Source organism: Hyposmocoma kahamanoa, unplaced genomic scaffold, assembly GCF_003589595.1.
Source record: "Hyposmocoma kahamanoa isolate Upper Pololo Valley unplaced genomic scaffold, ASM358959v1 64, whole genome shotgun sequence".
Classification (NCBI taxonomy): domain Eukaryota; kingdom Metazoa; phylum Arthropoda; class Insecta; order Lepidoptera; family Cosmopterigidae; genus Hyposmocoma; species Hyposmocoma kahamanoa.
The window spans coordinates 17,285,399-17,357,487 of NW_020653852.1; the positions used below are offsets into that span (position 1 = coordinate 17,285,399).

The window sequence follows — 72,089 nt, forward strand, 5'->3', positions numbered from 1 at the left end:
TAATTTACTTCTACCATGACTCCTTAATTGTGTTCATATGGATATTTTTCAGTAGCTATTTATATACTTAAACACTGCAAGTGTCAGGGTACACGCATTTATCATGTCTAAATTTGCCATGACTCACCCAGCATTTGTGACTAGCGCTAAAAGCGTGTTTAAGAAAGGACAACGCCAACGAAATATAAAAATTAAGGTTTCAACTCAACTTCAATCGGCATGGAACTGGTGTTGTGAAGAAGATATACAAGGAAATTGTCAACTTTGTGATTTAATAAATTCGTCAAATAATCATAACAACAAATCCCTATACACTGCAAAAATATCAACCTATACTCCGGGATACATAATTAATTGAAGCCACTGCATTTTCAGTATTAAATGCCCTAAGCTTCAACAATGTCTTGATTGATCAAAAACTATTATATAATTTTGAAACTGGCATACTAAACATTTTTATAATTCGGTGTTGAAAATTTTAACATTTACAAGGTTCAATTATTTTTGTATTCTAGCCCTTAAGTATAAAATGCAGACGACTCGATTTTTGTATCCGTCATAATTTGCAATGGGGAAACGTCTATCGCCTCATTCACTCCTTAGACGAGAAAAAGGCAATCACCACACTTATCGATGCAGAAACGCGTTAGGGTGTCACAGCACATCGATATGGATTTGCATTATGCTGGCTTAATGCGAATCCGTGCCGATAAGTGTGGTGACTCCCTTAAATAGCATAGAAAAAATAAATACTGGCTCGGACGACGAAGCGAAACGACGTTTATTTCGCTCTTATTGGACATAACGCTTTTTCTGACCGGCTTAATGTGGTTCCGTGTCAATATGTGTGGTGCATACTGAACACGTCATAAATGACGTCAGTTACAAATAATAAATATAAACTCGAGATAACGTTTAGCAGTAAATAAATTTTCACAATACATTATAAAACAAAAACAACACGTAACAGAATACTGTTTACATTTCTTTATGCATAATTGTGAATTCATGATCAGCTAGCACAGAATGTTATTCAAAATTCTCAATCGAATAGTAAAAAAAAATTATCTTTAACAATTTCAATATAAACAAGATTCTCATAAAAAGGACGCAACAAACAAAATGTTTACGACACAGTTAAAATACTTTTTAAAATACTTTTTTCAAACAAACCGACGTTTCGGGCCCTTTGCAGGTCCCATGGTCAGGGTTGACTGAACCCTATACACAGTCGCACACAGTCACAGTCAGTACGGTCAGTCAACCGTGACCATGGAACCTGCAAAGGGCCCGAAACGTCGGTTTGTTTGAAAAAACAAATATACGCGCTTTAAATCCGGAAAAATAGTTTCATTTCCTATGTGTAACAATCGCGAAAACCTAAGAACTCGATATAATTAAGATATTAATTGACTATGACCTAGATTATTTATATGGCTTTAACTAGATAAAAACTATGCATTCTCATATTAAAAATAACATTAGAACACAATAAATCGGTTTTGAGGTGATATTACAACTACTTTTATTGAAGTAAAACAAAAATTTCACTTATAATCTACATCTGAAAATGTATAGTGTGCATCTTTAAAACTGATGTTTAATATCAAACATTCTATGTCTATCGTAATAGTGCATTGTTTGACATTTGATAATGACAACTGATTGCAATTACGATCTGTCATCCCATGGAAAAACGTCAAATGATACAAGATTTCGAAAGTCACTGCCAGTCACTGCTAAAGAATTTGCCGTGTAATCAAACATTCATTCAGTAACAACACGGGATTTTACTATGTCGTGTAATAAAGCTCAGAACTGCACGGACAAAACTATCCGTGACTCGTTCTCTTAATATCGAAGATGCGAGTTAGAGTGAGATAACATCATTTGCCGGTCCACTCGCTGATGCGTCCGTTCTCAAAGGCTAGGTTCTTACGAGGTAAAGGAACCAAAGTGCCTCTTTTTATTATACCCATTTCTTCGCCGGGGTAGTACTGTGAAAGACCAAAACAAAAAGTTTAAAATATAATATAATATAATGTAGTATAATGTACTATAATATAGTGTAATACAGTATAATATAGTATAATATAATGTAATATAATGCAATGCAATGCAATGCAATACAATACAATACAATACAATACAATACAATACAATACAATACAATATAATACAATACAATACAATACAATACAATACAATACAATACAATACAATACAATACAATACAATACAATATAATATAATATAATAATAACGCACACACACATAGTCCCGCACCAGAGAAAACCCTGTATCGCTGGTGCTGTAGACACAAACATAGAAAACTACAAATTACACCCAAACTCACGAGAGAAATAAATATTGTCCGTAGAAATATTTCTCCAGACCCGGGTATGAACCCGGGATCTCCGCGTTGCAGCCCAGTGTGGTAACCATTCGGCGGCGAAGATAGTTATTTAACGAATTTGAATGAAATTATTCCGCTATCACCTTAATATCAGGGGACTGTGGAGGACTGACGTAGGCTGGGGTGCCATCTTTATGTTGTGGATATATCCAAGATTCATATAAAGCTTTACGCTTCATATGGCGTACGACATGTTCATCCGGAATCTGACCAACAAGTTGTCATCATTCATATATGCACACGTATATCTAAATCGTATAACTGATTTTAAATTTGCTCTTAAGGCATACTGTACGTATTGTCATTCGAGGTTGTCTTATAGCGTCATTATATGGAGAAACACTACCAACTCAAATGATATATTTGTAATTTTCAAGTTTTTATTGAATGTCACGATGTTTTGCTACCATGATATTAATTGATTTTTTGTGAAATTGCTGCACTAGTTTGTTATAATTATTAATAACAAAAATAGAACACCTAGAAAAAATTTCTTCGATCCGGCCGAATTCGAACCGACGTCCACTAGCAAACCGACGTCCACCAATCATGTTACAAATAACTCGAAGGGCCTGTACATATGTAAGTGTAAACTTACCTGACACTGTGACACAAATTTCAAAACGTCTGACCTAATAAAATCATTGTCCTCTTTTACTTTTTCTAATCTGCAAACAAAAGAAAATATAATTACATCAAAGGAATGGAAAAAATACACTATCGGCAAATGTTTTATGAAAATCACGATTTGGTAGCCACGATAATTCAAAGATAAGAGTCAAAATGTATTTTTAGATCGATGATTGTGGCCTGCACAGAACCCCAGCAGTCGACTCTAACTAAAGCAAGACGAGTGTGGATGCTATTTAGGCAGTTAAAGACTATTGTTGGGTAATTTTCCGAAAATAAATAAAATAAATGTTTAGTTTGTAAGCAGTCATATTTTTTAATTCAATTTCATTACGCAATGAAGTAGAAATAAAAATAACTATATAAGGATAAAACTACAATGTTTAGTTAAACAATCGTGTTAAGGTCAAACGACATTTAATATGCACAAACTAGATGCCTAAAAATACAGGTACTTATTTAATTAGTTTAGGCATCGCAACTACACTATTAGAGTTTTAAGATTTAATTAAATAGCTTTATGAAGATTGCATAATACTTAAGGTTAATTTTTTACCGTATAGTAGCTACCTTTACATATAGGAAATGAAACTATTTTTCCGGATTTAAATCGCGTATATTTGTTTTTTCAAACAAACCGACGTTTCGGTTCCATGGTCACGGTTGACTGAGGTGGTACAGTCTTCAACCAGTTATGTCTAATATTGATGCAAACCACCCTATTTTTTCACTATAGTTACAATAGTTATTAATTAAATACCTTATTTTTAATTTTACAAAGAAAACATTCCAATTTACGTTATATTAAGTTTTACAAATTATTTTATCGAATGATTTTTTATTAAGTTCAATTTATTATTAATAGAAATTAGAATAAACTAAAACATATTAATTAGTACTGCAGTCTTATGTCTGTTTGGGATTTTTCATTAGAGGAAATACTGGATCCCAAACTGGTGGTACCGAGAAACCATCTTCCCTGTTGAAATTAGGATGTGTTTTTAATTTTAATGGCCTCTCGCAGAATCCTGGGTAGATAACGGACTTCTTTTGCAAGGACCTGGGGTTTGTCAAACTTCATTGAATGTGTAGGTTTATCCATGACATGCTCGCAGACTGCAGACTTGTTTACGCGACGGTGTTTGACATCACCTATATGTTCTTTGACGCGGGTACAAATACTTCGCTTTGTTTGTCTAATAAATACGCGATTTAAATCCGGAAAAATAGTTTCATTTCCTATGTGTAACAATCGCGAAAACCTAAGAACTCGATACCTTTACATATGTTTCACTTGTATTGTTTGATTGAGTTACGAAACAAATTATACTCATTATACATTATACTCAAGGCTTAATACTTTACTACGACGACATTAGATGAAGATTTTTTTTACTTTATTGATTGTTTAAATAAATCATTATATTGTAATAATTATACTTGCAAATATCGATACATAATATGATTTTTTAGTGCAACACTAGTAACGCGTGTGTAATGAATACAATGAGATGACGTAATGGGAATTGCATTAGGTGGAAGCAAAAAAATAAATAAATGATTTGTAACAATTGACGGGTTCTCAAATCATCCAGTTTAACTTGAGCTATGCTATAATGGACGGAAATTAAAAAATTACATATTTAATTATCGATGAAATGTGATTCCGTTTGTTTTGTAATTAGGTGTTTTCACGTTTTTTCCACACCACCGAATAGAACAGCCTCCCATTGTTAGAGATATTATCTTTATTACAATAAATACAAAATATTTTTCGAATATACGGAGACGTCTCACGAGATAGGAGAGAGAGGGAGGGAGAGAGAGAGGAGACGTATACACAGGTGAGTTGTTGGCGCTGTACTACACTCGCGAGCAACCAAATCGACTCAAGCGCTACCTTTACATTCAAACATTGTTCTATATAAAAGTATACAACATTTCAATAAAAATAATATGCCATTTGAAAGCTTGAAACCTAAGCTTTAAAAAAACATCAATATCAATAAATAAAACAAGTACCAACATGTTCATTTGCGCAATTAGGGAGAATGGGACTAATTACTACCTACGCTACCTGCTAGTTGCGCTACCCTCTACCCCTATAAAAACCCCCGTGACCCTTGAATCCTTATCAGTCGCTTATCAACAGTTGACCGATACACATCTCCGCAACCTGCATTCATTGTTTTCAAGAAACCATGGATACCACACCTCAAGAAGCCGCTCAAGTTGTTGCCTTATTGCAACAAGGACTCAGTCAGCGAGTAGTGGCTTCCCAGCTTCACTTGAGTCAATCTGCTGTATCCCGAGTATACCGACGGTATCAAGAGACCGGAGCATTCACTCGGAGACCAACAACCAGCCGCCACCGTTGTACTTCTGAAGGAGACGACCGTTTCATTGTCTCAACCACCCTGCGAAATCGGCACCTTACGGGTGTCGACGTGCAGGGCGAGCTGAGACGTGTTCGAGGCGTAGCTGTCAGTGAGTGAACAGTAAGAAGACGTCTGAAGGAAGCCAATCTGTCTCCAAAAAGGCCTGCAACAGGCCCCAAATTGACTGCAGGCCACCGGCAAGCTCGGCTACAGTTTGCTCGAGAGCATCTTAACTGGAGCTTTGGGCAATGGCGGTCGGTCCTATTCACTGACGAGTGCAGGATGTGTCTGCATGGCAGTGACAGGAGAGGCCGGGTCTACAGGCGTCCGGGAGAGCGATTTGCCCAATGATGTTTCGCAGAAACCGTTGCCTATGGTGGCGGTTCTTGCATGATGTGGGCTGGTATCTCGTTGGAGGGTAAAACCGAGCTCGTTTTCGTGCCTGGAGGAGGCCGAGGAGCGGGACTGGGAGCTGATGGGTACATCACAAATATTCTCCTGGAACATGTTGTGCCCTACGCAGGATTTGTTGGCGAAGACTTCATCCTAATGCACGACAATGCTCGATGCCACACAGCGCGCGTTACTCAGGAGTTCCTTCAAGAAGTCGATTTGCGCACAATGGACTGGCCTGCGCTAAGTCCAGACCTAAATCCCATCGAGCATTTATGGGACGAGCTCAAACGAAGGGTACGAGCAAGAAATCCAGCTCCTTCGAGCCTGGAAGAACTGAAGGCAGCTTTATTAGAGGAGTGGGAAGGTATTCCTCAAGACAACGTCAAAAAACTAATAAGATCGATGAAGAATCGATTACGTGCTGTAATTAGGGCTAGGGGAGGCAATACCAAATATTGAATTAATAAATTTTATACTTCTTAAGAAAAAAACGTGTTTTATTTGTGTCAAACTCCTTTACCCAAAATCCCATTTTTCTCCCATTTAAGTTCAGACACCGGTAATAAAAAAAAGTATACATGGATATTAATAATGACGACATTTCCTAAAAGCTGAAGTTTCAAGCTTTCAAATGGCATATTATTGTTATTGAAATGTTGTATACTTTTATATAGAACAATGTTTGAATGTAGAGGTAGCGCTTGAGTCGATTTGGTTGCTCGCGAGTGTATATTTCAGTGCAAACGAGAGTTAATGTTTATAAGTGATATCTGTCCCATTTGACTGATGAATTACCAGAAACGTATGGCCCATATTTCGTCTCTGTTTCTAGTATATATTCGATGAAATTAACATATGTTTATTTTTATAAAAATACTCACTCTACAGTTAAACTTATTAAAGTTAGTGGTAGTAGTGTGTGAGCTGCCAAAAACGCATTTGAAGTTGATGAATTTGTAAAAAATATATATTAGAAAGGCAGGGTCTACGAAAATAGAAAAATGCGTCTATCGTAAATAAAAAACAACGGAATCTGTCATATACCTGTTTGTGTTTTATGGAACTATAGTTTGGGGCTATTTAAAGCCATAGTGCAAAGACATCTTTTGATAAATGACATAACACTCGTCTGTCACATCGTCGATTAACTTCAAGTAAGTTTATAGCCAAGCATATTTTTATTTTGCATAAAAAAATGTATAATGATGTAAACATTGACAAAAATAATATAATTTAATTATATACTTACAATTCGGGGTTTGCTAGCCTTTCTACGATACATTGGCATATTTTTTCGCATAATACTTCATCAAACAATGGAATTCCGAACTGAAGATCTAATATTGTCCATTTCTGCAACAAAATTAATAGAGGCTATCAGCGCTAAAGTGGTGTAACTTACTCGTACGTTCAGTTTTATTTCTACAGTAATACTTTGAATGATACTAAATCCCATAATTATTTTATATTTGATTTTTTTTACAATATCAAGTGACGGGACGAACAAGTCGTGAGCCTGGTGCTAAGCGACAAGCCTATCCCATAACAGTTGCAGTGCCACTCAGAACTTTAAATAGCAAAAATCTTAGGGGCACTGCGCCCGTCACCCTAAGATGTAAGTTGACAAGTCCCATGTGCCTGTAATTTCACCAGGCTGGATGCCATTTTCATGCATATAAAAATTTTATTATTAATTTTTTTTATACAGTGCAAACCGTTGGGCCACAGAGGCCGTAAATAACAAATACATACCTCCGGCTTACAAGTTTCTTCATCGGAAAAATTATGCGCGGTGTCCACACCACTATCACCTTCTGTCATTTCGTTCAACTTATCAGTCAACTGACTAAACATCGACACCGATTCTTCCGCCGGACTCAACAAATCGTTCAACTGGGTCTCTATTCTTTTATTACTCGACTCTGTTTTAGAATGAACGGGTACAAGTTCTTCGAAGTTAATAGACTCTTTGCTAATTGATGTCCCTTTGGAGATGGGCTCCTTCTCTTTCAAATCCTCGTTGCTAGTGGAAGAGGAATGAATGGGGACGAGGTCGTCGCTGCATGCGATTGATTCTTTACTCTGATACGTATCGTTTATCGCTAGATTATCTAGCTCCTCGCATAGGAGTTGGCCACCTGTTGGACATACATGTGGTGTTACTTAATAAAGAATTTAAAGAACACTCAGAACATTTTGCGAAGGTAACTTTTATTATGTGCCAAACAATCACACAAATTATCTGGTCTTATACAATGGTGTTAGATATTTATTTAGAATTATATATACATTGGAAAATTAAATACATTTATTGTTATTTCGCTAGTGAAAATAGCTATGGTGACGGGCATACACATGTCAAATGGGATTGTCTGTACTTTAAGGGCGCTTATGGAAGCGTTGCAGTGGCGCCACTGCAGCACTTGCAAAATAACGGTTCGGGAAAAAACGCCAAAAAACTAATATTTAGATGTCTAAGCAACAAATTTATGTTATTTTTTTAAATAATATCAAGTGACAGGACGAACAAGTCGTACCAGTGATGAAGGAGACTCAGGGCCGTATTCTAGAACTCTACTCAATGCTCAAGTGGATTTGAGTATGGTTTAAAGCACTCGAAATCATACTCAAGTCCCTGCCATTAGGGTCGTATTTCCAGTACTTGTGTTTCCAGTGCAATCCTGACTTGAGCATTGAGTAGAGTTCTAGAATACGACCCTTAGTCTTTTAAGGCGTTCTATAATTTTATGATTATGTTAGTTTATGAGCTGTTATATTACTCATCTAGTCAGTACAAAGGTGTATAACAAAAACACATAGGAGAATTTCGACGATTCGGTAACTGGACCCGTGCCTCAGATGGTTAGAGCTATGCTACGGTGCAGCATGGACGTGGATTCAAGTCCCACGTGTGGACGAAATTTTTCTGTGTGTTCGATCTTTATATTTTCGATTGTCATAATCATAACATAACAAAACTAGTGAAGTTATTTCACAAAAAAATCACAATATTTAAAGATTTTTCTAGTATTTTTCCCCGAACCGCTATTTTGCAAGTACTGCATTTTACAATTAACAGGACAGTATTATGCTATGGAAATAGGTACGGTGGCAGTATGTATGGTGGTAATTGCTCTGTGATAAATTACCTTCAAGACTAGTAAATCCGTTTGCAGGGGACCCGTTCTTACTTTCGGTGGTTGGTGTGACCGCGAAGTGTGACTCTATTGGCGACTGAAGTCGACTAGCTGCTACTCTCGACAAATCGCCCGATTTATCTGCCGACTCAGAGGCATCTTTCGACAAAACCTCAGCTTGTTCTGTCGATTCAGTTGATAACAGCGATATTTCGCTAACCGGTTTCGCCATACCGCATATTTCTTTCTTTTTGCGTGGTGGTACTGAAATAAAAAGAAAATAATTAAGATATCTCGTCTAATGCGACCATCCGTGTAATAAAGTTATAGAGCACATCTAGGTATATACCTACGTACCAAAGTACGTTTTTCAAATTGTTTCGACTGGGAGTCGAATCAGGACCACGATTCAGAGCTCTTCGATATTATAACCGAATCATTCGATTGGATATTGTTCTCGAATCGAAGGGTGCTTTCTGAGCTATTCAGAACATTCGGAGTTAAACGTTCGATTCGGATTCGGATGCGATATCGTTATCCAATAGCGTTTACGCATTTAGTCAGTGAAATAAATAATAACAAAAATGAAAATCCTTTCATATACATTTTAAAGACTTTAAAGGCCTAAAATATAGGAATGTATTAGTCTTGCATTAAAATAAATTAATAATATAATTGATCAAAATCCAAACTTTATTTAAAATAATAATAAGAATAATAATACATTCTTGCTTTGTAAACAATAGGACGTTCGGTAACTTTCATTCGATAACTATGTTCTGAACACGGAAGAAAGAATTTATGTGGTCTGTGGTTCTGAATAACGTTTGTAGCCTTTGCCGGTCCAGAAGTTCGAGTAATCGTACGGGTGTGACGTTACTTCGTTTCGGTTTCGAATACGACAGTTTGACGTTCGATTCGGTGTTGTGAGTAAAAATGAAATGAAATTGGTCGATAACTGAGTTATCGTAAGGTTCTGAATTGACCCTCTGGAACGAACGAGTAGTCTACCATTAGCTCTGAACCGCTGAACTTCCAAGTTCGTTAATGATATAGATGATTTTAGTAAGGGGGGTCATTCTCTATCGCATCCTATATGAATAAATTTTGAATGGCAATATGCAGTGCCCCTAGCCGACACAAGAACTACAATTTACCAAGAGCTTTTTAATGAAGGAAAACATCGGAAGGAAACCTGCACACATCTGCAAATAAATTCTGAGTGTGAAGTCCGCATTGGGCCCGCGTGGGAACTACAGTTAAATACCTCTAATTGTGAGAGGGGGCCTGTGCCCAGCAGAGGGACGAATAGGCTACCTATTACCATTATAAATCAGACAATGGTTCAAGAAAGTAATACGCATAGAGTGAATTAATACATCCCTCTGAAATCTCAGTATTTTTGCGTTCTGTACAGCGTGCTTCTAGCAATTACTTTACTACGGTAGCGAATTTAGAAAAAAAAAATTGTATGATTATTATTTCATAGATTATTAATACAAAGATCAAACACACAGAAAAACTATTTCGACCCGACAGAACTTAGAAACCACGACCATACTGCACCGTAGTATTGCTCTTACCAACTGAGCTACAGGTCAAGTTGTCGAAATTCTCCCGTGTTTTTTTAAACATATTTGTATTGGATTTTTCGGCGTTCCGAGCCTCTAGAGCGATTTTAGAACCTTCTTAATTGCAGCAAGTGCTTCAACTAATGTCGCCTTTAGATCAAATTTATTATTAATCAATAAATACAATAATATAAGTATTTTGCACAGAAATGAAATATTTTATTTCTATTATTTGCCTTTTCCTTTCGATAATTTCAGGATCTCAGATGAGGAGAGATCCACTCTATGTGTGCTACGTAACGTTTAAGTAAATATGTACTGCCTAACGATACATGTTAAGAGTAGAGACAGTACGTACGGAGTTGCACGGTAGCTGGGGGATGCGCCACGCCGAGGTCGGGGACTCCGATGTCGGCTAACGCGACGTAACCAGCACCGCGCCACAGCCGCAGGCGGGAGGACAGCCGCCGCAGGCCTGCATGCCGGGACCACAGCGTTTGCGATTCTAGGACAGTCATCTTTTTTGTTATAAATTAGATAACAAAGGAATACGTGTAGCACTAACAATTTAGTAAAACGTTTTTAAGCTGTAACGGTTTTATGTAATCTATTATTGTAAACTCTTGTTATGAATTCTAAATGCGACCTCTTTCAGTCATCCCACCTTTCATCACCATTTTCTCCTGGTTCCTGGCCACTTACTTTTGAAATTTTGAATCGTTCTTTGATTCTTTTTCTTCTTCTTACTTTGCTTCGTTCCGTCGTCACTCCGTACAAAATTTCCAAAGAGAAAAGGCGTGTCCTTCAATCATGTAAACTTAACTGCTTATAAAGCAGCAATACAACACAAATATAGACCCTTTTGGGGTAAGTGTCTACTTTATATTCATTCATAAGCATTTTGCATTCTTTCCTTCTCCTTTCCTTACTTTATTCTTTCTACCTTCTTACAATAATATTCATGTGGACCGAGTGTTACTTTCATTATTACGCAAGACCCGCGCGACAACTTTAAGAAGTACCGAGTTAAAACTTGACAGCGAAATCAGCTGTGTGTATAGACCACGATGCCATTTTATTCCACTTATAGTGTATTCATTGTCGCACACAAGCAAAAGTTTGACCGGTTTTTATTGACTTTGAAATGATTATAAATATCACATAATTTGACTTTGTGCATAATTTTTGGTATACCAGGTATCGGAAAAAACATATTGGTAAAGTAATTATATGTATGAGTAAAAAGCAGCCGCAGTGGGCGAAAATAATTATTTCATTTTGTGTGGGCCGTGACGATCAGCATTAATTTCAATTATGAAAAAAAATACTGTACATTTTAATTTAATTAATTTTACTTTATTTATTTTTATTAATTTATGAAACTACGATGCCTGTTGCCTACCGCAACTTTTTATGAGACTCTTCGCTGGAACTGCAAATTTCACAATACAAATTCATGGCATAAATTAACCAATATCGACAGCAGTAAAGTGGCAACACGAGGAACACATCAAAATCGGTTCACAAATGTAATCGCGTAACATACGCAATAAACTTGAGAACCTCCGAGAAGAACACTGTATAAAGTTTCTACATAGACTGTTTGATAAGTATTTGACGACCTCCATGGTTAAGTGGCGTGCACACTTATTATGGTGTCATCTTCTCTGAGGTCCGGGGTTCGATCCCTGGCCAGGTCAAATTGTCTCTGGTTTTTGTGTTTGGAGTACCGTCGTTATTTCCGATTTCCATAACACAAGTACTTTAGTTATTTATTTTGGGATCAAAGCGTCATTGTTGTATAATATTTATTTATTTAAAAAATAGTGTTAAATACACGGTGAAAATGCATTTTCAGCCCTAGCCTTTTGAACATTCTCTTACATTCATTTTCAGCGCCAACAGCCTTCTGAGCGCGGTGGCCAATACAAATGACAGCCCTATACTCAGTCATTGGACGAAGTCGCATGAGTCGCAGATTAGGTGTGAGAAGTGAGGGAGAATCTGGTAATTTTCCCCCATTTCTCATGTGAATTTTTATTTTATTTTTATTTTTGTATCTTAATTGTAATTTAATTTTATTTTCTGAATTGAAATCACTAACATAGCTCATAAGGTTATTGTTACTAACACATATGGATGTAAATCTGAAATAAATGTATTATTATTATTATTATTACCAGGATCTCCAGCAGGTGGGAACATGATGAGCCTCAGCGCCGCAGGTTGTCTAACTCCCACGGCCTGCAGCATCACAGGGCCCCGTCTAAGAGCAGAGTTGGCGGCCGACAGAGCGGCGGCGGCTGGTAGCGCCCCAGCAACAGTTTGCGCCCCCTCCAAAGCGGCCTCCGCCGTCCAGAATACTACCAGGAGGCGAGAAAAGCCGAGAAGCAATCGCGGTACTGATCGGAGATATGTGCCTGCGAAAACAACTGCGGCGTGAGTAGTTACGACCCAATATCTTCCTATCCAGCATAATAAAAGTATTTTCTTAACATCTCTCAGCAATTGTCGCGTTTCCAATTGCATCAGTGAATACAAATTTTCATGTCTAGTAATTATTAAATTTATCGTACATAAAAATTTGGATTCAAAATTAAGTTCTTTATTCATAAGAAACGAAACTAGATTTCTTAATCTAAGTAATGTATATTCGTTTTTTAAACGAACCAACGTTTGAGCCTTTTACAGGTCCCATGGACACGGCTGGCTGAGTCCTATGTTAACGTGATTGAACGGTTACTACGGTGATACCGAGGACATGGCCATACAGAGGTCCCAGGTTCGATATTTGTATGGCCTACATTTATTGCTCTCGTGGGTTTGGGTATAATTTGTGGTTGTCTATGTGTGTATCCATGGCACCCGCGACACAGGGTTCCCCTAGTGCGGGGCTGTGTTGAGTGTGTGCGTTATTATTATTATTACGTTTAACAATCGTGAAAACCTACTCGACAAGTACTTTTCTGTTTTTTATTTCCTTGTGCACCATATCCACACAAAACATCCTTTCTTAAATAACATTCATATTCATATTTATTTGCTTGCCACATGGTTTTACAAAGACCTTAAATATATTATTCCCGTACACGTGACACCCTGTAAGGGTGCTGCAAATTTAGAGAGTGGTTTTAATACATTTGTGCTACGTTAACAAAAATATAATTTTCTCAAACATGCTCGGAAATGTTTGCATTACTTTCAAAAAACGAATACGGAAACTTTGTAATTTATGGACCGTGCGACTTCTTCCCGGCCCAGGCCTGCAAAGTAAGTATGGAAACCATTACTGTCCACTTCCCTAAACTTTTAAATCTATCTACTAATAATAAACTATGTCAACAGGCAAAAGAAAAACTCATACAGCCAACTGCCCAGTGTCCGTAATTGCGAGAATTAAAAATACCTACTAAACAGCTTTCTTAAAAAAAAAAAAGAAAATGATGGTAACATTTTAACTAAAGTGTTTTGGTATTCTTTAGTTTTTTCGTCTTTTTTGTATTTTGGCCGCGAAAATGAGTGCTAGTGAGAACAGCGATAACGAAAATACAGAAAATACACATTCAAACTCATCATCAGAAGTTCAGCAGACCACTATTAACGTGACTGGAAAAACAATAACATTTTCTTTTAGCAATTGTCGTAACACGTCACTTTTAATTTATTTTTTTTACTTTTTCTGTTAAATATCTAACTCTCTTTAGTCTTTTAGTATTTCCTCACATAGTTTGAGAAAAACTCTATACACGCCTCGGTGGGAATGGGGATTGCTTGACTCGTATTAATACAAGGCCTCGCTGGCGCTCGTCCTTGTAACTCATACTCGTCCAGCAATCCCTTACTTCCCGGCCTCTGCAATAATGTACTATTCTTTTTGTTTATAAAAAGCTACTTCCAAGTCGATTGTGAGCGTCCGGTCTGCACCAAGTGTAAGGGCCGATTGCCGAAGCAAAGGTTGCCCAGAGATATTAAGCAAATAGTTGTACTGTACAGTCCCGTATCTTCGACATGTGTTTTGATTATAGTGGGTCACTATCCTTATCAATCTTTTGATTATGCGAGAAAGGCACTACAACCTGTGCAAGCACACGGACCTTCTAAGTTCAGACCCTGACCCCGGATTAGCCCGTGTATAGGGTTGTCACAGACCGTTATCACGGACTTCATCAGTTCTCGCTAGTGCCTCGGGTGAGCCGCTCTGGGTGCACGTACAGTACCGTCTCTGTTTTCCAGATAGGTACCGGAGCTGTAGACACGCTCACTTCCCGTTGTCTGTCTAAAGTCTACTACCAAATCTCCTCTTTGGTGGCGGAGATGTAGGCACGCTCGTCTAGTTTCCAGAGTCGTACTGTACAGTATAAGCGAGCAACGAATATTGATGCCTTACTTTCTCAAACTCGTATCTTTCAGAGTGATTGTTCAGGAGATGGCAAAACTTTCTATTTATTTTAAATTTGTTATCAAGGTCGTTAATTTGGATGCATTACTAAGCCCGTGTGTGAACATGAAGGAAACGTGATTTGGAATCAGCCTGCAGAATATGTATATACAATCCATTATTCGCATTTCAGTAACTTAATAAGTAAGGCGACGATATGCGTTACCTTTAGTGAGCAGCAGGGTGGGCGGCCCGTAGCCCGCGACGTGGTAGAGGTATAGCCGCATCCAAGGCGTGGCGGCCTCCTGGGGCGCGGGACCCACGTGCGCCAGCGCCGCTGCAGCTGCGCCCGCGCGCGCCTCGCGGCACAGCGGCGCCGTCGAGATCGCCAGTCTGCGGACGGCGACACGCCCGTTTACAGCCAACACTGGCTAGGGACACTACGTGCCGAAATTACGGGCGCGTATTTCCATTACAGCCATGGTCAGTAAGGGGCTTTTTTAATTTGTTGCACGGTATACTTCCTTACATAGGTCAGGCAAGTAAGACACATTTGACTTGTTCGTTTTATTATTCATTTGTGTTTTCTTTTTTTATTGATGTCAAATAATTTCAAAGTATTATGGAGCCGCAAAAAACGAATCTAACCTGTATTTAGTAGTCAACAACCTCGTGCGTGCCGCAGCGCCAAGCGCGTGCAGCGCTTCACAGCGAAGCAAATCCAACGGCCGTAACTTTGGCCGCAACGTCCTTAAGGCTATACGCAGACACGCCGCAGCAGCAAGGTAGCGTCGCGCTTCACCTTCGATTTCAGGGTCTCCTACTACCTGTTGAAACATAATTTTAAAAGGTAAGACTACATATAATAAAAGTGAGTTTTCTATGGTATATTAGCGGCTCAACCACAATGACATTTTTTTTATGATAGTAAGTGACGGGACGGACAAGTCGTGCGCCTAATGGTAAGCGTCACGCCTGCCCATAACAGGTGTAGTGCCGATCAAAGGGCACTGTCACTGAGCGGCGCCACTGCGCCTGTCACCCTGAGATAAATGTTGAAAAGTTTCATGCGCCTGTAACACCACCACCATGTTCACCAGCACCAATACCCTTCAAATCCGGAACCTAGCAGAAATAGGTAAAGTGGCAGTACTACCCTGGACGAACTTTTTCACAAGGAGCTCTACTGCTACGAAGCTCAACTGACATTTTCATTTTTAAATATTATTCCATCGGCCTGCGCGCATGTGTCACGCGATAGAATAATTTGTTAATCATTTGTGGAACATGTTGTTGGTTCATATTTAGTTATTTATTCTTATCAATGTTTGTTATATTTTCTTGTTTAATATGTAACTGTTTGTGTTCTTCTTATAAATAAATAAATAAATAAATAAATAAATAAATGAAGTGCAAGCGAACATATGGTTCTTCAATGAAACAATAAGGGGACATTGCAACTAGTGGTTGGATATAGAGATGATTTTTAAACTTAAGTTTAAAAATCAAACCTTTTTGCCGCTAATTACTGTCGAAACAAAGGGGCGACTTTTTAAAATATATTTTTTCGTCGTTCGCTAAAAAAAAAAAGAATAAAAAATAAAATGCTTCCGCATTTAGATATAATCCCATTAATAATTTCACATTACATTACATAACATTTATGTTTAATTTTATTAACAGAAAAACATTACTCCAAATTCAGTATTTACTATTGAATTTGCCGAAACATGCAAATTGCGTTAGTATAATTTACAAGCCCCCAAAAGATATTGTAAGAGGAAACAGTACAGCGTATTTCTTATAAAAGTTATGTATACCTCGTGTTATCAAGATTTCGCAACAGTCAAATTTGTTTTTTTCGCCTTTTAAATTTGGAGTATCGTAGCGACATCTCGTTAAAATCGTTTAAACTAATGTGTTTGTATTTTATCGACAGAGAGACTATAGTGCTAAACTTTTTTAGATTGCAAGTTAAGGCTTCAAGTCCTTCTTCCCCCAGTGTTACTCTTACCCCACCTGTTCATACATAAGATTTTGGCTGACAATAAATCTTAAAGGTCTGATGATGACCAGAATATGACAACTGAATTTCAGTAGTGTGAACAGCAAGAAGCAAATTAAATTTAAAATTAAGCGACGGTTGGAATGGAATAAATCTTAAAACTACAAAAAATTTTTTCTTCATGTCCAGTTTTTAAATTTTTACTGTCTGTATTTTTATCGTTTTGTAAATATGAGCCTGTGATTTTTTTAAATATATAATAGACACACGCTTGGCCAGAATCTCACCTGATGTTAAGCGACTATGTGACCGACGATGGGACGCGTTTGCCTAAAAATGCCTATTCACTCTAGCCTTGAATAGCCCCAAATTGAGCTTTTCGGGAAATACAGACGCCGTAGAGCATTCCATTCCTTTGCCGTACGCATCAGAAAGGAGGAAGCAAAGCGCTTAGTGCGTATAGGTTCCACCTGTCAACGACATAAGAATGGACTGCTCCGGACCTTCTAGTCGACCGAAGGAGGAACGGTGAGGGCGGAACCAAATTGACAAGTTCCTGCGCACACTCCCCGAAATGTATCCGATAGAAAACCGACAAGCAGGCTACTTTTCTGCGATGATCAAGATTTTGAAGCTTCGACTCCACAAGAGAAATTGTTAATAAGTCTCTTTGCTTTTCGCTCCACCGAGTTCAAGGCAGCTAACTGGTAATGGGCAGAGCCGTTCCAAAGGTGGCAGCAGTACTCCATACAGGATCGAACTTGTGCTTTATATAGATTTCAAAGCTGTTCAGGTGTGAAGTACCGCCTGACCTTGTAAAGTATGCCTACTTTTCTGGCAGCAGTTTTTTGCCAAGCATTCGATGTATCTCCCAAAGTTGAGGTTGGATGATAAGTGTTGACCAAGTAGCTCAAGGTGGTCCCTTATCGGCACGGATACATACAGACTCCGTTTTAATGTGAAAAGACACGCATGTGTTTTAGCCGCATTAAACCTGACCCTGTTAGCATCACCCCAATCGGAAGCAGCTTTCAGAATCAGGTTCAACCGGGTGACCATCGCCTCTCGCTTACACCGAATCTCTTCGCTGTTGTCTCGGGCGTCTGGCACATAACTCTCTACCACTGGGCTGTCGTCTGCGTACCCACAGATACCGGGCATCAGCAGCAGGTCGTTGAAGCGAGCTTTCCGTATCGCTTTTTTGCAGGATCTACCGGCTTTATGCAGACGGAGGGTTTCCGGTGCTTTCCGATCTCGAGCATCAGCCCAAGCCTGGTACGCAGATTGCTTTAGCGTTTTCGCAGAAGCACACTCAGCGTTAAACCAAGGGCGAGCTTTGCCGCTGGAGGAGACTTCGAAATACGGAATAAAGTATTCCATAGCCCGAATAATCACCTCAGAGACGGCAGACAAGCACAACTGCCGCAAGGAATAAGATGCAAAGAAATGCCGCAACGCATCCCAATCTGCTGACTTGTATTGCCACATCCTCCTAGTACTTCTCGTACTGGGATCGGGTGGGGAGTAGACAGATACAGATTTCACCAGACAGTGATCGGATGTCCCTAGTGGGGACGAGACCGATACTTGTAAGCGGTCTGGATCGGTTGTCAGCAGAAGATCCAGGCAATTTGTGATTTTGTGATGCAATGATTGCCAAGAAAACTTCGTTTGCTCCACTTGCTGCGCTTTGTTGAATATTCTCTAAATATAAATAATATAATGAGTATAAATACTTCAACATTATACTACGATTGGACGATTCGGACCACCAAAAAAGAAAAAGATGGCATTATGCAGTTCAAATAGCGTTCTTTCTTTCCTACTTTATAGGAATAGATAATCATTGAAAATCATTCGTTTTTTCCATCACTTTAACAATAATAATAATTACTTAATTGACTGATTTGTCATAGTACGAATATAAGTAATATTATTATAAGCTTACAATATCGATGGTGGAAATTTGAAATCCCGTAAGGAACATTTTGTAGTAAGGTACATTTTTCATTACGACAAAATATTCCTTACATTTCAAATTTCCACTGTCGATATGCTTATATTGAAATAAGATTGCTTTTTGGAAAGTTATGGTAGCTCTCCAGTACCTTATCAAGTTCCATAAGCAAGCTGTCAAGGCTCTCATCACACAGCTTCCCGACTTCGAACAAGGTGACAGCGTGGCTCTTCAAGTCGGGAGACAGATTGCCCATCATGAGGTAGGCGGCCAGTGTAGAATCAAATAACACAGCTACCCGCTTACCGCCTATTGGAGGGGAGTCTGATTGTTCTTGGTGTTGAAATATCTGTAATAAACGGTTAAATATATTAAATATATATTTTTTTTATGATACTAAGTCACAGGACGAACAAGTCGTGTGCCTGGTGATAAGCGACACGCCTGTCCATAGCAGTTGCAGTGCCACTCAGTGCTTTAAATCGCAAAGATCTGAGGGAATACAAGTTACATTATGTAACTAAGACATTAATGTATCCGAAATTAAATGTTGACCACCTACTTTTTGTGTTCACCAGAGCAACAAAATCAACTCCAAGGCACTACACAGAATACCCCGAACAAAACCATTTTAGCAAAGTCATTTCCTTAATTTCCCGAATTGGCCTACTGGTAATTGAACCCGAGATTGTCATTAAGCGCTTGCTGCAATAAACACTGCCCCACCACAGTCGTCAAATACATATTACAAAAAAAGAAATAAAAGTTTTGTAATTTACTTAATCTACTTAATTTACTTGCGCTTAAAATCTACAGTCACAAAGAACTCTATGCCTAAATTAAACAGACTACACTATCTGTGTTTTCTGAAAACTACAACTTGGGGTTATTCAAGGCTGTCATAGGTCACACGTTTTGTTATTTTTTTAAATAATATATATAATAACATTTATTTAAATAATAATAATAATAATATGTGCCAGACAACCACACCAATAGCCTGATCTGAAACTAGAGAATTTCCAGCACTCTACGGCTGAGTACCAGAACAACGGAATTAACTCTGGAGCACATCCCAGAACACCTAGACCAGAACCAATTTAAAAAAGTTAATTTCCAAGTACTACCAAAAATCGAACCCGGGACCTCCTCATCCAGCGCCCACATAATAAACCGTTGGGCCGCGGATGTAGTCACATGATTATTTAGTGCGCAATTTATTCACAAAATTGATTTTTCCCAAAAAAATGTTAAGAGATAGCACGTCACCTGTTTGGAGGTAGAAGGCTCCTGCTTGATAAGCACAGGTTCCATTTGTAAGGTGTCCTCCTCATGAGGGTCAAACGTTAGTGGGCTTATTTGTCGGTATCTGAAAAACGAAATAAAACTATATAAAATAACAAACAAATGTGTATGCAAAAATTCTTCATTTTGAACGTAGCCATAATGCATTAATTATGAATGAGTGAGTGAGATAACGTAGGAAAAAGAAACGCAGTGTTTTATAACAATTAAATTCTCTTCGGATTTTTGTATAAGTTGTGATTTTGTGAAGTTTTAATAGCAGTGGAACTGCTTGTTAAAGAGTTCGCCCGGGAAAGTACTGCCACCTTATCAATTTTGGCCGCACTGTAAGCACTATTGCGTTCCAGTTTTGAAGGGTACGGGTGCTGGGGATTTTTTTTTAAATATCAAGAGACGGGAAGAACAAGTTGGGCGCCCGGTGTTAAGCTACACGCCTGTTCAGTTGCAGTGCCACTGAGAGATAAAGCTCTCAGTGGCTCTCGCAAAGATCTGAAGGGCACTGCATCAGCGCCCGTCACCCTGAAACATACGTTGACAAGTCCCATGTGCCTATAGTAATTTCACCATCACCCTTACCCTTCAAAAACCGGAACGCAGTAATGCTAACGTAACTGCTTGGCAGCAGAAATAGGTACGGTGGCAGTACTTTCCTGGACGAACTCTTTCACAAGGAGCTCTACTGCTATTGAATGTTCAAGAAGTGGACATTCTATATACAATATTGCAGCCTATTTTGCGTTATCAGTAGCTGTAATAGAATTGCATTTACGGTGGATGCGCGTGTGTGGTGACGGCATCGCGCCAGGAGGGGTGCTGCGGCGCCACCGGAGGAGGTTGAAGATTGTTGGCGAAGCCCAGGCGGCAGTAGAGTGATACAGCTTGCTTTACTAGCTCGCACTCCACCTATTAAATAACATAGATATACTAACAGCTTTTGACAATGGAAAGTGATTTAAAAATCATTACAAACCGATGACAATTACAACATGTACTTAAAACATCGTTTGACGTCAAATAGAGTGTGCAGTAATGTGTGGTGATATTAGCGAGAGCTCGGAATTACATATATCGATGATATGCTATTTCGAGCTCTCCAATTGGCGTAGCGTCTGGCACGGTTTGCTAGAAGACGTCGGTTCGAATCCGGCCGGATAGAAGGATTTTTTCTAAGTATGTGTTTGCCAAATATATCAAATACGCAAATACAAATAGCCATGTGAAGTACCACCATCATACAATACTGGGGACATACAACTTGAGCCCGAAGAATATAATTAAAACATTTTAAAGTACATCGGGCGTTTGGCGCATTTCCTATTGTACTTTGCTGGGTCTTTGGAGGTTATATATAAAATATCACCGTACCTGTAATACAGTAGCTAACTCAGCAACACTAGTATGCTCGTCTATAGACACGAAAACTTTGTAGAGCAAGGTTTCGAAGTAGTCCCCTGCAACGCGGTTCATTACAAACCCTTTCAGTGGGGGCACTGACACTTTGTCCGCTGTTGTTATTGGGACATCTAGGTAGATAAGGCCGCGCCTAAAACGAAAATGGACTATATAAATCTCGAGTCTTTTCGTGTTGAGACTATATTTATTTTTTCGAATAACACACATTTATTGAATATATGTATTTGTATTTTTTTTTAATATCAAGTGACGGGACGAACAAGTCGTGCGCCTGATAGGTAAGCTAGCCTGTCCATAACAGTTGCAATGCCAATCAGAACTTTAAATCGTAAAGATCTGAGGGGCACTGCCACTGCGCCCTGACTGCGCGCTGAGACATAAGTTGAAAAGTCCCATGTTGGTGTAATTTCACCAGCACCCTTACCCTTCTAAACCGGAACACAGTAATGCTGACATTACTGCTTGGCGGCAGAGGTACGGTGCCAGTACTTCCCTGGATGATCTCTTTCACTTTCAATTAATTTTATCCGTGTATTTATCGACTGTGTAGCATTGAATTTGTTTCAATTTTTTTTATTGCAAACCCAGGAACCAACTTTACTCTCAGTTATTCAAAGGATAAACTCGCCTTTGTACTGTAACATTTTAAATTGTTTGTTGACATATAATTATGTTTTGTGGTACAATAAAGTGTTTATATACATATGTACAAGTCCCATCGTCACGGCTAACTTATGACTTGTTTGAAAAAGCAAATACATGCGATTACAGATCAGGGAAAATATAGTTTAATTTCCACTGTAGTAAACCATTAAAAAGAATGTGTAGTGTCAGTAGGTTTCAGAAAATGTAATTAGGCCGTAGAGTACAACAGTTTCACCATTATGAGAGTCGTATTATTACAGTCCTTCTTCTCACTAAGTGAAAATTATAATTTAAGGTTATTCAAGATTAGAGTGAAATCCTTTAACATCAGGTGAGATTGTGGTCTAGCGTGTGTCCATTTCCTATTAATAGAACACGACATTCTGAATCGAACCTCGTTCAAAACTCGTAAGTTATGTTCTTACGTGTTAGGCGGTCACTACACTTATCAACGTAAGATCAGCTTGAGCCGGTACAAAAAAGTAGTGTCATATTTTTATTTATTTTTAACCGACTTCAAAAAAGGAGGAGGTTCTCAATTCGACCGTATGTTTTTTTTGTATGTATATTACGCGGTTATTCCGGCATTTGTGAATCGATTTTTGATGATTCCTTTTTGTTGGTAAGAGGGTACCTCAGATATGAAATATTAACTGAAAATCAGTGCTGGGAACGCGTTGCGTTTTCCAGCAAATACTGAGTTCGCGACCCTTTTGTTACCGCGCCTGGCACCACACAAGGTATCTCAATACTTAGTCTTCCTTTTATTATTTGTGTGAATAGTTCATGTTTCAATTTTATCTAATTTTTGTATATACATTTTTATTTTGTGTTTGTTTGTGTTTTTGTTTCGTAATTATATATTTGTTTTACGTTGAATGTTTTGATCGTGTTTTGTTTTAGTTCTGTTTTGTTCCGATTTTTCTTTTTTGTCTTTTGTCTTTTGTGGTGTCGTTGTGGTAAACAAATAAATGTATTTTCTTTCTATATGGTCCCATTTAAATTTGAAAGAAATATTCCACCTTTAAGGGTGGCAAACTAGGAATGAATGAATTTTGAGGTCGGTTTTTTTAGTACTCTGTACTGCTTTGTTATTTTAATAATATTAAGTGACGGGACGAGTAAGTCGTGCTCCTGATGGTAAGCTACACGCCTGTCCATAAGAGCGAAAAAGGCGTTGTGAGACGCAGATCGGCCTTTCCGCTTCTATACAGGGTTCGAAATGAATCATCGAATCAAGAAATTTATTTTCTTTGACAATTATCCACGCCGATTCATAGTTTGATATCGTTAATTTTGTACTAAAAATGAAAATACTTACTAAAATATAATATAAAAAAGACATCCAGAATTATGGTTTTATTATTTGTAAATACAAAATAATCAACATAATTTTTTTTAATGTAACATGAATATTAGAAATACTATATTTTACTGATTATTTCTTACTTATTGTAAGACTTACTGTAAGCTACAAAAGCAAAGTTTCAGGGGTACAGCGACTGTTTCCTACATACTTGCTACTCAATTTAACAGAAACCAATACTGTCAAACCAGAAACAGAACCGAGTACAAAAAGAGGTTCTGAATTCGACTGTTTTTTTGTATATGTTACGCGATAACTCCGGTTATGATGATTCGATTTTAATTTGTGAACCGATTTTGATGATTCTTGTTTTATTGGAAAGAGGAAACCTCAGTATTGTTCCCATTTAAATTTGAAGAAAATATTCCACCTCTAACACTGGCATAGTAGGGGACGAATCCGGTTTCGCGCATTTTCCGGTAACCGTTTTCAAATAAAACTGGGCAACAGTCGGTTTTTTTTTTTTGTAAAAAAGTTACTATTTTTGAAAATGTTTATCAACGACAATATTATCACTTCGAACCTTGCTTCTATTGCGTGGACATACTGCTTTTTCTGCCCGGATCAAGCCGATTCCGCAAAGACAAGTGTGGAGACTCGCTTAAAGGGGATTGATATTTGCGTGACAATATGTTAAGAAGTCGTTACCTGTACAAGGTCTTGACGTCGTTGTAGTCGAGCGTGCCGGCGGTCTGACTACCGCGGTCAATCAGCAAGTCTATCACGGCCCGTTCGCTCTGGCTCAATGGCTAAAGAATTACATGCAAGTTAGGCACGCCCTTGATAAACCACTTGTATTAATATTTAGCAACAAAACAATATTTAAAAAGGCAAACAAACATTTTACTTGTAACGCATGATAAAACACCTTAAAGCTGTGATTAAATTGGATTAATATTCGTGAACAGAAAATCCAACGCTCGGAATTGTTTTGGCTCATCGTAGACTAAAAACTAATGCAATTCAGAAAAAAAAACGTAAGAATAATACATTTACATACAGTTCTTTTATTGTGTATAATTAGTACAATATGTATTGTACTAATTATACACAATAAAAGAACTGAAACTATCTTCATTTATTTCCAAAACACCAAACAGTCTTTATAAGAAGTACATAAAGTCAAAACCTCAAACTCAAACCTTAAAGCTATGACAATAAAGCCTAATTACCTTAACATCCTCTTCCAGCACGTATCCAAGTTCGACTCTCCACCAGGGTTGCATGGGTATGCTTATCGGAACTCTAGGCAATAAAGCCCGAATGGCTTTGGACCGTCCACGGCGCCCTAGGGAACGAGCTTTCGCTACTAGCTCTAAGTATTCGTTGCGTCCTATACCTAAAAGTCTTAGACCTGAAATGTTGTATTAATTTTTTTAGACTTATTCCACAATTTACAGACGCCTTGTCAACTAAGTGACTTTTTTTAGTACGTGACAGGCAAATGACTCTACGCAGTGAAGCGGTGAAATTACAGGCACATGGGACTTGTCAACAGATCTTTGCGATTTAAAGCTCTGAGTGACACTGCAACTGCTATGGGCAGGCGTGTCGCTTACCAGCAGGTGCTCGACTTGTTCGTCCCGTCACATGATATCATAAAAAAGTCAGGCTGTGAATAACAATGATGAAATAAATCAGCAAAGTTCTATTTCCTCGGTCTAACATAATGTCATTACATAACATATTGTTATTCAGTCCTATAAAACAAGCAGTTATCTAAACAGCTAAACTTGACAAAAACATGCGAAAACACACATATATCTATGCAGATATACACATTATATCTATGTAACTACGACGTGTAACAACGTATGTTTGGCCTTGAGTGGTACACACAACATTGTCCTGGATTTACATTGCAATGAGAATTTCAATTCCCATTGTCTTTTTTAAACTACCTCCGTGGCCGAACGGTTACCATGCCGGACTGCCACGCAGAGGTCCTAGGTTCGATTCCCGGGCCGGGTAAAATATTTGTATGGCCTACATTTATTTCTCTCGTGAGTTTGGGTGTAATTTGTGGTTGTCTACGTGCGTGCTCATGGCACCCGGGACACTGGGTTTCCCTAGCGCATAGCTATGTTGAGTCTGTGCGTTATTGTTATAAAAAAAAATAATAAAAAATATTGTTATTGTTCAAGGACACACAAATTTTTAAATGAATTTCTATACTATTATGTCTTTATAATGAGCTTGCGTTCCTAATTATCTTTAAATTAAAGGTCAACGTTTTATAAGCAAAATGGAGCAATAAAATTTTACGTATGTATGTGTGGAATAAGACACACGGTGTTCCTTTTTTAACCGACTTCAAAGAAAGAATTCGACTGTTATCTATGTTACGCGATAACTCGTAGGCATTTGTGAACCGATTTTAATGATTCTTTTTTGTTGGAAAGAGGGTACCTTAGTATTGGTCCTATTTAAATTTGAAGAAAATATTCCACCTCTAGGGGTGGCAAACTAGGGGATGAATCCAGTTTCGTACACTTTCCGGTAACCGATTTCAATAAAACTTGGCAAATAGATGTAATTCCACGAACCTTTGAGGTCGGTTTTTTTAGTACTTTGTAACGAGATTTAAATTATTCTTTTTTTAACGGTGTGGCTGAAAATAAAACGCGTTAGAGACACCGTGTGGTTCTAAGACGCTACAGTGCCATAATCATTAGGGATATAGTGCGTCTCTAGGATGACTAATGGTTTAATTAATAACACAAAGATTATCATACAAGGTATATGTAAGCATAGGCGATGGTTTAAGCCGTTTTCTTTTTATATAAAAACACGTATTGCTAAATTATTAACGCAGTTTGAAATTCGCGGAAGGTGGCTGTACCGGATATACCGAATGTCAATAGCTTAACGCGAATACATATTGGTTTTTATAAAAATCATAACGCGAATATTGGTTTTTATAAAAATCATAAACATTAATTAATTTTAATAATTATATGAAGTGGTAGATTTAAGGTGTTACATGCCACTTGATTCACTGTTCTTACCCAAGTGGGGCGTACAATATTTTAAAATTACAGTCATTAAAATTCAATTAAAATGTCCATAAAACAAAATTATAGATGACTAACGATTGTCAAGTATTTGATATATTATAAAATTTGTTTGGATTATAGAAAACATTGTCACTTAGCCATTTCTTTAAATGAGCCTTGAATTGATTACCATTTAAGCGTTTGATATTAATCGGGAGTCTGTTATAAATTCTAATAGCCGTTACATAAATGTTATGGTCAAAGATCGTGCTTTTTATTACAGGGATGACAAGACGGCCCTTGTTTCTTTTAACGATATGGCTAAAAGCTAATACTCACAGTCAGCTGCTGTAAAGTTGGGCATAGTGTCATAACTCTTCTCTAACTCTATGAGCAGCGCAACCACTTCTACGTAGTAAATGAACGGCGTTATCCTTAAACCTGAAACAAGTTTTATGTGAATAAAGGAAGTACGCCAAGGAGGCCAAGTCATATATTGGTGACTTTTTAATCACCAAGCAAATTTTAATATTATTTTGACGTAATTATTGTTATGTTGTTTAATATGTTCTTACATTATTTCACATAACTATGTTAAAATTATATAATACAAAACTTAGACTGGGTATTTGTAATTTTTTTAAATGTACATTTATTTATTACTATTTGTAACGATTCTTGTAATACTATATATTGTATATAATAATGTAAAGTTTACAAGATAATAAATAATCTAAATCTGCTATACAAATATATTCGGAGACTATTACATTTTTAATTGTGCTATTTGTAAACATAACGATATGCATTAGCATAACAATTAGTGTTAAGATCCCAAGAATCTGAGAAACTTGTGAAATTCCTCTAGATCTTCTTTATACAAATACCAAGGTTATCTGACTAAACGGTGATAACCAATGGACTAAAAAAAAATTGTTTTCATTGAAAACTTGCGGCATTAGTTGACCAGATTATAAACAGGTGTTTCAAAAACTTAGGGTCACTGCCCATCTCTCTTTAGCCCGTTCATGGACATTACATAAATAATATCGTACACAAAATGTCACTACTATTCTTTGTGTGGTATTGCTTATATTGATTCAAAATAAAATGTTCAATGTAAACATCGAATTTTGTCAGTACATTGTGGATACTTCTCTATAGAGAAGCACCTGCACAGAAAGCACTTGGGAATCACACTGTAAAGTACGTTGATATACCCGGTCCTATAGTCTGATATTTAATTATACAGTAAACGCCGTTACTATCTATGAACGGGTTAAGCAGCACCTAGCTCAATGTATTTAACTGAATAGCTTTTTGCTTCTTAAATTACTGTTAGCACTTCCAGATGTAGATTTCTAATTGGCGAGAATACCAGAGCGCAGTACATTACACCTCGAGAATTTTGAGCTCCTTGGAAACAGAGCACATTTTCAGATCATTACACGTGCAAAGGAAACTTTGCTTTTAACTGTACGTTTAAGTAAACAAAATTCGCCGCATTTAGGAATGTGGCGATGACGTCAACTGACTCTGATGCGTATTATTTAGAGTTATAGTATATTGGAATAATTTCTGCAAAAATAACTTACCTTTAACAATCATATCAGCTAAGTGATAGGGGTAGAGTATGAGCCTCTGGATGCTGCTGTGGACCAAATTTTCATAGTACTTCCTCTCATCTTTAAACACTGTTCTCACTGCAATAAATATGATTATTTTTAATTACACTTTCCTGAGGCTTGACAATTAAGTAACAATGTTATTTGATTTTAAAATCGGGACTTAACGTGTATACGTAACGCGCACTATAAGTTTCCGGAACGAATAAGAAAAAAATACTATAAATGGTCAGAAATGAATTTATTGCTTCTCAAAATATTCTCCGTTAGCGTTAATCCACTTTTTCAGACGAATGAACCAATTTTGAAAACACTTATGCCACTCCTCCGTGACAATCTCTGAAACATATTTTTCATACTCTTCGACAGCCTCTTCAAGTGATGAAAATCGTTGACCGCGTAACTGGTTCTTATTTTTTGGAAATAAATAAAAGTCACAGGGGCCAGGTCTGGACTGTACGGGGGATGGCTCATAAGGTCAACGTTGTTCACCTTCAAAAAATCATTTGTCTGTCTGGCCCTATAACAACTGACATTATCGTGGTGCAAGATGATACGGCGTTTACGGTTATTTTTACGGAGTTTGTCAATAACTTCCGGCAAACAAATGGTCGTGTACCAATCACTATTCACGGTACAACGATTCTCCAAAGTAACAGTAGCCACTTGTCTAGTTTTATTAAAAAAAGAAGCAATCATCCGTTTAGAGGCACTCTGCACGCGCGCCACTTTGGTTGGTTTCGGCTCATCTCGAAAGACCCATACGCTCGATTGCTGCTTTGTTTTGGAATCGTGGACTATAAATTCATGTTTCGTCACCTGTTACTATGTCCCACATCAAATTTGACGTCTCTTCGTCGAATCTGGTAAGCATGCCATTGCACCAGTGACACGATTTGTATTTTGAGCCTCAGTCAAACTGTGTGGGATCCACCGAGAGCACAGCTTTTTCACGCCCAAATGTTTGTATAGTATTGATTGTATTTGACTCAAGCCTATGCCTAAAGATGCCCGAATCTCATGGTATATCACAAGCCTGTCTGTTTTGATCATACGGCGCACAGCATCGATGTTTTTGTTGTTCACGGCAGTCGACGGGCGACCATCGAAATTCGTCACTGAGATTCACACGACCGCGTTTGAATTCTGCACACCAGCTATAAATAATCGTCTTGCAAGGTGCTTCATCGCCAAAAGCAGTTTGAAGCCGAGCGAAGCTCCGCTGAGCTGTTAAATTACACTTGAAAGTCGTAGAAAGTCATACTATGAAAATTTTCACGAGTTAAATCTTTGGTGATGTAGACAACCAATTTCTAAAATGATGCCACAATGTAAAAACAAGTGTCAGTCAGATGAAATAAACTGTATTCTACAGCCAAAGAGTTCTATTTTCAAATGTTGTAATTACTTTTTAAATATTGTTTTTGTAAGTGGCCAGTTCCGGAAACTTATAGTGCGCCCTATGTAGAATAATATTTTACCTAGATGTTTTGGACATGTTGCAACTGTCTTGAAGGGACGCAATATTTCTGTACACGATTAAGTCACGATTTTAAAATAAAATAATGTGTGAAAATCGTGAAAGTTTCATTCAATGAGTAGGAATGGTAACTTTAGCACTAATCTATAAGGTCGATTATTTCAAGGTCATTATTACCCGAGAGGGGACACTAAGGTTAGACCAATTATCATCATACGAATTGTAAGTAAAATTGATAAGTAAATGTTTCAACATAGAACTCTAGATGTGGGAGATAGAAGCCCATAGTGAGTAAATTCTGTGCGCTATTTTACTCCTGGTCGCCACTCGAAAAAATGCAGGCAGAAAAAAATACAAAATCAAAAAGAAAGATTTCTTAGTGATTGAAAATAAAAATTATACAAACGTATTTAAAAATTACTAATAATAATAAGGTAGTAAATAATAGTTAGCACGCATTAGTCCCACTGGGCACTTCGGCACAAGTCTCCTCTCACAATGGGAGGCCCAGGATATAGTTCCCACGCGGGCCCAGTACGGATTGAGAACTTCACATACATCATTAAATTTATTTGGAGATGTAAGCAGGTTCCTTCACGATGTTTTCCTTCAACGAAAAGCGCATGGTAAATTTCAAATTGAATTTCGCTCATAAATTAAGAAACTCAGAGGTGGAAGCCCGGATTCGAACTCACAACCCTCTAGTTGAGAGGTGGTAGGTCAAATTAGGATACAACAGTGTTTATATAAGATTTTAATAAGGTACATTAAGTTTAATAAAGTGAATTATTAAAATCTGTTTAGGTTAATTAAGTTACATATTAAGAAATATGAAGGTGATAGTTTGATGGATGCTTGGTGATAGTTTGATTGTCAAATTGTATTAGGTAGGTCAATTCTCAGTCGTTTGATTGAACTTAATAATCAAACAGAACAAAGCAGAACACAACTACAACGCAACGTAGTCACGTTTGTGTCATTGACTTCAAATTCAAAATGATCTACTTACAATAAAAAATAATTATAAAATTTTATTTAAAAATATATTTAGAGAACGGGAATTTTCAGATATACACTGTGAAACAAAAAAGGTTAATCATACTCATAAAAGAAACAACATTTTAAAACTTTTAATTCACTAATGTAAAATAATAATATTCTTTATTTATCAAATAAAAGAAGTTTTATGGATTTAAAAAAAATTTTAAAAGTTTTAATTCGCTAATGTAAGATAATAATATTCTTTATTTATCAGGTAAAAGAAGTTTTATGGATTTTAAACTCCCTTTAGAACCAGTATGTAGTGATAATTCTATCCTTTTTTTAAATTTTGTTATAATATCAATGGACGGGATGAACAAGTCATGCGCCTAATGGTAAGCTACACGCATGTCCATAACAGTTGCAGTACCACTCAGAGCTTCAAATTGCAAAAATCTGACGGGCATTGCCACTGTGCCCTGAAACATAAGTTGACAAGTCCCATGTGCCCATAATTTCAACAGCACCCTTATCCTTCAAAACCTAAACAGAGTAAAGCTGACATTACAGCTTGGCGGCAGAAATAGATAAGATGGCAGTACTTCCCTGGACGAACTCTTTCACAAAGAGCTCTACTGCTACTATACAGAGCAGTTAACTCGCTTGATGACACTCAGCTACTTCAAGATGATCTAAACATCTAAACTCGATCTTCACTTAGGTGTCGTCATGAACGCTACCTTAAGCTTTCGTAATTATTTTGACTTAATTATCAGTAAAGCTTCAAGGTTAACCGGTTTTGTGTCTAGGCAAATTAAAATTTTTAATGATCCAACAACATCTATTTTAATCTTTAACAGTTTAATACGTAGTATTTTAGAATACTGTTCCACTGTCTGGAACTCTGGTTATCAGTTTAATTCAGATAGAATTGAATGTATTCAAAAACGTTTTCTATATCATTTAACTTGTAATAATTTTAAATGTAAACAGGTATTATTACAATAGAATAGTATAGATTAGAATTATTTATTTCAGACCATGATCGATAGTAATTATAGTAATAGAGTAAATTATTCTCACATACTATGGTTAGTACAATATAAAATTACTTAATGCTTGACAAATGCCACGTCTAGACCACTACCCTACGCATGTGTAGTTGCACCCGATATTGTTGGTAGGGGCAATTCAGCCTGTTGGCAACAACGAATATTATTTTACATGAGTACTGACTTTCTTACTTTAAAATATCCTCACTGCAAAAGCGCCGAAAACCACTTGATCTCATGTTTTCAAATTCAAATTCAAATTCAAAATAATCTTTATTTCATAGGTAAGCATTATTACACTTGAAATCGTCACAATGGTTAAACTCTACCGCTCATTCGTAAGGCAGATTCCCCTGAGAAGAATGAGCAAGAAACTCTAGGGGTTGCTCTTTGTAAATAACATTTACAATATTTTTTTATTTGAAACATCAGATTGAGACTACCTCCATGAGCTAAACGGGTTACTACCACGGATTTTTGTCATCCAAGTACGCAGAAGTTGTATAATAACCTTTAGTATAAAGTTTTTGTTTCACTATAGTTTTAAACCTCATGAAAGGCAAATTTTGTATATCAACCGGAATCTTGTTATAGAAGCGTATACATTGCCCTTTAAATGATTGTTTGACTTTGTGAAGACGACTATCAAGAAAAGCTAGTTCATTTTTATTCCTCGTATTTTTTACAAAACCTCGTTTTTATACAAAGTTACTCATGGTTTTATAGACGCACCTGACGTCCTCGAATGTCTGTGCCTATCTGTCTCTCGCCACGGTACCCGCCTACACAATCGTTAAACTTTTTCACTTCCTACTTGTAAAACTAACCGTGGTCAACACTGTGCACCATATCTGATGTGCTTTTTTACAATGCTATCAGATTTATGATTTTGACATATTCTCTGATTCTGTGGCCTCAGCTAGGAACTCAAATAAAAAGTGTCTTATGTGCTGTCTTTACAGTAGGTTTTGTTATACATATTATGTCCTCTCAAAGTATTAGATGCAAATTTCTTATTACTGACATTTATGCACTTTTTGTTAATGAAATTTGATTATAGTGTTCACATCATGTAGGGTACATTCTATGCATATCATAATGTTCATCAAATGCTTTCACCTTATTTTAGAATTAGATCCAGTTTTGTAAACAAAATAAAACAGGTTTCTGAATTCCAAATTAGTTTGATACTGCAATATCTTGAAAGTCAAAACCTTTTTGTTTTAACCTGTATGAAAGAATGATAATTCTTTTATGTTATTGTTATTCTATTATGGTATTCTATATACTGGTTCTAAAGGTAGTTTAAAGTTCGTACTTGAACAATCATATCAAATGATAATATACACTTTGTATACACTACAAATTGGTTCATTTGGAATTTAAATATTTATGCAAAGTAAAGTGCCACATATGTAAACCATACTACTATACTTTATATGCTAATTTTCTAGTTGTACAGTTATTGGCTGATTCAAGGTCAATTTAAATTTTAGTTCAAGACATTAATTTCAATCATTATTATTTGATTAACACTCAGAAAATATTGACCCTTTCAACACAAACAGACAAAACTAAACATTTTAGTGAATATTAATGTACAGTCGGGAGCACATCAAGCTGACACTTCAGACTTTGGACCGTTGTTATCGCAAGTGGCATAGAGTTGAATTTAAACCTTTAGTGTCAAGCTTGACAGGCTCTTGACCCTGTATTTGTAATTAATTATTGTATTAATAATGTTTATTATCCCTAACATTTCGACTGTAGTACTTGACTCCAAAGCATGATATAAATTAAAAATAACCGCAACAATTATCCGGGAATTTCCTGTGTACTATGAGTACCAAAGCAATCTGGAGCACTACCGAGAACACCCAAATTAGAAGCAATTTAGAAAAGTTTATTTCCCAAAACAGTCCAACTGGGAATCTAACTCTAGCCATCAGGAATATGACGTTTAAAAAACAAGAAATTTGTAAATATTTTTCTTCAGAATAATATACAATATGTTCATTGGTAATATCAGGAATAAAACGGAAGAAACTTTTAGAGTCATTTATTCCATTGACCTCTAAGTCTAATTTTTTAGTACTTTTGTGTTAGATTTAACAGAATTTCCAGGTGTACAAAAAGTGTATACCTACAACAAAAATGTACTTTTCAATGACACTTCCATAACTGTGTCAAAATTGAATACCTGTGGTAAAAAGTCATTGAACAAAATATAGTTAACAATATTGGGAGTGCACGAGAGGTGCCTCCTTGCATGACATGCCACATTTTTCCTACATGTAGAGGTCCTGAGTTAAATTCCCAGGCCGGGAGAAATATTTGTATGGCCCACAATTATTTTTCTCGCGATTTTGGGCGTAATTAGTGGTTGCCTGTGTGTATCCATAGCACCCGTGATACAGGGTTTTCCTAGTGCGGAGCTATTAGTGTGTGCGAAAAAATGAAAAGAAACTGTAAAATTACTTACCCAAACTTCCCCTATACCTCAGCTGGTTTTTGATGCTAAATTCAAATATGTATTTCTCATACTCTTTATGGGAGTCCCCAAGCAACTGAAATTATACAGATAGATTAAACACACGAAATTTTTATATTTTATAGCCATATAAATACGAACTGCTGTAAAATTAGAGATGCTCAATTTATAACATACAATTCAACACAAATTGGTATTTAATATACGTAACATTGAAGGAAACAACAAGAAGCAATCAACAACATAGCATTCAACAATGTGTGTCTGCGAACAGTAAATTCTTTTCGTTAGACTATAGGGTACACAAATGGAAAAGTTACAATATTTGCTCACTTTTTTCACAGTCCCCGGCAACTGCGCCCACTGAATCTTTTTCCTAATACATTCCTCTATTTCGTCCTCCATGGTAACGAGGAATTTATTTCAAATCGCCACTACATTGAACGCAATTTATTAAATCACATCCACTGCTGCAAATATTTTGATAAGCGAAAAAATGGCATTGATTGTGCGTTCGAAGGATTTAGTTTCTGTAAACATAAAAGAAAATGTCTGTAGTCTTTATATTACAGACTTATTTTTCTGTTTTGTGAAGCAAATCTGAAAGCACTGAAAGATTGCTTTTCATTCTATATCTACTTTCTACGTACAACATTTTCTATCTTTTCTTAATTTTATTCAATTTCATGAAAACGGTAAGTAATATTTCAAATCATAATTTAATACACTTTTCGAACGTCCAATAAATGTCAAATTGACTTTCCAAAAATTAGTATTACCATTTTGAGATCCAATATTTAAAAAAGTATTTTTGCGAAATAAACGCTTTCTATAATGAATTTTTTATTTCTGTATCGATTTGTTTAATCGATTCAACAAATGAACAGATATTTTTTATAACGGCAATACAATCTTTTATATGTATTACATAGATTACATACTTTATTTTTAGTGTGCTAACATGTTCTTTTGCTTCTTATTGGCTATTCCGTGAAATTCATTAGACCATTATCTATGATCACATTAGACTCATCTGGGTATAACAAGCACTAAAGTTAGACCGATAGCGCATTATAGTCGTCACAAAATAATAGATCATATTTGACAGCTAAACCAGTCGATAGTATGTAACTTTGAATGCAATCAACGAAACAGTAAATAAGCAATTAATAACTTATTGGGTTTTAAAAAAATACATAAATTTTATTGAAGGTCTATACGTTATGAAAGAAACATATTTCAAGTATTATTTTCGCAGGAATTCCAAAATAAAATCCAATTTTGAGTTACTCCGAAACGTCTTATAAACAGTTACATCTTCAGTCTAATTCTTTTTAATAATAGTGTTGTAACCAATAAGCGCCGACTATCATCGAGTCAAATCGGTTTCACTTTAAAAAAAATGACTTATTTAATTACTAAAGTCGTCACAAAATAATAGATCATATTTGACAGCTAAACCAGTCGATAGTATGTAACGTTGAATGCAATCAACGAAACAGTAAATAAGCAATTAATAACTTATTGGGTTTTAAAAAAATACATAAATTTTATTGAAGGTCTATACATTATGAAAGAAACATATTTCAAGTATTATTTTCGCAGGAATTCCAAAATAAAATCCAATTTTGGGTTACTCCGAAACGTCTTATAAACAGTTACATCTTCAGTCTACAAAGAAATAATTCTTTTTAATAATAATGTTGTAACCAATACGCGCCGACTATCATCGAGTCAAATCGGTTTCACTTAAAAAAATGACTTATTTAATTACAAAAACAAAAATTTTAAAGTGCTTACAAAATTAGACTGAGTATACTAGTATTTATAGTAGACAGAACCGTAAAGTCAGATTTGTATTTCCTTTTCTTTATCGCAAATTCTGAAACGGCAACACTGATGTCGATTTAGCGTCACTCTGCATCGGCGCCCGCGCAGTCTTTCGCCGTCTTGGAAGTTGACTGTACGCTTGGTTATTCGTGGTGTTTTTTCTTGTGACTCGGCTGTGCTTTTGGACTACTTCTATTTTCAATCTCGTTGACCTTGGCTTGGATATTTTGGACTTGATTCTGTGTGAACTCTTTTTCAACATGTCGAAAAGAGGACGTGCTTTAAATAGCCAGACTCGCGAACTGGTTGTGAAATTACACGACTATTTCGAAAGGGAGTCACTTAATGGTGGACCTCTATTACCAGTGACACAAGTGCAAAATCGCGTCGCAAGTGCACTTGGAATCGGCAAAAGAACGGTACACACCATCATACAAGAAAAATATGGGCCTTCCGGCTCTCAAGAAAACGTATTACATACGCCTAGAAAGAGGAAGAAAAGCAAGCCTGTAACAGGTATCGACACGTTCGATGCAGACGCTATTCGTAACCATGTTTATACATATTATACTAGACACGAGTACCCTACTGTGAGTAAATTGTTGGTATCACTTCGAGAGCTTGGCTTATTTACTGGGAGTGCTACCTCACTGATTACAATTTTGAAAAAAATTGGTTTTAAATACAAGAAGTCTGACAAAAGAAATATTATGATGGAAAGACATGATTTAATATTACAAAGAGTTTCATTTTTGAGAGAAATGAATAAAATTACAAATTGGGATAATGTTGTGTTTATCGATGAGACTTGGTTGAACTCAAACCACACAGTACCACAATCATGGACCGACGACACTAAAGCATCCAGCTCGAAAGTGCCAATGGGAAAAGGTGGTCGCCTCATAATTTGCCATGCTGGATCAGCCGGGGGAGGTTTCGTTAATAATGCTTTACTAGCATTTGAATCAAAAAGTACAAAAGAATATCACGAAGAAATGGACGCAAACAAATTTAAAGAGTGGTTTAAAACTTTACTTCAGAACCTCCCCGAACAATGTACAATAATTATGGACAATGCATCGTATCATTCGGTTCAAATAGATCGAGCGCCGACTCAGGCAAATAAAAAGGCTGATTTGGTGGCATGGCTACAGAGGAATGGTGTCGAAGCTGACATGGAGCTATTGAAAGTGGAATTGTTAAGATTAGTGCGAGAGCATAGACCTACAAAACTTAGGTATGAAATTGATGAATTGGCACTTGAGCATGGACATAAAATTATAAGGACACCGCCGTACCACTGTCAATACAATGCTATTGAGTTGATTTGGGCTCAAATTAAAGGTTAATATTTTTGCATTTAATACTGTTATTTTAAATTCGTATATATTAAGACTTATTTTGTACTAGTAGCATATTTTAATAAAGTACAAATGTAAAGAGGTAACATATAAACTTTCGAATTTGTAATATCACTGTGAAGGAACATTACTATTTTACAACAGTGTTTTTTTTTTACAGGCTACGCAGGACGTAATAATACTAAGCCACCGTTCTCCACAAAAAAAATGATGACTTTATTAAAGGAAGCATGTACTAAAGTAACAAAGGAAGACTGGAGAAAGGTGGTGGAAAAAACTAGAAAACTAATAAAAGAAGATTTTGACAGAGATGTTAATATTGATAATTTAATTGAAAACGAGTTAATTATATGGACTGGTGAAACTAGCTCAACAGATGGTTTTGGTTCATCTTCCGATGACGTTGATAAATAAAAAATTCCAATAAGGAGGTCTTTTGTTTTACTTCAGAATTTTGTTATTTACGTACAGGTTATCCTCGTGAACTATGCTAATGTATAACTACAATACAACAACAAGTACAGGTTGCCGTTGTGCTCACTTAAAATACTTACTTATTATTTCTATTAAACTGTATAACGTTTAAATAAATGTTGATTGATATATCTAGAACTGAAAAGCAATGAACAGAAAAATAACCTAAACGATTACAAACTCCTAAAATTTTTAATCGATTTCTCGTGAGAATCGTTTAAACTGGTTACCGATATTGCAGTTCACATCACTATTTACGTTGCGATGACATGTGTCAAATATGATCTATTATTTTGTGACGACTATAGACCCTTTAATTGGCTAAATGTGAAGGCAAAGCCATTACAAAAACGTTCATAATATCTAAAAACTTTGTTTCCGTCATGGAGAATTTAATAACATGTTTCTGAACAGATACTTCCGTTCCGTGCTGACATTGACAGTCGGTCAATCAGTTGAATAAAATAAATATTGAAAAATTCCATTAATAATCGACAAAATAACACAAAAAATGGAAGAAAAACCTGAAACTGTAAAGCTGACTTACACAATTCACAAATATTCAAGTTACTCTGCGAATTACATGCCAGAGTAAGTTATATTTCATTGTTGCGCGTAAATATTCCGGGCGCACAGTTCTCCTTGCAAATTAGCTTTATTTATTTTAAGAACGTTTATTCTGAGATGTGATATGTTCTCTTTGCAAAATACTTACCAAAAACCACCAGTTTTCTTTTTCCTTGCACTTGAAAATAGCATAATAATTTACCTGAAAACGAATAAATATTCACTTCAATTTTCAGGAACATAATGGTAGATGAACCATCTGATCAATTATCCAGATGGTTCACAGACAGTAATACGCCTTCCCAATACATAATGCTCAAACTAAAATCTCCAGCGATCGTGGAAACAATAAAATTCGGAAAGTATAAAAAAGCTCATGTAAGTGACCTGAAGAAATTCCAAATATTTGGAGGAATGGATGAAAATAACCTATCATTGTTACTATCGGCGTAAGTATTACTTATATTTGCTTAGTAAAAGTTATAAAAAAGTGTATTTAATGTACCCCTGATGTACATATGTACATACATTTATGTAGTTAACTACCTGCACATTTTACCATTTATTCTGAAGTCATCTAAATGACAAACTTCGAAATTAATTAAGTTTACTTACAAAATTAAAATAAAGAAATTACAAATTGAATTTTGTTTGGAAATTAAATACTTGATATTATTTTCTATTATTCACATTTTATGTTGTCTATTTGTTAGATAGTTTTCGGCATACAGTCACATTACACAGTCTTCTAAAAACTTTTCATAATGTCTTCCCACCTAAAGTATGGTCTCCCTTTCTTCCTTTTTCCCTCTCTTAGGTACCATTCCACAATATCCCTTGTCCATTTATCAATTTTTTTCTCTCATCATGTGTCCTGTCCAACGCCATTTTTGCTGTTTTATTATGTGTGTAACTTTTTTAGTCTTTGATTTGCTTTTAATTGTGGTCAGTTTTACTTTATCTTTAAATTTTATGTTGAGCACACTTTCCGTACTATTCTGACAAACATAAAGTTTTTTGTAATATTTTTTAGTAAGTGACCATGTCTGGCATCCATATGTGGTCACCGGTACAATGCACATATTTGTTACCTTAAATTTGTACTGTGTATTGATTTCTTTTGATTTCAGAGCTTCTTTGTGTGACCAAATTTCCTCCACGAATTTGTGACTCTTCTTTCAATTTCTTTGTCTGTTTGGTCCTTTGTTATATTATTTGGCCTAAGTATTCGTATTCGTCCACATATTCAATTATATTTCCAGTTATCACAACCTGTTATTGTTTGTCATCAATTTCGTTTTGCTGGTGTTCATAGTGGGTCCTACTGTTTTGCTTTCCATGTCCAATTCTTGAAGCATAGTTTGTAGCATTTTTGAGTTTTTGGCCAAGAGTATAAGATCATCTGTGAATCTCAAGTGGTTAAGGTGTACTCCATCTATACTCAAGCCATATTCCTCCCAAGCCAGATGTCTAAATATACTTTCCAAGACAGCAGTGAATATTTTGGGGGATAGAGGATCCCCCTGACAGACACCCTTTCTGATTTGGAATTCGTCTCCTGTAGTACTTTTTGTATATCTGTCGGATTAGTCTTATGTATTTCTTTTATACTCCTTGTTCACTGAGAGAGATCACATTATTATTGTCATATATTTTACAAACATATACGAAGCTGTAGCCCTTTTACCACTGGGGAGGCAAAGACCACAGCCTCCCACTTGCTATGATCCTGGCATGATATATTTGCAAGAATGTGCATCAATGCTTTTGTACATGTTTGTCACTTTAAGTATACAAGAGTATACTGGTACTCTTTTTAAATGTAATCATACAACATTAGCGTAATATGCATTTTCAGTGGTCTAAAGAAAGACAATCAAGCAGACCCATTTCGTCTGCGACATCGAACTCTAGAAGGCCTGTACCTTCCCATACAGTACATAAAAATAGTGCCGCTGCAGTCGTGGGGACCTGCATACAACTATACTATCTGGTACATAGAGCTGCAGGGCAAAAACCAAATGGATTTGATAAGCAATGCATTGGATACTATTAATTTGGTAAGTAGTTTGATAAGTATACCACTATCTCTTAATGTATTTTTTTTTTATAGGACATTTATGTGTTTAATATTTGGTAAATTAACAGCTCAAATACCATTGATGTAATAAATAAACAAAACATCTGCAGCAAACTGCTTTTACAAATTGGCTCAATGATTCTAAATGTATAAACAGGATTTAACAGGTGGACAATAACAGATTAAGTAATTGTAATGCAAAGCAAAGTGCGTCCGTGCGTGCATGTGTGCGTGTGTGGGTGTGCGTTTTTGCGTGCGAACGATCGGAATTTATTTTCACACTAGCTATTCAAAGTTAATGTTTCACTTTTTAAAAGGGTATGAGGTATACCAAATTAATAACTTTTTTCACATTTTATCTATTTATTTAAACACTTTATTGTACCACAAAGTAAATAACAATATTTAAGAAACACATTTTATTTTCTCATTAAAATATTAGTTGCAGTACCTGGAAAAACTATTCAGAATACCCGACAAATAAAAATAACAATCATCTGGAGCTAACCATGGCAATAATAGCTTAAAACCCAACAAAAAGTAAAGATTTTTCAAAAAAATGAAAAAGTGCCAATATCTCGAAAACCCAAAGACTGTTACTAAGGTCAAATTAGTTTTTCCTGGTAGGTATAGAGCTCACCTACCCACAGTGACGCTCTGACGTGGTATTTTTGGGACACCCTGTATAAATATCAAAGTTACATCACTTTAGAGGCTCTCATTTGCAAAATCAGTGATTTTAGAACAGTACCAAAAACAGCAGCTAAAGCACCATGGTTTATAAAAATGAAGAATTTCATAAATACATGGAAATGGTGGGTCATTGAGGAAAAATTAAAAAACATGATAGATAATTGCATACAGGGAAAGAATTATTAACCACAAGTATCTGCTGAGGTCAGTGCAACGTTGATTGAGCTACTCCCATATACACTTGTTGAGACAAAAAATGGAATGTTGGAATAAAAAATTTTATCTGTCTCCTTGTGACTGTTGAAAATAATATAAAGCTGGTTTAGCCTATTTACCATGAGAATCTGCTTCGTCAGAGTCTAGAAAGGAAATGACAAAAAAAAATTAACTAAGATTGTTTATATTAGTGACAATTATAACCCTTGTCATTTGAATATTAAATTATAATATTATGACCTTGATAATTTACAAAATTATTCTATATTTTAATTATCCATGTTTTAGTAAACTCCTGCAAATGTTTAAGGTAGGTGTGTCGTTTACCACCTCAACTTGTTCATCCCATCACTTAATATCATGAAACAACAAATCCAATTTATGATGAAATCTAATACAGGGAAGGTGTCTTTTTATCCCTCAATTTTTTTTATCATAACGGGGCGAACAACAAGTCGTGCGTCTGATGGTAAGCTACACGCCTGTCCATAACAGTTACAATACCAGTCAGCGCTTTAAATCGCAAAGATCTGAGGGGCACTGACACTGTACTCGTCACCCTGATACTTAAGTTGACAAATCCCATGTGCCTCCAATTTCACAAGCACCGTTACCTATCAAAACCGGAACGCAGTAATGATCACATTACTGCTTGGCGGCGGAAATAGGCCAGGCAGTACTTCCCTGGACGAACTCTTTCATAAGGAGCTCTACTGTTACTAAACAATTTTTTAACCAGATACAAAAACGCAAAGCAAACACCAGAGCGAACTTTTTTTGGTAAGACACTGAATGAAAATTCAACTTTATTTACAGCGTAAAGAAGAAGAAGCAGTACGTATACTCCTTAAACATTTACGGCGGCGCCGGTACAAGGACGCTTTCGAAGCGCTGTCGCGCGAAAGCGGAGTGCAACTTGAGGGCCCCTTGCAGGCTAGATTATGGAACGCGTTAGTTGAGAATGGCGACTATAAACTCGCTGAGGAGATTCTTGAAGAGGCTATGCAAGGTAAGTTCATCAAGTATCTGAATTTATACCATGCAAATTAATGTCGTATCTCACGGAAAGCTCACGTCCATTTCATTAATTATATAGTTTTGTGGGATTGTGTTTAGATAAGTAAATGAAAATAAATAAATAATAGTAACAACAACTGAGAGCCAATTACATATCTTCACAAATAAATGATGTAAATTAATGGAAATCACTCTATTTATTTCATATTACACATAACTGGTTGATGACTTTACCATCTCAGTCAGAAACGTTCATTTCTATTAATAATTGCGAAAACTAAGTACTCGATATATTAATATATAAATAGGCGCCTTGACGTCGAATTGCGGACACCAGCCCGTTACACCAAGTACCAGGTACATTAATATATAACTTTTCGTTTTTTAAGCCTATATGCAACACCCTGACTGGGTCATATACCGTATTTATTATAAGACCTTTTAAATGTGCCATATAGAATATTATCACACGCACGTTTTATCTGTGGCCGCAATTCGGCTCTGTTACCTTCGAAAAAGAAACTACTAAAATGTAAATTGCTCATTGTAAAATTTTGATTAAACTACAATAAAACTACATTCTAAATGTCAATTGTCGCAACAGTTTTTGTTGCTCCAATTAGATATTATTATTTAAATAAAGCTACAAGTTCTTACCGATAGAAATATAACGCATACTTCCCGATATGGTGGAAAAAAAATATTATACCGTTGTACGCGGATAGATTCCAAAGCAAAGAATAAAAAAATATGAGAAGACCTAAATGTGGAAAATATGAAAGAGTGATCAACGGCCTGCAAAAACTATAATATATGGAGGGAATATTTGTGCACTTTTATGAGATACACCGTGGTCAATTTCCACCGGAAGTAAAAAGTGTTCGAAATTCAAATAAATAAGATGGCCGTCATACAAATTTCAAAGTCTCCTATCACGAAAACTATTAGAGATAGGTAGGAGGTGCTCGAAGGATTGTCATAGAGATTAATAGTGGTCAACTCCCTGGGTTAAAAAAAACAGATGGCGAATTCAAAATGGCAGCCGAAGAAAAACTTGTTTCAATCCGGCTGAAAATTGGTATGCGGGGGTCTTTAGGAGTCATTAACCATTTTCTGATTTCCTTAATCAGTTTATTTTCGCGTTTTTTTAAGCGTTTTTTTCGTCATAAGTGGCTGCCGAAACGGACTTGCTCTGATTCGCCTGAGCCGCTCGACCTCTTTACTTGGAAGTTAAAGAACCAAATTAAGTATTGCTTTTAAAGATATGTTCATCATCTTCGAGCAACTCTGCTGTGTATTGCTTACACAATAAAATTGAAATTGTTTTATTTATTTTTTTTTGTAATAAAGAATATTTGTATTGTCTTGTGTTGAATATTTTTGTCATGCAGTTCATTTTATACACTACTTCTCTTGTTATACTTTCTACATACTACTTCGCTTAAACCCTCTCCTTGTAGAAGATTTTTAGTAGCAGTAGAGCTCCTTGTGAAAGAGTTCGTCCAGGGAAGTACTGCCGCCAAGCAGTAATGTCAGTATTACTGTGTTCTGGTTTTGAAGGGTGCTAGTGAAATTACAGGCACATGGCACATGTCAACTTACGTCTCAGGGCGACGGGCGCAGTGGTAGTGCCCCTCAGATCTTTACGTAACTGTTATGGACAGGTGTAATAATGACATCACATCACAATCACAACGAGGCTAGGTTCAGATGGATGCACACATGCCGCGTGTCAACTCGCGACAACGTTCAGATGACAAAAGGAAACGCGCGCAAGTACTTGTAGTCAACGTCATCTGAACAGGCACACTGTCAGTGCCTATAATTCTAAACCCGTGGTGACGCGCGTTGGCAACAGTGATTCGCGTTTTAAAGTATTTCTCCTGAACGCGGCGGTCCCGCGCCTACATGTAAACGGCTGTATGTAAAATGTATGAATATCAGGACGCGCCATATTTTTTTAAATTACGCGCGTACATTTTTTGTCATCTATACTTAACCTAATGCATGCAATATTGTCTCCATTTCTCAATTTCATTATTAATATTAATTTTCCATTACTAATGATTTGTTTGTGCAGAAGGCGAATTCGATTGGTACATGTCTTGGCAACCATACAAGCCTGTATGGCGGCAGATGTCAGCGTGTTCGTCTGGCGTGGAGGCAGAACTGTGTTGCGGTGATCTACAGACGCCGCGTATCAGGGACACTTGCTGCGCAGACGCCGACAGGCCCGAGGTTAGTGTACGCTGTTATGAAAGCTATCGACACTAACTGAAGGCCTCATTGTTACCGACCAAACTCTGTTTTTAAAACAAACTATAAGCTGTAAATTTAAAACTTAAAAATTAAATAAAAATTAATTTAAAATTTAAAAATTAAAAACGAGGAAAAGCATTCACTGTTTGTAAATAAATTAAAATTACATCTTATTAATAAATGCTATTACAATTTCAATGAATAATGTGATGACAAGTAAAAATAATAATATAATAAATTTGAATAATAAATAAATCTTAATTATATAGTAAAATTTTGCTAAGTTTTACTTTTTAAACTTGGTAAACTATTACTTTATATATTTATATTATTAGATTACAATAGCATAACTTAGTAAAGTTATGCTATTGTAATCTAATTAAATTCAAACTTTCAAGTGACATAATTCTGCTTATAATATGACGTATTTATTTCTTATTACATGACATTTTTTTAATATCATTATTTGATAAATAAGAACTCTAATAAATAATTGAAACATTGGCCTACCTCTGCTCTTATTGTTATCCCTAATAAAGGGCTCATATGTGTAGCATTATTGTAATATTAAGACATGTATGTACCATATGAATGCAATAAATATATTGAGTATTGAGTAAACCTTAGGCCAAGTTAATCCAAAGCATGTTAAACTCCTATAATTTCAGTAAAACTGTGTTTTCAGATAGTTAAAATATCAGAGACGTCGTATTTTAAAACAAACTAATACATTGAAATAATGAATATAAAAGAGTTATCACTGAAAACATCATTATGAAACCTGTACGTCAAAGAACCCTTGGAAAACGTGTGAAGATCCCAACCCCCATTGAGTTGAGTGACGGATTACGGCGTAAACCCTCCTTAGAGGAAACCCGTGCTCATCAGTACTGCCCTCCTTGTTATAACTAACGCTTTTGCATTTCGAGATATTGGCACCTAAAGTGTTTTTTTATTTGAAAAATATAAATTACGTTGATTTTGATCAACAATAAAATTTAAACGAAATAACCACTTAAAGGAGGTTGTAGATCTTGTTTCGCTGATTCCAGGGGGTCGATTCTGAACGTTACGATAACTGAGTTGTCGACCGATTTCTTTTCATTTTTATTCACAACACCCGAATCGAACGTCAGACTGCTGTGTTCGAAACCGATCCGGAATGACGTCACACCCGTACGATTACACGAATGTCTCGATCGGCAAAGGCTACAAACTTTATTCAGAACACAGTTATCGAATAAAAGTTACCGAACGTCCTATTGTTTACAAAGCAAGAATGTATTATTATTCTTATTATTATTTTAAATAAAGTCTGGATTTTGTTAAATTTTATTAATTTACTTTAATGCATTCCTATACTTTAGGCCTTTAAAGTCTTACAAATGTATTTAAAAGGTATTTCATTTTATCATATAATCTATTTCACCGATTAACGCCATAAACGCTGTTGGATAACGATATCGTATCCGAATCCAAATCCAACGTTTAACTAGGAATGTTATAAATAGATCGGAAAACGCCCTACGATACGCGAATGATATCCTATCGAATCGTTTGATTAAAATATCGAAGAATCGGGGTATATGTTATTAAATCAATTTCGCCAAAAACTGGATTAAGTAGTTATAATAAGGAGGGCAGAGTAGGACGTATAATGTTTGGCTTGATTGATGACGTGTTAATAATAGTATGCCGGTACGACCTCTTTCATCGTCATCCCACCTTTTTATCACCCTTTTGTCTAGTTCCTGCCCTTCTACTTTGAAATTTTTAATCGTTCTTAAATTCCCTTTCTTCGTCACTCTTACTTTTCTTCTTTCCGTCGCGTCGCCACATTTTACTAAATTTCCGAAGCGAGCACACATGCTCGACTTCACATAAAATTTTGACCAGTTATAACATTGAAAATCATCTAACCGAACTGCTTGTAAAGCATAATATTTCTGGAAAATACAAGCCATTTTGGACGGTTATGCTTTTACTTTACCTGTTCTTTTCCCTTCCTATTCATGGGTATTATGTGAAAGAGGTTGCATCATCACAGTACATTGTGTATTAAGGGCGGTAAATAAGAACTTATGAACGAGACTATATTAGACGCCCGAAGTCGAAGGCTTTCGGAATCGATTCGTAATTCCCGTGCCGCATGCAAAACATACTATATTTTTCAATGTTGCACGTAAATAGTATGATTCCATGCCCCAAACAAAACCCTCGGGGGTTTTTTTCTTCTCATTACCGACCATGGCTGTAATGAGAAGAAACAGAGCCCGAGGGTTTTATTTGGGGCATTATAGTCAAGGTAACATGAATACAATCACTATTTACGTGTCAGAGTGATGAAAAATGTACTAAGGAGACCTGCATTTGCTAGATTTTCGAGTTATTGTCATTTAAAATAATGACTTAATCGAAATTGAAGCTATTATTTACCAGGAGCTGCCGCCGAACGCGAATGGAGTGGTGGAGGTGTCGGAGCCGTGTCACGTGACGACCGCGAACCCGAGTGCGTCCAGCAGCTGCTGCTCCAAGCCTGGCCCTCGCGGCGGACACCAGCTCGTCGTCGATGCCACCACAGGTACAGCCATACCTCACACATCTCAGGTACTATAGGGACAAACATCTGCGAGGAGTTCTTTATGTACACTGGATTTACTACCTATGTTATAAAACTTGTTCTATTTAATGAAATTTTTATGGGTGTCAGTATTTATCACCACCATGATATTCAATTATTTTTTTGTGAAATTACTCCACTAGTTTGTTAGAATTATTAATACAAAGATCGAACACTTGGAAAAAAATCACTTCGTTCCGGTTGGATTCGAACCAACGTCTCCCAGCAAACCGTGCTAGACGCCAGACAATAATAACAATAATAGCATACACACTCATAACCCCGCACTAGGGAAACCCTGTATCCCTGGTGCCATGGACACACCACATAGACAACTACAAATTACATCCAAACTCACGAGAGAAATAAGTATAAGCCATATAAGTATTTCTCCCGGCCCGGGAATCGAACCCAGAACTTCTACGTGGCAGTCCGTAAGGTGACCGTTCGGCTATGGAGGCTATTAATTAAAATAGTAATGTAAGTATCACAGAGAAAGCTAATGTACAACGGACGGCCTTGTTGCTAAGTAGCAATTTCTTTCAGGCACCCTTAGGATAGAAATTTAAAAGCTGAAAAGGCAAATGCACCTAAAGAATATCTGTAAAGGAAGTTTATTTCTAATATCTTTTAGCTAAAATTGGTGCACCCTTTCAAATTGTGTTTCAAAAAACATATTTATTACAGGTACACTATACCTCTTTGGGGGTTGGAACGGCACTGAAGACCTCGACGATCTGTGGTCATTCAATACAGTGACGGAACGTTGGTCCCTCCTTTGCTGGCACAGTAATCATGTGGGCGGGCCATCACCACGCTCCTGCCACAAGATGGTGTTAGACCCGCTGCGGCGCCGACTGTACACACTCGGACGATATTTAGATAATGCACAACGAGTGCCAGCTAACATGACCGTGAGTGTGCCTTATAAAATGTAAATAATCTCTCTCTTAGATATAAACAAATATTAGACTACATTAGTTGCTCCGATCCCAAAGCAAGTAACTAAAGCATTTGTGTTATGGAAATCGGAAACAACCAAAATACCACAAACACCCAGGCCCGAGATAATTTACTACAATGACCATTACCAGTTTTACTATAATAACCCGGCCGGGGGTCGAACCCGTGACCTCAAGAGATGGAGGCGACACAATAAAAACTCGTGTGCAAATGGCGCCAAGCTTACACTTTTCTTCACGCTTATCTACCCAGAAACAAATGATCGGTTAGGGCGTCATCTTAGGGATGCACATGAATCTTTTTTTTATGAACATTAATTCAAGTGTATATGATCTAGCGATTTTTTTAATCGATTCATTTCAATGCGATTTTCAAGTAAATCGATTCAACGTTAAGGCGAATCAAATCGTTTAGAGTGTATTCATAATTTAAACAAATCAATCCCTTTCTGAACCCCTATTTTATATTGGCCTGCAAGAAAAGCACTTTGGTAACATCTAAGTAAAATAAGTCTACAATATTTGGCGATTTTCGCTACTTCTTGGCCATCTGAACGTTTTTCCCACTGACTAGTATCACTCTAGATGAAAGTCGTAACCGACTGAAGCCAGAAAGGTTGTCAAAAAAATTATTTTAACGAAATTAATTTTGAAAAGTCTTTTATGAAATCGATTCAAGAGCATACCATCTGATCTGTGGATTGATCCAGAGGCAAATGATCTATTACGATCCAAAAAATCGATTCAAAGCATCGTGCATGCCTAGGTCAACTATCATACATAGGGCATGGATTGTACATTGACACTTTAATTATTATTTTTTATAATATTAAGTGAATGGAGGAACAAGTTGTGTGCCTGATGGTAAGCTACACGCCTGTCCATAGCGGTTACCTATCAGTTGTCCGAAATGACATTTTCGTGAAATAACGTTTGGTCGAAATTTCATAACCTCGAAAGTAAGTATGAGAGGAAAATGTTTTTTTTCTTTTAAAGCTAGCTTAACTGAACCTAACCGAACCTAATCATGTATTTGCGATAAACATTCAACATATCCTGAAAGAACAACTGTTTCGTAATAATTCGGTTTTCGGTGTAATGAAAATTCGAACAAACGTTATTTCGGGCAAAAAAAAAAGTTCGACTTTGTGATAGATTACTGTCCACAACACTTGCAGTGCCACTCAGAGCTTCAAATCGTATAGGTCTGAGGGCACTGCCACTACGCCTGTCACCCTGAGACATAAATTGGCAGGTCCCATGTGCCTGTAATTACACCAGCACCCTTACCATTCAAAACCGGAACACAGTAATGCTGACATTACTGCTTGGCGGCAGAAATAGGTAAGGTGGCAGTACTTCGTTGGACGAACTCTTTCACAAGGCGCTCTACTGCTACTAAATATACATATAATATTTACAATAAATATAATACTTATAATATTATTGCTTGTGTGGTTTCAGAGCGACTTGTACATGTACGACATCGAAGCCGGTACGTGGACTCTCGTGTGCGGTGACACGGCAGCGGCAGGGGGGCCCCGGCTCGTATTTGACCACCAGATGTGCATCGACCCAGACACGCAGACGATTTACGTATTCGGAGGACGCGTCTTACCAGCTAATACGTAATTAGTTCATTTTAGTATATTTCGTATGATGCAAATTTCGAAATGTTTTTATATAACTATGCAGGCAGGGAATTCCACTCCACAGCCGCTATATAAATGTAGAAGCGTAATGCTTCGTACGTATATTTGGAATATCCACAACCACGTCGTACGTCTAGTCCCCGATTAAGCAAATTAGGGGATGAATCCGGCTTATACAATTTCACCTATAGATTTAGTATATAGGTACCCATAGATTGGCAATGCAAGTGAAGGAGCGTTAGTATACACGTATGTTAGAGCGAGGTGGATAGACGAGACCACGTCATTATACGCTATGAACCTGTATGAACCTAGGGTCAGCTGACAACGAAACAAATTTCGTTTATTTTTGAAAAATAATTGGTTTTAAAATGTGAAATAGTGTTAAACGGACGTTTATTGGTCATGGTAACGTGTTCAGTGCCCGGATGTAACTCATCTAAAAAGGAAACTCGCAGAATTGTACATGTCACATGTAAGTACTATTAAAATTTTTAGCTGTCTAAAAGCACTACCACAAATGTTTTTTACATAAATATATCCGTAAAATTGTACCATTCAAGTGGATTAATAACCCAAATGTATATTCGTATACATTTGGGTTATTATTAAAAAATACAATTAAAAAATATATCAAATACGTGAATTTCTGAAATTCATAACCCCACTTTCATAGAAATTGACGCAATCGATAATATGTTATCGAGATGTCATTAACTGAAAAAAAGAAAGGCAAAGGCGTGGCTTGCATACAGCCGAAATCATCTTCATACTTAATATTATTGAATCAGAAATTTCTGGCTTTAGTATTTTATATTTAATTAAATTGCATTAGTGCATTATTTTTTGTCTACATTAAAACGAAAATTTCTTTTAATAGCGTAGTTGAGGCACCCATTTTTTATGTTAATTATTGTTGTTGATTCAGATTTCCTCAAAACATTGAAGAGAGAAGATTGGGTTCCCAAAAAGTTTTCAAAAATATGCAGCAAACACTTTGAGGAAAAATGCTTTTCCTTTAGAGGCAAGCAAAGAGTAAAGCTACGTTCTGGTTCTGTAGTCCAGTAGGGGTTCCTCTTTAACAATCTTATAAGGAATTTCTGTATGAGAGGTCCTCGTGTGTTTCCAAAGGCCTGCTCTGTTTAGGCGCACTGCTGTTGACGCCGCTTGCTGTCTAATGAACAGTGAGAGGGGTCGCAGATCCAGCATCGCTTCAAGGGCCGCAGTTGGAGCTGTCCTCATGCAGCTAATCGTCGCCATGCAGGCCAGTCTTTGGAATTTGTCCAGCTTGTCGGTTGCGGTCGTCAGCCTGGTTCGTGGCCACAATACTATCGCGCCGTAACTGATCATGGGTCTTATCACCGTTTTGTAGAGCCATAGTGTTATCTTGGGTGAAAGTCCCCATTGTTTACCTACCATCCTATGGCACTGCCAAAAAGGTGATAGTAGCTTTCTTAATTTTGTATTGAATCATTAATTAATTAGTGAATTAACGCCTCGGCGTTTTGCGATAAGACATTTTGGTGAATACGACGAAGTGAAATGCCGGTGTAATATGTTAATCGATATTAAAGTTAAATCAGTGGATGGCGCAACACTATTTATCTTGCACACATGCACATTATACGTACACAGATGTATTTTTGTTTTGGTCTCATCTCCAATATTTCAGGGCCAATCTATGGATATACTAAATCTATGATTTCACCCATTTCCCATTAACCGATTTCCGTTAACATATTTATATATATCTATTGTTACTTCTTATAAATTTTGACTGACTTCAAAAAAGGAGGAACTTCTCAATCCGATTGTAATTTTTGTATATGTTACGCTATTATTCCGGTATTTGTGAACCGATTTTGATGTTCTTTTTTTGTTGGAAAGAGGGCGCCTCATTATTGGTCCCATTTAAATTTGAAGGAAATATTCCACCTCTAAGGTTGGCAAACTAGAGGATGAATCCAGTTTCGCGCACTTTCCGGTAACCGATTGCAAAAAAACTTGGCAAATAGATGTAATTCCATGAACTTTTGAGGTCGGCTTTTTTTTATAAAAATATTTATAATTATCTTCTATAAATATGATCTTTCTGGGCGGATGGACCGCGTAGCGAGGAGGTGGTGACGCCACAGTACTCCGGGCTGTACGCGTACTACGTGGCGACGGGCTCGTGGCAGCTGATGCTCGCCGACCGACACGAGCTGCCCGCGCCGCAGCCGCGTGTCGCCCATTCCATGCTCTTCCACCCAGTGAGTACTCAGCAGCGAGTGCAGTAAAAATCATTCTCGAGCGCCTGGCAACCTATTACCCAAGGTTTCTCAAGGAAATTTTGCTGGCACAATAGGGGTTTTGTGAACGCAAGGCCACCCAAGCTTTCCCACGCTTTCTCAAGGAAAGGATCACTTTATTTTTGGGCCCTATTGTGTACCGATGTACAACTGATGACGAATTTCAAAAATTATATAGGAAATTATCAATTAACTGAAACCTTTTTAATTTCAATAGAAATGTCGTGATTTGACAGCTTTCACTTTAGGTAATAATCTGGTTCGTTCGAGAGAAAGTCCGTAAAGTGTAGCCAAAATTCAGTAATGAATATGTCAAAAAACAAATAGTAATTACACAAGGAATTGCAAAACTTAAGTGGGCAGTGCACATTGCTCGCAGAACAGATGGCCGATGGGGCCGAAGAGTTCTCGAGTGGCGACCATGTACCGGAAGACGTAGCGTGGGCAAACCAACCACAAGGTGTACAAATGATCTGGTGTAGGCTGCGGAAATCCGCAGGATGCAAGCGGCGCAGAGCATGCCTATGTTCAGCAATAGACGTCTTCTGGCTGAAATGATGATGACGTTATGGTTGAATCTTAGGTCCAGCGACGCCTATACATCTTCGCCGGACAACGCAACAAAGAGCACCTGCTCGACCTGTGGTGGTGGGACGTGAGTACGGGCCGCTACGGCGCATTGTGCGCAGCCGCCACGGCCTGTCCACCCGTAGCTGGGTTCACGCAGCGGGCCACTCTGGACCCAGACACCGACGAGATGTTCGTGCTATCGGTAAGTATCAACGGCTTATGACCCAATGACAAATGAGTACTATCAATCCTTGTCGACTCGCTGTTTACACCGAGTCGACTGCGTCTCCTTCGTCACGGTGAAGTAGTCTGCCGAAGGTGACCCTGTTTTTTTTTAGTTCGTAAATGGAGAAGCTAGTTTTATTTAGTTCGTAAATGGAGAAACAAAAGGATCTGAGGAAGTAATTTTTTTTTTTATGATACCAAGTGACGGGACGTACAAGTCGCCTGGTGGTAAGCGACACGCCTATCCATAATAGTAGCAGTGTCACAAAGAGCTTTAAATCGCACAGATCTTCACTCTGAGACATAAGTTGACAAGTCCCAAGTGCCTGTATTTTCACTAGCACCCTTACCCTTCCAAACCGGTACGCAGTAATGCTCACATTATTTCTTGGCGGCAGAAATAGGTAAGGCAGTACTACTTACCTGGACGTACTCTTCCACAAGGAGCTCTACTGCTAATGAAATTTCATAAAAATAGCTGTAAACTCCTCAAATTTGTTTGTTTATAATTCAGACAACTTAATACATCCACAATTGAGTTAGTAACTCTTAGCCTACGTTACTACTCAATAATTTAGCAATGATTTCGTTCTTTGAATGAGTTTCCACATCAAATGATTGACAACCGGGCAGTGGCGACGATCGCCATATTTTTTTATACTATTTTTAAAATATATTTATAATTATTAAGTGGAAAACTCGATACTGCCGAAATACTAAAAGGGCAATAACTATGCGGAATGTAAATTCGCTATAGAAGCGCAGTATTCTTCCTTTTTTTTTACTTATTTTTCTTTTTTCACAGTTTTGCCCGTTTGCGACCTCTAGAATTGTATTTTTCATGCTACTTTCAAATTTCATGCATGTCGGTTGAAGAATGGCCTTGTAATTCCGTTCCTAGATTGTGCAATTTGTATGGATGCCAAGAAAGCTTCGCTCATTGCGCTTCGATGAATAATTAAAAATTAACAGCTGATATCTTGTCCAGAATTGAGGGGTGCAAGTTGTGGAATTAAATGAGATTTTAGTAGCAGTAGTAGTAGTAGTCTTTGTGAGAGTTCGTCCAGGGAAGTGCTCCATTTTCCCCTATTCTGCCGCTAACCAGTAATGTGAGCATTTTAAGGCTGGTGAAATTACAGGCACATGGGAATTTTCAATTTAAGTCTTAGGGTGACGGGTGCAGCGGCAGTGCTTCTCAATCTTTACGATTTAAGGCTTTTACGATTTAAAACGCGGCTAAATGACATTTTTTTTTGAGATATAAAAAACCATAACCCAGTTTTAGAAAATTGAAATTGCTTAATAATTTTTCAGTCATTTTTCAGCTATGCGTGGTTATCGGGTAAATTCCGATAAGTTGAACACGTTAACTAATGTTATTAAAAAATAATTTTGTGCTCATTTTTTGCTATTTCAAGCGGTTATTTGACCATTTGTCATTAACGAGTTCTTAGGTTTTCGCGATTGTTACACATAGGAAATGAAACTATTTTTCCGGATTTAAATCGCGTATATTTATTTTTTCAAACCAACCGACGTGTCGGGGTTTTTACAGGTCCCATGGTCAGTCAACCGTGACCATGGGACCTGTAAAGGCCCCGAAACGTCATTTGTCATTAAGCCGCGTTTTAGTTAGTGGACGGCAGTATACCATATGACCATCAGGCGCACGACGTATCATAAAAAAAGAAATGCTCATTCACTATTGCTTATAAAATGTTCCCAGGGCATGAGCAAGGAGAAAGACAAGCGCGTGTACAACACTCTGTGGGTGTTTTCGTTGACCCGCATGACGTGGACGTGCGTGTACCGCAACGACACCGTTTCCCCCGACGAGCCGCGGCCGAGGTTTGCGCACCAGCTCGTCTACGACCCCGTGAAAAAGGTTTTTATTGTTCCCTTTTACTTTTTTAACGGAGTTAAAAAAGGAGGTGTTACGCGATAATTTGTGAACCGATTTTGATGATCCTTTTTTGTTGGAAAGAGGGTGGCAAAAATATTAGGAAATATTCCACCTCTAAAGGTGGCAAACTAAGGGATGAATCCTGTTACGCGCACTTTCCGGTAACCGATTTCAATAAAACTTGGCAAATAGATGTAATTCCACGAATTTACGAGGTCGGTTTTCTTTTTATAAAAAGGTTGCAATTATTGGCTGTTGTAATAATGTAATGATGTGCCTCACAACCACACCAATTACTTGAACTCAAACTAGGGAGCTGCCTGTATTATGAGTACCAGAGTACATGATAATAATAATAATAACGCACACACTTATAGCCCTGCCCAAGGTAAACCTTGGGGTCTACTCTAGCTTTCCGTCCGAAACAATTACTGTCAAATACGTAATACCCGACCATATTAAAAGACGCACGATGCCAACGAAGCTTCATACTTGACATTGCTTTTAATTTGGTCGAGTTTTATTATTATTATATAAGTAAAAGGAAAGGGAACCTATTTATTATTTCAATTAATAATTTCACTTCTAGGTGTTTGTTATAATATTAATTTTTTTTTCTTTCATTGCCAATAACTTGCAAGAAAACAACCCTTACCTGACTGGAGGATGCAAAAGGAAAATTACTCTTTAATGTTTTATTTTCCCTCTTTTATTCAATCTGTGTTTGTGTCATACTAGTGAACAATTTGTGTTTATCTACCTATCTACGTTTAAAACAGCCTCGTTTTTGCCCAAGTTAGCGCTACGCAGAGTTGCGAATCGAATCTCAGTGATTTTCTGACTGAAAACCAGCGCCTTAGGGAACTTAGGCATATGCTGAGTCTGCGCCCTATCATTGTTATGACAAAAAATGTTTTATTTTTCCTCTTTTATTCAATCTGTTTTTTTGTCATACTACTGTAGGGTATTATTCTATGTATGTTAAAACAGTCTCGTTTTTGCCAAGATTTTCGCGATTTTTTGTTTTCAAGATTAAATATCGATCTTTATAATTCACAGATTCATTATCTATTCGGTGGCAACCCTGGTATCCAAACAAGCCCACGATTACGATTGGACGACCTCTGGGCTTTACAACTGACGCGGCCATCCATAGAGAGGGTATTCTTAACAGCTAGAGCTGCGCTGAGAGAGGCTTGCTTTAAAGAACTTTGTGCTTCGGGGAAAGAACTCACCGCAGTTGAGTACTTGAGGAATGACGTTAGGACGGCATTGGATCACAGTGACCCACAGCAGGTTTGTAAATATTACGGCAAGTGTTTATAAGAACTTTAAAGTTTATTAAAAAAATGTAACATCTAAAACTACAATGTATTGTAGATTAAATTAAATTCATCGCATCGGAACTCCATCAAGCAAGTTTTTATTATTAATTAGAGTATGCTATTCGGATAGGGAATTTCACGAGGAAAATAGTGATATAGGATTTGTATTGCAACATCTAAACCTAATTAGAATTCTATGCATTTTTCTGATGCAGTTGCAAGCGAAAATGCATTTTTTTGCAGAGACCATCCTTATCTTACCGTCGAGCCTAGACGCGTCAAAACAAAACAAAAACACGGCCTGCACAATGAAATCAAATTATATAATTAATTACCCCTATAGCAATAACAAATTTGCCTTCATCTGAGTTTAAAAATAAAATGAAGCGATTTTTTGAAAACAAGCAATGTAATGAAAGAGGTATTCCTGGAACTGTCTCTGAAAGAAGACCAATTTTTATAATAATTGTGTATTTGGAAGTTTTGACAATGATTTATCTTTGACGTAAGACTAAATAATATAGTAGCAGTAGAGCTTTTGAAATAGTTCGTCCAGGGAAGTACTGCCACTTTAACTATTTCTGCCGCCAAACAGTAATGTCAGCTTTACTGTGTGCCGGTTTTGAAGGGTAAGAGTACCTACTGGTGAAATTACAGGCACATGGGACCTGCCAATTTATGTCTCAGGGTGACGGGCGTAGTGGCAGTGCCCCTCAGACCTTTGCGATTTAAAGCTCTGAGTGGCACTGCAACTGTTGGACAGGCGTGTAGCATACCATCAGGTGCAAGATTTGTTCGTCCCGTCAATTAAAAAAAAAAAGAATTTTATTATATTATTTTGTTACATTGTTGATGCGTTTTGTTTTTATGTTATTGCAGTGGTTTAAATGACAATTTTTATGTTTTTTTAATGTTTTAATGTATTTATTTTGATTCATTTTATTTAATGAAATTGTACTAATAATTGTAATAATAATCCATTTTTATAGTATTTTGATTTACCAAATGCAACTTCTTTTTATAACTAGGCCAATAAATGAATTTAGTTGAATAAGAGGTATGATAATAAGGCTCAATTTACATTGCCCACAGAACGAAATGAAAGCGAATTTTTGTAACCCTATGGTTGTATAGTAATAAACTTTATGTTAATTGTGCAACGTACAAATAAGAAACGAGCCAAAAAACAGGTCGCGCATTATTACGAAGAATTCTTGCGCACTTTGTGGAATCTCACGCTACCATAGCGTGAGAGGTTGCAGGATATCTCGTGAGACAATGTGCGGGTTGCAGGTGGAGCGGTTCCAGAAGCTGGCCACGGTGCTGTTCAGCGGCGGCGCGGGCGAGCTGGACGTGGCGGCGGCGCTGTCGCCGCGGCGCACGCGCACGCTGCACTCGCGCCGCATCGCGCAGCGCGCGCCGCCCGACCTGGCGCAGGCGCTGGCCGCCGTCGGTTCCTCTTCTTTATCTCTTTTTTAAAGCAAAACTTGTTTCAATGTGTATTTTATTACTGTGATATAGCATCCCAGATAGGTATAATTGGACGTAGTTAAGCAAACAGGATCCAATCCACAAAATTATCAAAAAATTAGTTATGTGTATTAAACGGTTCCTAAAGTCTAATCTCTTCATCGAGTATATAACCAGAAATAGAGACGAAATGTCATTTAATTTGTTTAAAACCATTCTGCCATATCATTACTGTGACAATTGTGCTCCGATTGGCTAGCCCGAGTTCGAAACAATTATGGGTGTCGTCAACTGTTTCACTTCAAATCGACCAGTTAACTTGAGTTATGCTACAATGGACGAAAATTGCAAAATACATATTTAATATTTAATTACCGATGAAATGTGATTCCGTTTGTTTTGTAATTAGACGTTTTGCTGTTTTTTCCACACCACCGAATATTACAGCATTGTTATTTTGTGTTGAATATTGTTAGAGATATTATCTTTATTACAATAAATACAGAATATTTTTTGGAATATACGAAGACGTACACACAGGTCTCAGTAGTTGGCCTGTCTATATTTCAAATTCGAATTCAAAACAGGAGTTGATATTTATAAAGGCTGTATCACTAATGTGTTACCAGGAATATATGGCCCATATTTCGTCTCTATTTCTGGTTATATACTCGATGAATCTCTCAAAAAATCCAACATATAAACATAAATAAATATCTCTGGAGTGACACAACATTACAAGTTTTGAAAATAAAACAAGAGTGAGAAACACTTTTCAACTTAATCTGCCATATCTGGAAAGTGACTGGATGTGCATTGGATCCTTTTTGTTTAACTACGTCCAATGGAGGCTATCAACGCAAAAATGGTATAACCCACATTAAATATTTCTTCTACAATATTAATTTCAATAGATACTAAAGTACATAATTATTATATTTGAATGCTATTTTCATACATATATAAAATAAATGTATTGCATATGAATGAGCTTTTTATAACAAGTAAATTTTGCTATCATTTATGTCCCAAATCAATTTAAAAAAAAATTGGTTTTGATTCAAACAACGCAGTATTTTTCGGTAACAATTGTACAATTTCATCCGAATTTTATTACCGTAACAAGATAAAAAACGAGCAAACTTTCCAATCCCTAGGTGCTAGGAGCAGACGACAATATGCCCGAGCCTACGCAGCCGTTCGAAGACATAGCGGTCCTCCCCGTAGACACGTGGGACGTCGGCGAAGATGCAGACTGTCCCCCTCCGTCACCCGCCTGGAATATGCGCGCAGCACGACTCACTCTTTACGACAACTTGTGCCAATACTTCAGACCCAGTTCGGTGCCTCCGCAACAGAATGTCACCGAGTTGGTTAATTTGTAAACGTGGTAACAGGTAACATATGTAATAACTATGAGAATCAAAATACCTAGTTCTTGTTAAGCGGCTTTTGCTCCGCTTGCAATATTTATAGTATATTAACACCGAGCATATTATCAGAAATAGATACGAAAAGTTATTTAATTTGGTTAAAAATTATTTTGCCAAATCATTACAGTGACTACTGCGCTCCAATTGGCCAGCCCGAATTCGAAACAATTGACGGGTGTCGTCAATTGTTTCACTTCAAAACTACCAGTTTAACTTGAGCTTTGCTAAAATGGACGATAATTGAAAAATTATATATTTAATTTACGATGAAATGTAATTCCGTATGTTTTGTATTAGATATTTTGCTGTTTTTCCCACACCACAGCATAGAACAGCCCCATTGTTAGAGATATTCTCTTTGTTACAATAAATACAGAATATTGTTGGAATATAAGGAGACGTACACACGGGTCAGTTGTTGGAGATGAAATAGTTCAATTTCAGTTTTCTAATTTGTAATTTCAGCGCAAACGAGAGTTGATCTTTAAAAGTGATATAGGGCCCATTTGCCTGATGAGTTGCCAGGGATGGATGGCCCTTATTTCGTTTCTATTTCTGGTTATATACTCGATGTGTATTAATCAGTGGTGATTGGTAAAGAATTTATGAAAAGATTTGATATGGTCGATATGCGTGCGGAGCAGATGCGCGGAACAAAATAGTGTCAAAAAAAGACGATATTGACGAAAATCTCAAAGATTTGTCGTTAACGGGTTATTATCCCATGTATACCAGGATGAAATTTGGTTGACGGTAATGGTCCAAACGCACTGCTATGACGTAAAAGCACTGCGGCGTGGTAGTGTTACGCTGCGTTGAAAGCACTCCCTGCTACAGTGCGCTTCGATTTTAAATTCTCAAACTTAAAATCGTAAAAATAACTTGCATAAATTTTATTACTTCCATAAAAACCTTTTTCATGATATTTTTATTATTTAATATTTAAAATTAATTGTATTAGTTATAAATAAAGTACCTTTTTAATCTCCCCACTGCCATAAATGCACTGTAATCCATAATGAAGTAGTAGATTTAAATAAATTATACTCAAGTATGTAATAACATTCATTGAAAGATATTATGTAAATCAGCGGGCCAAAAACCGGTTTAAACATGACGTATAACATTCCACTGCCAGACATAAGTGTCTATTAGGACCGGAGCAAACACCATAGCGAAAGGTACATATTTTAAATAGGTAAGCCGATATATAAGTGATATACGATAAATTCTGCCATGCCAAATATTTTTCGTAATTACCTATAATGAATAAAGAACTTGTTTGTTAACCAAATTATCAATATTCTCCACAAATCATTTTCTATTTACACACTGCCACAAGTCACCAATCGTGAAAATAATTCACAAAGAAGAGTGAGCAAACCGGTTACACAAATTTTACTTTCAAAATTACATACCACACGGCCTGTCTCACCATCGTATGAACGTCATTCGCTACGCTACTGATAAACCTATTTCGTCTCCATCTAACAAATGTTCTTACATATAAATGTCTGTTCATCCTTCATATTTTTCTCCTGCACCTTTTAAGGACATCCTTAATTTGATCGAAATTATGTTCGTAGAGGTCTACATCTTCCCTAGTTCCCACCTCTTCATCATCATCATCAACTTACACGCATCCACTGCTGGACATAAGCCTCCCCTAGAGCACGCCAAGTCTCTCGGTCTTGTGCCGCCCGCATCCAGCCACTGCAGGCCACCTTGCTCAGGTCGTCCGTCCATCTTGCCGCAGGGCGTCCCACACTTCGTTTTCCTTGATGTCGTCATTCTAGAACAAATCTGCTCCATCGGCGATCAACCCTCCTGCAGACATGCCCGGCCAACTGCCACTAAGGCGATTAACACACTGCACCGCGCTCCGTCGCGAGGCGCGGTGCAGTGTGATAATCGCCTTAAGCTTACCGATTTTGCGAGCTATGTCGGTTCTCACTTTAGTTCTCTGACGTATGACCTCGTTAGGGATTCTAGATCTGCCTAGTTTCCATCTAATTAACTCTAATCTCTCATCTGCGGCAAACCGACGCGAATAGAGGGCACACGGTAGAATTATTTGATATTTAACAAATAATTGTTCGTAGATATAAAATATAATATTTTTATTTTAAATATCAAAATTTACGCGAACGCGCCAGCGCTCAGTGCGTTGTCGTTCATATAAATACACGGAATTAGACCCGCCGCGGTCCCGACCCGACTCGCACCTGCTCTCTGTATGTTCACGCTTGATTGTTGAAGCTCATTTATCAGTATATATTAAGATTTTTGGCCCGCTACAAGTAAATATTTTATCTTTTACATAATTATTCTAAATCCAATAACGTATATTTTATTAATAAATATTTGTTTTATCATCATAAATGACAACAATAACAATACATTTTCCTGTACGTCTTATACACTAAGGTACCGCCCTTTTCTGATCGTACACGATGTAAAGGGCATTTGTGTAACGAGACTACGTAGAAAGTTGTGTTAAGATAATTCGAACCTAAGGTAATTCTCTAAAAAAGGTGTCATACGTAATTCATAATTGCATTTAAATTTTATTGTCTAGTTTATAGTGAAGGTTGACCATTTAGATTTGGTCCTTGACATGGGGAATTTTTAAGATCTAATTCTTTCTATTGACAACACGAACGTTGATATCAATCGTTAATACCCATAATAATAAACCGACGTAATTTTTTTTTTTTGGGATACTGATTAATTTCAGGGTTATTTGTAAAACACTAACCTCGCTGGACATCATAATCAACAACTTTTGTTCCGTGACTTTTAATAATTCATGAGACTTTACTTCGTACTAAACTGAAAAATTGTCTGAATCGTCAGGGTTTAGAACTGAATATTCAGACATCATTTGGGTAGATTTAGGACTCGTGCAATGAGATTGCGTTCAATAGTAACACTGTATATTTTAATCACTTACTGCCTCCATGGCCGAACGGTTACCATGCCGGACTACCACGCAGAGGTCCCAGGTTCGATGCCCGGTTCGGAAGTGCCTAGATTTATTTCTCACATGAGTTTGGGTGTAATTTGTGGTTGTCTATGTGTGTGTCCATGGCACCCGCAACGCAGGGTTTCCCTAGTGCGAAGTTATGTTGAGTGTGTGTTATTATTATTACTTTGAAATCGAATAGCAACTTGTACTTTCTATTAATTTTAACGATGAAAATAAGCACTAGGCGAAACGTAGGACAATTTCTAAGTAGCGTGTATATCTATGCGTGTGTGCAACCTGAGAGTCCAATCACCACTGTTTCCCACCCAGACTCTGTCGAGGTCCACCGACAGAGCGAGCGCGCGATACACTGTAATCTGCAAGTGGCGCCTCTGTCTCGCAGTAAATCTAAAATGAAAAAAAAAAGTGTCAGATAGTACAACAAAAACTTTAAAGTTTATTTTTTGTAAATTTATTTTTTTGTTTGTTAAAACCTGGTTAAAAGTCATGGAACAAAAGGTATTGTTTATGATGTTTGTAATAATATATCCCTGCGGGGTTAGAATTAGCATTTTAAAAATAGCCCTGTATATTATAAAAACATATATATGTAACGTGCTTCACACCAATCATTTGGATCATGCTAAATATGATATAAATTCTATTTCATAATGATATGAGAAAGTAGTTTATTGGAAATAAAACTGTTCAATCAAACAAATAAACGTTTTAGGCACTCTACATGTCCCATGGTAATGGCTGACTGAGATGATAAAGTCATCCACCATTTATATCTAATATTATTTTTCATTGTTTATATTTACATTAGATTGACCAATAAATGCATGCACCTTATAGACTGACATATGTAATATAAAGTACCAGTACAGTTCCTTGTGAAAGAGTTTGTCCGGGGGAGTACTGCCACCCTTACCTATTTCTGCCGCCAAGCAGTAATGTGACTATTACTGCGTTCCGGTTTTGAAGGGTAAGAGTGCTGGTGAAATTACAGGCACATGGGACTTGTCAACTTATGTCTCAGGATTGCAGGGATGGTGGCAGTGTCCCTCAGATCTTTGCGATTTGAAGCTCTGAGTGGCACTGCAACTGTTATGGACAGGTGTGTACCACCAGGCACACGGCTTGCTCTTCCCGTCACCTTGATATTATAAAAATAAAATAAAACACTATTTATTTATAGGAAATGAAACTATTTTTCCGGATTTAAATCGCGTATATTTGTTTTTTCAAACAAACCGACGTTTCGAGCCCTTTACAGGTCCCATGGTCACGGTTGACTAAGGTGGTACAGTCATCAACCAGTTATGTCTAATATTAATGCAAACCACCCTATTTTTTCACTATAGTTACAAAAGTTATTAATTAAATACCTTATTTTTAATTTTACAAAGAAACATTCCAATTTACGCTACATTACGTTTACAAATTATTGTGTTGAATGAATTTTTATTAAGTTCAATTTATTATTAATTAATAACAGAAATCAGAATAAATTAAAACATATTAATTAGTACTGCAGTCTTATGTCTGTTTGGGATTTTTCATCAGAGGAAATACAGGATCCCAAACTGGTGGTACAGAGAAACCATCTTCTCTGTTGAAATTAGGATGTTTTTTTAATTTCAATGGCCTATCGGAGCATCCTGGGTAAACAACGGACTTCTTTTGCAAGGACCTGGGGTTTGTCAAACTTCATTGAATGTGTAGCTTTATCCATGACATGCTCGCAGATTGCAGACTAGTTTACGCGACGGTGTATGACATCAGATATATGTTCTTTGACGCGGGTACAAATACTTCGCTTCGCTTGTCCAATATAAGAGATACCACACTCACAGTTAAGCTTGTAAAATCCTGCATCCTGTAAGGGGATGTTACATTTCACGGGTCTCAGGAACTGAGAAATCTTCCTCAAGAGCTTGAAGTAGGTCTTGATAGATCTTGTCTGTAACACCTCTCACGTAAGGTAAAATGGCAGGTCTTCGCTCAACTGTTGGTAGTTTCACACGGGGCCTGCGGCATTGGCGTGGTATCTTCAACTTATTCGCATGTAGGACTTGCTTTATATGCTGAAGTTCCCCTGCCAGATGATTACTGTCGCAGACACCATAAGCTCTCTGAAACATAGATTTGCCCACGGTAGCTAACTGGGTAGGATGGTGATGGGAATTACCATTGAGGCACCTATCTGTATGGGTTTTCTTTCGAAATACAGTGTATGCTAAGGTGTTATTAGGATTTCTTTTAATTAAAACATTTAAGAAAGCTAAAGTACCACAATTCTCTTGTTCCATAGTAAATTGGATTTTAGTAGTAAAAGAATTAAGATGGTCCAAGAAATAAGGTATGATGTCTTTAGGTAATATTGTGAAAGTATCATCAACGTACCGTTTGAAAATCTTCGGTCTAGCACTGATGAAATGGTATGAATCCTTCACATGTGTAGAAATGTTCCCTCTCAATGGTGAGAGTACCTTTGCCATGTGTTGAGCCAGTTTGTAGGTTGGTGTGTCAATCTGGCTAACTATGGACGGAGTGGGGTGTCAGCCTTGTTTATTTTTGGTAACCCATACAGTTTTGGAGGTTTTACGCAGCAGGGCGCAAACTCACTTACATCAAGTTTCAGCGTTTCGGAGTGCTTAGATATTAACTTAGTTGTTGTTTTTAATATCTTGGTGGTAGGGTCTTTCGTCACCTTTTTATACGTGCTTTCATCCGATAGTAAGTCAGTTATTTTGCTATCATAATCGGACGTATTCATGACCACCGCGTTACCTTTATCTGCACTGAGGATGACTAATTCAGAATTTTCGCGGAAGGTCTTCAGCGCGTTATATACATCTCGAGTAAGATTCGGTCTGGGCTATTTATTTGAACGCAATATTGACGAAACGTCTTGGCATATTGTCTCCAAATCTTCCTTTCTCATGTTGTTTTTAACTAGACAATCCTCAACGTTACAAATAATTTCTTCGTATGGAACACGACGAGGAAATGGGCACTATTTATTTATTTATACGTATGGACTGCGATGTGTGACGCAACGTGGGTGTCTGGTAACCGGCTTCGAAAATGTCGATAATGCAAATTATGCGGTTTAGATCCGAAAACATGCACTTCCGAACACATAATTCGAGGCACCTTGCATTTTTAATTGTCAATTAAATCGCCATCTGTAAGTCAACTGTTCATCGCGATTAATTAATTAATGAATCCAAACACCATAGTACTCCTGTAATTAGTTAAAGGTATATTGTTATCATCGAATAAAAAGTTTTTGCCGGTTTTATAAATTAAAATTCCCAAAAATTGCCGAGCGAGACCTTGGATTTAAAATTTAAAACCAGTTTTTCAGAATTTATGTGCGAAATTTAATATGAAAATTACCACAAGCTTTTTGCGATGAAGGAAAACGTCGTGATGAAACCTGCAAGACAAAGAGTTGCACAGCCTTTGGAAAACGTGTCAAGTCCCCAACCCATGGCCTAAAAACCCTCGCCTGAGAGGACACCAGTGGGACGTGTAAATGGGTTGATGATGATGATGACATTTTCAACAAAGTTCCGGGTTAGATTCCCGGTCCGGAAGAAATATTTGTATGGTCTATATTTATTTCTCTCGTGAGTTTGGGTGTAATTTGTGGCTGCCTATGTGTGTCCGTGGCACTCGCGATACAGGGTTTTCCTAGTGCGGGACTCTGAGTGTGTGCGTTATTATTATATTCAATATTGTTTAGATAGTTTTTGATAAATCATTAAGCTTAGGGCATTATTAAATGACTGAACATGCAAGGTGGCTCAAATTATGTGTCCGAGAGTATATATCGACTGTGAACTGGCAATCGGTACTATCTCAATTAAATTTTTTCTTCTTCCTGTAAAGTTATCAAATACTTAATAGGATAAAGAAAAAAATGTTGGCATCATTTATATAGCATCTGGTTTATTAAAAAAAAACGTAGTTTTTAGATATTTTTGTTACACTTGTTTGTATGTAGACTAGGTATTTTTATTTAATAAACCAGATGCTATATAAATGATTACTTCTTCATCCTGTAAAGTTGTCAAAATTGAGATAGTACCGGTTGCCACTCCACAGTCGATATGTAGTTTTATTTCTAATGTATTTTTATTTGAAACGTTATTCGTCGTTTCTCAAATACGTTACGTTTACAAATACGTTACTTTATTAATAAGGTCGCGAATTACCAAGGTCCAGAAGCGAATACAGCAGCATTTGAAAATAATTAAGAATATAAGATTTGAAATGCCAAAATCTATTTTATAAGTTTTTTTAATTTGTATTATATATAACATGCCTCCAATTGTTTGACACTTGTTTTTGTTTTTCAATGTATAATTTTCATAACAACTTGAAAGAAGGAGGCTTATAATTTCATTACTATGCTTTTTGTAAATAGTGTTGCATAACTATCGATAGTACCACCTTGCAAAATTTACACCATATCGATATGAGTATGGTATCATTCGAGTACCGATACGACGACGGAATAAAACTAGAATGCACAGTACTCCTGATTATCAATGCAGTCACAGTGCAATAGTATCGATAGAATGTTGTACAATTAGAATATTGTGAATATTCATGACTATGTTAAATATTCACATTCTGTGCAATCGATGAAATTACAATATCGAAATTTTGAAGGTTTAATAAAATCTATCAGCTCAATCGATATTTTCACTAGTGCAGCACTATTGTATATAAATAAAAATTGGTAATTGAATGATTACAGACTGTGATACGGATTCTTATAGTCAGTAGTTTTAATTGGATGATGCGGGTTGGGAAATCGGAAAACAGGCTTTTAATTATATAACTTTAAGGTCATTTTACTCATGAGATTTACGTGAGACGTATAAGGACGTATACATAAACGTCACAGTTTGCTTTTACAAAAACAACTTGTACAATAAACAGTATGTCCATTAGAGAGGAATGGAAGTTGTTTCATAACATTAGAAGCAATCATATTGCGTACATTTTTAAATCTATACTAATAAGAATTTTCTTAAATGATTACCATTTTAGTTGTTCATGAGAAACAGGTTAGGTGGCTAAATACAAAATTTCAAAGAACAGTGGCCCTTGTCATAAACAACGCCTTTGCAGTTTAGTAACTATGTAAGGTATTGATTTTTATCAAAGAATAAGTTTAGCAATTCAAAAGAGAAATGTTGCCAGACTTCTGAGCTCGGTGCCCCAGGGTACGGCACTCGAGGAAATTTTCTATTTATAAACTTTCTTACCTTTTTTATGACGACGTTGTTTATGATCAGGGCAGAGTGGCTTCTTTCATATCCTGTTCCTCGTGTACTGATATTTGCATGCTATACTTAAGAACTTTTTACTATAATATAATTATAGACGATTTGATTTCAATATGCATAGCTGAAAACTATAAGTCAAAACTATAGAGCGTCAAGTAGGGGACAACACTATTTTTATTAAAATGTACAAGTTAGTAACGATTACATCTTTTGATTAGCCGTAGATGATTGTGGTAGGTTTATTGTTTGTTTGCATTTAAAACGTTCCAATGCAAATTTATATTTAAGTTCTCGAAATTCTGAAAAATGTATTCATGTCAATTTTGTCATTTTGTTATCTGTCTCTGATACCTTCGAATTTGCTGGCGCTTTTGTAAACATAGTGATTTACTTGCAATCCAGCCATTTCGTGCCGTCGAGCGCATAAATTTTGTCGCGTATTTTCTCTAGATTTATCCCACACTGATTTTTATTGAATATCATCATGTTTTACTGCCATGATGTTAATTAAGGTATTTTTTGTAATATTACTCCACTAGTCTGTTATATTTCGCACACGAAAACAAATATCGTCGTAACTAAAAAATAATGGAATTGAGAAAACACGATTTCAAAGTTCAATCAGTGGATAAGTAATTATTATTATGTATAAATAAAAATAATCCCATTGTTGGTAATAAGATTTGTGACGTCGCACTATATTGTGTGTGGATGGTCAATGAAACAACGTTTGATTATTTGAAGTGCGCGTGCGACACTTCCGTTCACCCCGATATCTAGGGTCGTATTCTAGAACTCTACTCAATGCTCAAGTCAGGATTTGAGTATGGTTTAAAGCACTCGAAATCATACTCAAATCCCTGCCATTAGGGTCGTATTTCCAGTGTTTGTGTTTCAATTGCAATCCTGACTTGAGCATTGAGTAGAGTTCTAGAATACGACCCTTAGAGTCGTAGTGGGGGAGCGGGCGAGCCACAACGACCTTTATTCGCAAGATTTTACTTACAAGATTCATTCGGTTTTTTTTAAATCGTGTTTTCTCAAATACATCATTTTTGAGTTACGACAGTATTTCATGTGCGAGTTATTAATACAAAGAAAAATTCCTTCAATCTGACATGACATTTTATCGCCGCAAGCTACGGGTTTCCCACGTGATTGCGAATGCCGACTACGCGAATGACGATAGTGCGAAGACTGTCAAACTACTCGTATACTGCGAAAGCTGGGGGCCAATCGCGCTATTTTCGCAAGGTTTAACCTTACAACATTTGAGGTTATGGTTTTGGTTAATTAATGGTTCTACCGACGCACAAAATGCAATCGCGCTATCAGTTTTAATGAACCTAAACCTCAAATTAACCTCAAACTATAACCTCGTATTAAATTTTAAGAGACGTGGCTTGACTTCCTAAAACCGACTAAATTTTACCGTAAAACGCACTGAAATGTCAATATCTACGAATTCAAGTCTATAAAAGAGCGATTTAAAAAAGTGTGTAAAAGAAATGTCATTAAATTCTATTGTAAACAAACATATGTGTTGTGATTTGAACCAAATTAATTGAATTTAGTGTGTTGTTGTTGTAGATAAAACACGCAGAGGCAAGTACCTACACATTGTTTTCCTTTTTTAATATTCTATTTAATAAAATAGTATCTTTTTATACAATCAAATAGGTACGCTAACTACTATTAATTTCGAAATGTTAGCAATGTAGAATTAATAATGATGCTCGTATTTCAGCCAGTGTGGATGCGGTCGGACGGCGAGCGACCACTGTAAGCCAGCTCCATCTTTGCTGGAGTTCGAATCGCACAGAGATTTGGCTTGAGAATGACTTCGCTCGGCGTTGTTCGCGCGTGTTATCAGCACGCCTTTGGTGCGAGTGTGTGGCTATTTTGTGGCCCCGCAATAGATCCCAAAAGGTGAGCTATAATGCGAGGTAATAGGATACAGTGAGTGGATCACTCACCGTTATTGTACCAGAACTCATATCACTATAATATGCAATGTTATTATTGTTATTCAGGTATGGAATGGTATGAAAAGCAGGGTGAGAATCTACGCCACATCGACTGCGGCAGAGGCCCTACCAACCTTCCTAAAGGACACCAACTCTAGCACAAAGTAACTAAATAACTTCAAACATACAATTCAATAACAAACTTTCTCACTCTTTATTATTAATTAAAAAACAAAGTAACTTTCAATTTGAGCAAATTCTTTCCCACTCTTTATTACATCATATCTATTATTTTGTTGACAGCGAGCTGAAGAGTGTTGGAGCAGAGCCGGGTAGAATTCTTATGCATTGAGGAGCTGCGAGCATGCGAAGCATTCTTGCAGCAAGTGAATGCTGGCAGTGTGCAAGCTGAGGCAGCTATTATTTCTGCCAAAGCAGATGATCTGCATGCCCAATCCGTAGCTGCCATTTGCAAAGCAATTACCGAGTTGGTGCCTGCAGTTAACCTTTTTGATAGACTATTTAACAAGAATGACAGGTTTGTTTTCAACATGTTTTCTTAATTCCTGCTGATGATATGTTCAATTGTGGAAATCTGAAAGAGCGTAAGGAACGAAGGTCTAATCTGTAGACTTTTGTCCCCTTTATATTTCCACAGTGATAAAAACATTTTTTTAAATGTATTTTGAAATGGCCCGTAAACATTCTGGCGTTTATGTTGGCTTCATACTGTATGTATATAAATACCCATCCTGCTTTATCTGTCACTACTCTCATGAGAGGTATGGCACAGTCTTCAATTTAGGTCTCCAATCTTACTATATACATATTTTTGTTTCAGACTTCTTTGAAGAATCAAAAGCAAGCTCGCTCTGGAAATGAAGGATGATTTGGGGTAGATTGAGGCAATAAATAAACTAAAAATACACTCTTTTTTTTATTTCAACCTCTTAAAAGTATACATCAATTTAGATATTAAGATAATAAACAATTACAATAGGTATACATCGTCATCTTAGAATGAATACCACATATTTCTATGTAATTTTTTAGGATGAAGATAAAAATATGGTGTGAAGTATAGTAAATGCAATAATGTGTGTAGTTAGCATTTTAATTACTTAAATTATACCTCTTTTAGATACTATATTATTACATTATTAATTTTTAGTCAACAAAAATCAGTAAAAACAAACTGAAAATGCATATGTGAGGCTTCACTGTAAGGGGACGATATGTTGTATAAAGTCAAGTGTTAAAAGAGATAAATTGTAACCTTGTAATATATTTTTATACAACTATACATACTTTACCTATATCTGTCATTTTTATTTGATAATAATAACAGGAAATAAGACAAGAACTAATAAATATGATGTACATTGTAGAGCTTATTTTCTCACCGCCTTTTAATACCATCTCTTTCGGCATGCCTTTTAGGAAAGCTGCATATTTATTCATAATAACTGGTTTATTTGAAGCAGCTACCGCTTGTGCCTTTCTGACACTGGCTTGGGAAAGGGTGATAAGCACTTGCCAATGAGGGTCACAGGTACGCCCCAGTCGTAAAAACAATACGAGCTATTAAAATCTGTAACAAAATTAATAATGATTTACACAGCATAGACATTTTGGTTATTATGCGAAACTGAGAACTATCGGATTCCACTTAACCCTTACCTTTGTCTCCACATCCAATGCAACAGACCGTCCTTTAACGAGAATATGTAGGCATAGTTCTTCCACCAATCCTGAAATGAATTCCGTGGACAAATGGTATATCGTTTGCGGAATTTCTCCTCAGACATGTTAAATGTGATCGTCTTTTTATGCTTTTCTTTTATTTAAAGCCCGTTCTTAGGCCACATCCACCTCATAAACACTTTCCAAAACATTTAAGTAACCGTGGAACATCTTTTATATACGATAAACGTAGTGAAAAGTTACTCTCCATTAACTGCCACACAAACCTTGACCTTGCAAAGGTTAATCTATTCCCCCAAGGTTACATGTGAGGTTAAAACGTCAAAATATTTAGCGCGATACCAATTGGCAACGTTTTAGGTTTTGGTATTACCTTTGACAATTAGCGCGATACCAAATGTGCGTTACGTGTCACACGTCTAAGTTTTGGCTTAGGTTTTTGTTTTGACAGTTAGCGCGATACGAAATGTACACAACGTGTCAGATTGGCGAGGTTGAAGGTTTTGGTTAAACCTTTGACAATTAGCGCGATTGGCCCCCTGGAGTGCGCGAATGGTTACTCTTACGATGATTCATTTGCTTTACGCACGTTTTAGCTGAGATGTCAGTATTTATAGTCTGGAATTCTTTTCCTTTCATTTACATAGAAAGGGAAATTTGTAACGTTTTTATTTCAATTAATCGACCTCAAAACTTAAATTTGACTTCGTGCTATCGTCATTCGCGCTTTTTAAACCTTCGCGCGTTTAAACCTTCGCGCAAATGAACATTCGTGAAAATAAGTTGTCGCGCATTATAGCTTTCGCGCAGGCGTCTTCGCACTATCGACATTCGCGTAATCTGCATTCGAAGTCACGTGGAAAACCCGCAATCTACACCAGACTTACGAAACTTCTCACTCCTGACTAGGGTTTGGCATACAGACGCAGGTTCAAATCCTGCCAGATCCAAGGATGTTTTATTTTTTT

At 36.8% G+C, this 72,089-nt stretch overlaps 3 protein-coding genes across 5 annotated transcripts; 2 read left to right on the forward strand and 1 right to left on the reverse strand.

Moving 5' to 3' along the window:
• Positions 1–1,373: 1,373 nt before the first annotated feature.
• LOC113230886 (protein FAM91A1) lies at positions 1,374–34,674 on the reverse strand. Of its 3 annotated transcripts, none has more exons than XM_026464991.1 (19): positions 34,556–34,674; positions 34,214–34,298; positions 28,189–28,296; positions 26,933–27,034; positions 24,770–24,951; positions 24,246–24,346; positions 21,539–21,716; positions 20,943–21,076; positions 20,138–20,237; positions 19,029–19,217; positions 15,555–15,691; positions 15,133–15,299; positions 12,709–12,948; positions 10,887–11,033; positions 8,970–9,221; positions 7,573–7,958; positions 7,070–7,173; positions 3,015–3,084; positions 1,374–1,997 (listed from the first exon to the last, which is right to left on the reverse strand). In XM_026464991.1, exons 1-19 carry the CDS (start codon positions 34,625–34,627, stop codon positions 1,887–1,889), a joined length of 2,865 nt encoding a protein of 954 aa, XP_026320776.1. In that variant the 5' UTR covers positions 34,628–34,674; the 3' UTR covers positions 1,374–1,886. The 3 variants fall into 3 exon arrangements, with proteins under 3 accessions (XP_026320776.1, XP_026320775.1, XP_026320777.1); XM_026464990.1 differs by having other exon boundaries at positions 15,555–15,733; positions 19,020–19,217; XM_026464992.1 differs by lacking the exons at positions 34,214–34,298; positions 34,556–34,674 and having other exon boundaries at positions 15,555–15,733; positions 19,020–19,217; positions 24,770–24,883; positions 27,023–27,034; positions 28,189–28,253.
• A 2,139-nt stretch (positions 34,675–36,813) lies between these two features.
• Positions 36,814–37,401, forward strand: LOC113230916. The gene has a single exon (XM_026465026.1). The coding sequence runs from the start codon at positions 36,814–36,816 to the stop codon at positions 37,399–37,401; it is 588 nt and encodes a 195-aa protein (XP_026320811.1).
• Positions 37,402–38,398: 997 nt separating this feature from the next.
• On the forward strand, positions 38,399–59,311 carry LOC113230917 (muskelin). Its single transcript, XM_026465027.1, has 14 exons — positions 38,399–38,478; positions 38,691–38,903; positions 40,313–40,514; positions 42,260–42,452; positions 44,541–44,698; positions 47,159–47,300; positions 48,027–48,253; positions 49,766–49,929; positions 52,067–52,205; positions 52,828–53,016; positions 54,766–54,924; positions 56,002–56,238; positions 57,561–57,716; positions 58,895–59,311. The coding sequence occupies exons 1-14, from the start codon at positions 38,399–38,401 to the stop codon at positions 59,120–59,122; spliced, it is 2,487 nt and encodes an 828-aa protein (XP_026320812.1). The 3' UTR covers positions 59,123–59,311.
• The last annotated feature ends 12,778 nt before the right edge of the window (positions 59,312–72,089 follow it).

Bases quoted from the DNA above. Each gene is read 5' to 3' on its own strand.
- LOC113230886 (XM_026464990.1), bottom strand. From the start codon at position 34,627: ATGGAGGACGAAATAGAGGAATGTATTAGGAAAAAGATTCAGTGGGCG. The intron at 20,238-20,942 runs GTAAATGCAATT...TTCGTTTTTCAG, and splicing joins ACCACACACGCGCATCCACC to ATACCGACAAATAAGCCCAC. The intron at 19,218-20,137 runs GTGACGTGCTAT...CGTTTATTACAG, and splicing joins AGCCTTCTACCTCCAAACAG to ATATTTCAACACCAAGAACA.
- LOC113230916 (XM_026465026.1), top strand. From the start codon at position 36,814: ATGAATAAAATTACAAATTGGGATAATGTTGTGTTTATCGATGAGACT.
- LOC113230917 (XM_026465027.1), top strand. From the start codon at position 38,399: ATGGAAGAAAAACCTGAAACTGTAAAGCTGACTTACACAATTCACAAA. The intron at 42,453-44,540 runs GTAAGTTCATCA...TTGTTTGTGCAG, and splicing joins TCTTGAAGAGGCTATGCAAG to AAGGCGAATTCGATTGGTAC. The intron at 57,717-58,894 runs GTCGGTTCCTCT...TCCAATCCCTAG, and splicing joins TGGCGCAGGCGCTGGCCGCC to GTGCTAGGAGCAGACGACAA.